We start from the raw sequence: 70,721 nt of genomic DNA, 5'->3' as shown, positions 1-70,721 counted from the left end.
AATATCATAATCAAACCAGGACGTACCTGAAACACACTACACAGGAAGATTTTTTTTTCCTGGGACACAAAACTTGCACTGTTTTCTGATTTTTATATTGCCAGAAGTAAAATGTAATTACATGGACTCTTAGTAGCTAATTACAAATATTATCAGCTATGTAGAAATTAAACACTTATTTAACTCAGTCTAATACAGAAAATAACCATAATGCACTTGCAAATGAAACAGCCATGCAGTACAAACTCTATATCGATCATCTCGTACGCTGTACGCAGGAGTGCAAATTCAGACGCAAGCCAACTCAAAGCAAGAAGTTTTTTAAGAAGAAATTGTCAAAAGATGCAGACATGCAGTATTGTCAGAGTCACCTGGCGAATCTTCACTTGTTCAGTGCAGCAGGACTGCAAGCCTTGCTGGGGAAGCGACGGCCGCACCAGTCAGTCTCGCAGAGTCCAAGGTCAAAAAAAGCGAACCCGCGGGAATTCAGGGTCTGCTTGGTTGCTAGCCTGAACCAAGTTGCCTGGCCTGAGCACTTGCCTGTGAGCTGCCGGACCTTTTTGGTTGCTACCCTGACCTCCTCCCTGGTCCGTTCATGCTCAGGTGTCCCTCCTCCAGTGCTCCCAGTCGACGCAGCTGCAGCTTGCGTCGCCAGATCTGGCCATGCCGGAAAGGCACCCCTAGCGCCGCCGCCGCACCCTCAGGCCTCCCTTTTCCTGAGCATGGAGCTGAGGGTAACAAACAAGGAGGCCCTCAGCTAGCTAGATAAGCCTGAGTATATATAATGTTAGGTGCTTATAACCAGATCTTTAAACAAAGAAAGTGTTATTTATTAATATAAATTTTTAATTTTTAATACAAACAAAGACTACATATGTTTACACATAGTTAGTTATCTTGTTAGCACTAATCTAAACAATAATATTTAAATAAATATTTTATTCTTCGTCTAAGCATGTGTGCCAGTATAGTTCCAAAAAATATCTATCAGTTTTTTCTACGAGCATCTCCTCTAAGAACTCGGTTGTACATGCGCTCTGAGAAGATGGCGGCTGATCCGTTCAAACGGCTGCACCATTTTTCCTTTTCTAAACCTGTCGTAAATCTCAAGGTTGTTGAGCGGCACGGATACCAACTGCCCGCCTGAATACGGTGCACCCTCTCTCTTGTGTGTCCTCTCTGCCTAAGCCCGGTCCATGGACCATTGTTAACTTCCTGAGCTGCAGTGTTGTGCAACAAGCTAGAAGGGCTCTTCTTTCCTTTCCTTTTCTTCTCCCTTGCAAGGAGGGCATCTAAGTCTATACTCATATGTTAGAAACTTTCATATATGTAAGGCTTCTCACTATGTCTTGAGATAAAATTGTTAGCTCTTAATCATCATCTTAGAGGTATAATTACTAGCCCTAAAGCATGAACACCCTAACACAGAAGTGTGATCAACATACCCGAGCTAATAGACGTCATGTAGTGTAGATTCATTGACGTAGAACCACAATAGAGATCAGTATAGCTCGGGGAAGCATAGTGCTGTGCCGGCCGTCGGAGAAGCACGTGTTGAAGTAGTCGACATCATGGTCGCTGGCGTGATGTTGTGGATGAAGTTGTGGTGGTGGACTTCACCCCGTAGCAACGTCCTTATGATCAGTTAGGGTTTATGAAGTGTGAGGGAGGTTAGGCCTATCATGAATGAATCAAGCTGGCACCGAACTCTCCCCACCTCCTGCCGTAGCAACACCCTTAGGATTGGTTAGGGTTTAGGAAGTGTGGGGGAGGTTGGGCCTATTGTGAATGAATCAAGTAGGCGCCAGACTCCCCTCTATATTATATATGGTGTTACACGAGATGAGATCGTAACTATGGAGTTAGTTGCGCCCCCATCAGGGCGCATAGGTAAGCTGGCGTAGCCCCCTCTTTTTCTTTCTTGGTTCAGTTAGGATATGTGATGTAAGAGCCGAGATCAATCCAACAAAAATCATGCTCCATTACTTAGCTTTCAGTGTAGCCTATTGTCATCATGGTCACCCTTTTGGGAACAAAGCCAGCTTCAGTTCGGAATTTTTTTTTCTAAACTTTGACCTCAAAGTTCTAGCTATTAAGTCAGCTTGATTTAAACTTTTAACATGAAATCACTCAACTGGAATTGTAACATTCAACACGAAATTATCTACCGTAAACTCAAACAGTGTCATTTCGGACTCGAAACTCTTTGTTACCCAATAGTATCAAACATAGACATGGATCATGCTTTTTTTTATCATGCCTAATTCAAATAATAATTGATATATTAGTTTCCTTTGTACCCAAAAACCACCCTCTCAAGCTGACGTGCTAAGATACCATATGGACCCCATAAAAATATTCTCTTTTGCCACTTTGAGCTCTTTTTCTACACCATGTGACATTTATTATTATTTTTGCATCTGCCGACATGGAAGAAAAATGAAAATGACCACTCTGCCCACCTCTCTCATTTCTCCATCACATCTCTCTCAGCGTCGGTGGCCACATCCCCATCCTGCCCGATCCGCCAACGCCTCCGCCTCAGCGCACTTGTCCTGGAGCCCAACGCAGCCCACGTCATTGCGTAACTCGTCAGCGCGCTCGCGCACTACCACCGCCGCAACGTCATCCACCGTGACGTCAAGCCAGACAACATCCTCCTCGGCATACGTGTAGGGAAAAGGTGGACGTGTGGAGCGTCGAGTGTTCATGTACATGACGGCCGCCGGGTACATCGAGTTGCCCCTGTTGCCTCCACCGGCAGTGCTGTCGTAGTTAAGGAGGAGGGCGAGGACGATGAAGAGGATCCACACGAGGGCAGGAAGGCGATCCCTTGCCAATGTCTTTGCCATCGCAACCGAGAAGCCGCCGAGGTGGTGCTGCCGTTTGGCGATGAGACGGCCACCGAGGTGTTCGCCGTCTGGGCTATTCATCGGGGTGTCACAGCAGACAAGGACCTCATGCGGTGGAACTCAGGGCCACCTGTGGCATCGCCCCTCATTTCTAGGTCGCCGCCGCTCGACCCCATAGTTGATGACGCTCTGCCGCAGTTCATCTTGGGGCCGCTCGTGTGTGCTGTTGCCACCCGCTACTCTCTTGCGCCTCGTCTGCCGCCCTTCCCGCTGATGCAGTGCGTGAGGATGTCGAAGGCGTCATCGAGCTGGAGTGATCGAGGGCATAAATGTCATTTCCACTTTGCTTCCAGGTCGGTAGATGAAAAAAGAAATGCCACGTGGCGTAGGAATAGAGCTCAATGTGGCAAATGAGAATGTTTTCGTGGGATAGATGGCATTTTGGCACAGCAGCTCGAGAGGGTAGCTTTTGGGAGTATGCCATCTGCTAAGTGATAAAAAATTAATTAACCCCCTAACATGGATAAGACTTCACATATTCCTACTTATTTAACAAATTTTAACCTATATTCACTTCTTAAAAAGAACAAATAATGAGAACCAACCCTTAGCTTGAGTGGTTATTGGAGGTGGTTGCACTCTATTTATCAGAGATTAAACCCTAAATTTGCTTCTTATATATCTTTAAAAAATAATTTTTTAATAATAAATAGCGTACCAGATGATAACGAAGAGTCTACGATGATGTTGTCAATTTTCAGTCTTCTTATACGTCTTCAGTAAAAAAGAAAGAGAAAATGGCGCGTCGCTCCTCTGGCAATCCCAATGCTCAAGTCAACGAAACGCAACGCCCTGCCTTTAAAACCGCGCCTCACAACGCGGAACAAACGCCTTCCGACCTTTTCGTTCCCCTTCCCACTCCACAAACCCCCGCGACGCGTTCCGCTTCCCGCATGGCCGCCGCACGCGACCTCGCCCGCGACCCGCCGGAGTCGACGCGCCTGCGCATCGGCGACGACGTCGCCTGGTCCGACATCAACGGCGTCTACGACCGCGACGACTCCCTCAAGGAGAACACCAACCCCAAGTGCCTCCTCAAGAACCACCCCGCCGCCGCCCACACCGGCGTGTCGCAGAGGTTCTCCGGCAACCTGAAGCCGACGGCGGCGCACATCATCGGCCTCCCCGGGAAGCTCGGCCAGGGCAGCGGCGGGTGCGCGCGGCGGCACCACCCGCCCGCGATGTTCCCCAAGAAGGCCAAGACCGGCGGCGGCGGGCGCACGGCCAAGGCGGCCGTCTCGGAGCCGGGCTCTCCCAAAGTGTCCTGCATCGGGAAGGTGCTCTCCGACCGCGAGCGCGCGCTCCGGCGCCACCCGCCGAGGTCTCCGGGGACGAGGCTCAGTTGCTGCGGCGGGTTCGGTTTCTTGATGCGTCGCAGCCGGTCGAGGAACAGCGCCGTGGAGTGCGTTGACCAGTCCCCGCCACCGCCTCCGCCGCTGCCGCTGCCTACGGAAGCTGCGACGAGTCGGAGGGAGACGGAGGAGGTGGAGACGGAGGTGCCGCCTCTGGCGCCGGGGCTGGGAAGCATGCGGCGGTTCGCCTCAGGGAGGCGGGCGGCGGATTGATTGACCGGCCGAGATGGAGGACGATGGACGCGTGGCGAGATCTGGGCCGTTGTACAGGTAGGTGGACGGTTTGGTTGGGTGTGGCTTTCAGTTGGTTGTTGCTGTGCTTTAGGTGTAGTTGAGCTGTGTACATACTGAAAATTAGGAATTCAGGTTTGGACTTCGGATTGGCAAATTTCTGACAATTTTGGTTCCTCTGTTTTGGCCTGTTTACAATCGTGTTGCATAGTCATCGTCTTGTCTATAACACCCAGGCATTATTCTGAAGCCTATTGATTTTTTTGTCAAATTGTTTTTGTCTGTCATGTTTCTTGTAGTGTGCTAGTACTAACTTTGTGTTGACTTCATGATTTGCAAAACTGTTGGAAAGATAGCATATTCAGATGCCACAACAAGCAGAATGGTTATGCAGTAGATGAGCTAGACAGGATTCAGAGGGCTAGACCTGAAGAATTGAATTGGTCCTTGTCACATTTCCATTTATCTTTACACTTGAACAAAATATGAAGTGTACACAACAACATATGCTCAAGCTCAAGAAATTACCCAAGAAATGGGGGCATTAGTAATCAAGAGCCACATGAAACCGAGTTCATGCGGCAATCATCAGCGATGATGCATGGATAGGTTGAATGCTCTAGCTAGCTCAGAGTACATTACATCGATATCTCGAAGGAGATGGTGCTAGCTGTTGGTTGGGTTGTAGAACTGGACGGTCCTGCCGTTGAGCGGCTGCGTGGGTATGGCCTTGCCGGCGTCCTTGCTCGGCAGCAGCGACCTGAGGAGGTCGAGCTGCTCCTTGCTGATCCGCGGCACCTTGCCAGGATGTTCCAGACCACGTTCTCCTTGCACGGCGGCGTGGCCAGGGACCCGATGTGCCGGAAGTTGCTGCCCGTCCGCTTCTGCAGCGACCGCAGGTGAATCAGCCCCGCCGCAACGCGCGGGTCCTCCTTCGTGAAGTCGCACTTAGTCCTTGCCCATCTCGGCCAGCTTGTTCTTCAGCTGCATTTAGATCAATGCGCAGAAATTGCAGGTCGGGAAGAGATGGAAGCATCAAACTGACATGGCTGCGGCGATCTGTCTGTACTGTACTGGAAGTAGAAAGAATCAGGGGCGCCATACTGGTAGAGGATTCCAATGACTGGGAGATTGCCGTCGTCGCTCTTGTGCAACTCCAATGGAAACCTGATTTGTTTCTCATTACATGTTGAAGGAGAATTAGCTACATGTTTTTTAAGGGAAATATAGTAAGGGAGATCTGACCGTAGAATTGGTGAGAACCAGTGTCGAACGGGGAACTAGGCCTGGCAACGGGTCGGGTCGGGGCCGGGTTCAGCTAGAACGAACCCGACCCGAAACCCAAATTAAAAAACCCGACCCAAACCCGAACCACATTGCGGGTGCAAAATTGAACCTGACCCCGAACCCCGCGGGGACCCGAAACCCGACGGGGACCCGTGGGCACCCGCGGGGACCCGAACATGCAGTAGTCACACAACATGTAACCATATACAAAATAATATCGCTACACAACATGTAACCATATACAAAATAATATCTTTCTCAGATCAGACCGTCAGTTTCTATTTGAAATTCTCGCTTTGTAGCCTTAGTCCTCTCTCTCACTAGCACTGCAAGAAGATAAAAAGGCAACTGGTATGGCGAACTTGAGAGAAGTCGAACCTCACTACCTTAGTCGGGCGAAGGCACTCGGGAACTTGAGAGAATGCAGAGGCAGGCAGGCCGCAGGCACTCGGGTGGTGAGGGCAGAGGAGGCGACGAACAGACGAAGAGGCCGGGACGCGGTCACGCGGGAGGGAGAGGAAAAGGACGCTGCACGAGCGGCCGCCGTCTCCCAGCTACTGGATCCGAATCAGCCTGAGGCAGGCAGCACGCCACCACCGCTGGCCCGCTGCAGGTCGACTGGTCGAGCTCCGGCGGCCGGCGGGATCCTGGTGGCTGGCGGCGGCTAGCGCGGACGGCTCGGCGGGACGGGCTACGGGCAGGGGCAGGCGCGCAGGAGTCAGGACGGCATGGAGGTGCGGGCGCCTGGGGGCTGCGGCGGGCGGCGCCGCGGCGGTGGATTTGCTGATTGGCGCTGGTGCACAAGAATTTCGCGGGCGGCGGGCGGCGGTCTGGCGACTGGCGGTCTGGCGGATGGGGATTGGGGAATTGCTGCAATGCGGACGGACGGGGTCACGGGCAGGACGGCCGGCTAGGGTTACGAGTCGTGGGCTACTGAGTGGGCTCATTGTTGGCTGCGGGCTGCCTGGCGGCTGCGGGGTGCGGGCCCCTGTGAATACCCCACGGGTGATCATGTCTCCCCGAACCCGACCCAACCCGTTGCGGGGACCCGACCCGCGACCCCCGCGGGTACACTTTTGCACCCGCCCCCACCCCCACCGGGTCTACAACCCGCGGGGCCCCGACCCGACCCGTTGCCAAGCCTACGGGGAACGGGGCTGAAACGTGGGTGGTGCGGGCCTAACAACGCGCTCTAGCCAATGCGTTAGGCGCAGCTTCTCGTATTAGCTACATGTTGAAGGAGTATTAGTTACCTCTGGCCGTTGATGGTGTGCTCGGAGGGCATGCGCCGGTGCAGATTCACGAAGCTGTAGACCTGGCCTTGCCGTTCACTGTGATCGTCCCAACCTTACCCTCGAACATCATCTGCATGCATGCCGACGTGGAGATTTAGAATCAAATTCGATCGAGATATACAGGAGAAGGAAGCATCCATGCATGCATTGATGCATACCATGATGTCGTGGCCGTTGTTGATGAGGCGCGCTGGCGTTCGCGGCGGCGTAGGTGCGGGCGAGAGTCGAGGCCTGCTTTGTGACGATGTCGATGGGGGACTGCTTGTTCCCCTCGCCGCACAGCTTGTACTCCGGGCTCAGCTTCTCCCAGTTCTCCGGCCCGCTGCTGCTCCCCGTCGCGTACCCGTACTTGGGCCCCGCCTCATCGCCGTCTGCTCAGATCATACCAGACTACGAACTAGGCATGGGCGGATCCAGCGAATAGCGAGCGAGGGCACAGGCCTGTTCAACTTCTTATTATCAGTAGACTTCAGTGGACTTAGCTTTTTTTTTTCATGAAGTTGGAAAGATCTAGTCACTAATATACTCGCTCAATTTTTGGGTGGTCAGCCCATGTAACTAGCCTTGCAACTCCGCATGCAAGTGTATATGTAAATGCATTAGTTAGATCGCATCACGTACGCGATAGAGCAACGGCGAGAGAGGCGACGGCGACGGCGAGGAGGACGATGGCCGCACCGGAAGACGCCATTGTTGGCGTCAAGTGATGCGCGCGCGTCTTTGTACGGAGAGACGCGAGACGGATGAACTTCATTGCCGCGAGAATTGAGCAAGTTTGAGTGCACAGGAGTAGCTATATATTAGCTAGAGAGGGTAAATTTTGAGGTTGAAATCTGCTTGAAGAATTTAGTCATGCCAAAATTAGCATACCATTCCATATCCTGGAAGCTTTTACCAGTTGACTTGGAAACGAAAAAGAATGCCACATCAACTGAAGGAATTCAGTAGAGCGGGCATCTTTATCTTTATACATACTTAATCACACGTTCGATCCATGGCGCCGTGGATTTCCGGGACGGCGGCGGGGGTGGAGCAGTTCGAGGTCAACGAGGCGTACGAGTTCCGCGCCGCCCTCTGCACCGTCCTGTGCTTGCCTGAGGTGCAGAGGCCTCCTCGTCGTCGTCGTGCTAAAGGTGCCCATTCGGATGTTTCCATGTTTGAAATCTACACGTTTTTAAAGCTGCAATTTCCTTCCCCCGAAAGTTGCAGGACTCTGAACTAAAAGAACAAAAGTCTGAATCAACACAGCATCATGTCTGAAACATTTCTCTGGGAGAGAAATGAACGGTAGTAGCACCGCGTCAACGGTATGCCTGAAACATCATTCCAGGGGCAGAACCCTGAGCATAACTGGCACTAACATAGTTTAGCTTCTCGAGCAGGTTCAGGACTCGGTCGATGGTAACAGAATTTACAGAGCTCTCGCTACATTTGCTAAGACTAATTGCTGAGGGAGTGTATGCACAGGGTGAAGTGATCTTCAGAACTCCTAGCTTGTCAATGAGGTCTTCCACTGGTAATACTGGCATCGAAAATTCAGAGGGCTGATGATGTCGGTCTCGACAACAGGAGCCCCTGCGTGACGATCCGCTGTTGCAACCGATTGCGACACGAGAGATATTCCATGCCATGCACTGCGTCATTTTATTGGCACATTATATTCGAACTGGTGCGGTTTCTCGGTATTCGTGAGTAAACTTTGATGGGTTTAGGTTTGGCAGTTCAGCCGTTTCAGGGACTGAATATTCATGCAGGTTCTTTTTCTTCTGTAGAACATTTCCTGGAACTGAGACCACCCTGACCTTACTTAGCTTCTTCTTATCCGAATCATCTATCTCTCTGAACCCAAATGCTGATGTTCCACTATGTGTGGAATTGCGGATAGAAGCAGAACGCCAGAACCTCCACCGTCAGAGACTTTTTTTTTAACAGTGCGCCCCCATTTGCACGGCCTTCATTGGAGGCCCGGGGTAGGAACGGGATGGAGGATCGGGCCTCCACCGGGCTCGGCTCCACCGTGGAGCGTCACCCCCGCGCTCCGTGCGCGTCCGCGAAAAATGGTGCGAGAGCCAGCGCTTGAGCGCACGACCCGCGGTTCGCTCCCCACTGAGCTTACCGCCCGAGCTGGAGCTTGTTCGCCCACCGTCAGAGATTTCAGCATCTGTACAAAAAGAAATAGTTTAGGCGTAAGTTTTAGAGTAGCAATAATGTAGCTATTATGTGTCAGTACACATCTCCTGGTGCAAGCCTGCTAACCGTGCCGCGCTTCTACTGACGGAAATCCGGCAAACCAGGTACAGGATCGGCAACAGACGAACCTCCTCATTTAGATACTGCGCATATCTTGTTGTAGTTTGTTGTACCTTTATCCTTTGTAACAAACCTTTATCCTTGCCTAACAAGAAAAAGCGTGTTGGATGCGGCCAGATGATCGATCCAAATAGGACACAAGCCATAATTTGTAGGTATAAGCTGTCACTGTGCACAAGAGGAAACGGCGACCACGCGTGCTATGAACACGACACCAACGACGACGAGGTGCACTAATATTTGAGATTCTCTGTTCCCATCCATCTCTTTCCCGTTCCATTTCATCCTCCCGGACGGCCGGTCCCAAGGGCCAGGATGATTGATCCATATGCACGTCGAGACCTTCCTTCCACGCGAACCAGATAGCGGAAGACATTCTTGAGAGGCGACCCGCAATATGCAGAGATAATATCCTTTCTATGTTTTCTTCTTCTTTTTCTAGCATAGATGGATTAGACAGGTTTTTTTTATAGGGCGACATTTTTTGGTTTGCTCATGAAAATACACTCTATTTCTCTCTTAATGGATCCCGGTAGTTTCCGAAAAAAAAAACCTTCCTTCCGTGGAAGAAGAAGGACGAAGCTTGCATGCACATGCAAATGATCGATCTCTGCAGACTTCTTGAAGAAAAAAGAAGTGCATGTACACTTTAGTGCTCGATCGTTTCAACGCACGCGCACGCGATATGGCGGTGAGGTGGCCGTCTTTTAGTGTTAGGCCATCTCCAACAGGATCTGCAAATCTGAAAATTCCAGTGCTACAGTACTTTGCGGTGTACTGTAGCACTGGAAATTCGCCTCCGACGAATTCTGTATTCATTGATACAGTACTGCTACAGTGTTAGGGATAGGGAATGCTGTAATAGTGATAAGGGATGCTGTAATAGTATTTTGAGGATGAAAATTTGAGGTAGCTGTTGGAGATGGTCTTAAACCTACCAACCAATGCAGCACAGCATGGAAACAAAAATCCATTTCCCAATGAACTCCCACATAGTTCCTACATCATAGTTTCATTTTGTTGCATTCTAAGCAGTAGAAACCATTGCACCACCGCAGGTACAAAGTGCAACCAAATGCCATACTACAAAATTGAAACCAAATGCACATTTCATAGACGCAACACTTCACAATTGTAACACATGTGGCAATTGTAACCGAAATGCATATGTTCTTTGCTACACAATAGAACGACAGTACCCAAATGCAATCACAAGACAACAAAACATCTTTTGTCCTATTGAGGTTATCCGGACTCTTTGAAATAAGCAAAATCACTGCCCAAATTATGGTTGCAGAACATGAAAACATATTAACCAAATGACCAAATTATGGTTCCAGCACATGCGCCCGTATGAAAACATATTAACCAAATGCCCATTTTATGGTTCCAGCACATGGACACATAGTAACCAATATCCATATGGGGTTTGCACCACATGCCAACATCTAAACCAATGACAGTTCTTTCTTCAAATGGGGCAAGAAGCTTATTCATTCATACATTCACAACTGTTGCACCTTATACAGCGCAACCCGACTACATGACCAAGTGGAAATCACACAGGCATGACCTACAACATTAAGCTACCACCTGCTCTCAACTAATCCACAACCATTGACACAACAGGTTCACTTGCAGCAAAGGAAACAAGAACTACTCGACTACAACGAAGTCACTAATCGGAAACCACACACTACACCCGATTACAGCCGCCAGGATCGATCCGATTCAACTGAGACGGCTCCTCCGTACTGGAACAAAGCACCTCATCCGTGCTCCATTCCGAAAGGAGGATGTCGTCTCGGTCATTGTTCCTGGATGGCCATGCTTCGTCTTCCGTCGCCAGGCTGCTGCTGTCTGGCAAATCACCACGGATCGACATGTCAGAGCCGCGTAGCGCATCCTCCACTTGGAAAACAAGCTGACCCAAATCGGCAGCAATGGCGTCCACATCTAGCAGTGCCATGTTCAAGTCCACCGCGGCCGAGGTGCTCTCGGGGCTCAAGTTGTCATTCGCAATCTTCTTCAACGCGTTGGTGGTCTCCTGCACATGGTCTTGCATCATCGAGACAAGGGCCGCAAGACCTTCCGCGTCCATCTACAACATCGATGAGGGGATTCCTATGAGCCGGAGGCCAAACCCTGCACGACGGCAGCGCCAGCGCACCCCTGGGCCATGACCCCCTCCCGCAGCCCCTCCAACCACTGCCGCCGCACCTCTGCCCCCACTAAACCCGAACAAAATGCCTCCCCTCCCCCCACCTTTCACCAGATCCGTGGTTGAACCTCCCCACGGCCGGATCCGTAGCTAGAAGATGGGGACAAAGTGGTACCTTCCGTCGATTGTAGTCGTCGCCGGCTCGCCGCCTCCGGGGACGTCACCACTTCCCTCCGCGTGTGCTGGATCTTTCCACCGAGACTGAGAGCACCGAGCCGCTTCCCTTCCGCCGCCCTCCACCCGACTCGCGCCGCCGCCGCCCCTCCTCTCCGCGTCGGGAACCCGTTGGGGTTGGTCTAACTAGGCCTTGCAACTCCGCATGCTGGCAAGTGTATATGTAAATGCATGTTAGATCGCATCACATACGCGATAGAGCAATGGCGAGAGAGGCGACGGCGATGGCGAGGAGGACGATGGCCGCACCGGAAGCCATTGTCGGCGTCAAGTGATGCGCGCGCGTCTTTGTACGGAGAGACGCGAGACGGATGAACCTCATTGCCGCGAGAATTGAGCAAGTTTGAGTGCACAGGAGTAGCTATATATTAGCTAGAGAGGGTAAATTTTGAGGTTGAAATCTGCTTGAAGAATTTAGTCATACCAAAATTAGCATACCATTCCATTCTATTCTATTATCCTGGAAGCTTTTACCAGTTGACTTGGAAACGAAAAAGAATGCCACATCAACTGAAGGAATTCAGTAGAGCGGGCATCCTTATCTTTATACATACTTAATCACACGTTCGATCCATGGCGCCGTGGATTTCCGGGACGGCGGCGGGGGTGAAGCAGTTCGAGGTCGACGAGGCGTACGAGTTCCGCGCTGCCCTCTCCACCGTCCTGTGCTTGCCTGAGGTGCAGAGGCCTCCTCCTCGTCGTCGTGCTAAAGGTGCTCATTCGGATGTTTCCGTGTTTGAAAACTACACGTTTTTAAAGCTGCAATTTCCTTCCCCCGAAAGTTGCAGGACTCTGAACTAAAAGAACAAAAGTCTGAATCAACACAGCATCATGTCTGAAACATTTCTCTGGCAGAGAAATGAACGGTAGTAGCACCGCGTCAACGGTATGCCTGAAACATCATTCCAGGGGCAGAACCCTGAGCATAACTGGCAGTAACATAGTTTAGCTTCTCGAGCAGGTTCAGGACTCGGTCGATGGTAACAGAATTTACAGAGCTCTCGCTACATTTGCTAAGACTAATGGTTGAGGGAGTGTATGCACAGGGTGAAGAGATCGTCAGAACTCCTAGCTTGTCAATGAGGTCTTCCACTGGTAAAACTGGCATCGAAAATTCAGAGGGCTGATGATGTCGGTCTCGACAACAGGAGCCCCTGCGTGACGATCCGCTGCTGCAACCGATGACTGATTACGACACAAGAGATATTCCATGCCATCCACTGCGTCATTTTATTGGCAAATTATATTCAAACTGGTGCGGTTTCTCGGCATTCGTGAGTAAACTTTGATGGGTTTAGGTTTGGCAGCTCACCCGTTTCGACTGAACATTCATGCAGGTTCTTCTTCTTCTGTAGAACATTTCCTGGAACTGAGACCACCCTGACCTTACTTAGCTTCTTCTTATCCGAATCATCTATCTCTCTGAACCCAAATGCTGATGTTCCACTGTGTGTGGAATTGCGGATAGAAGCAGAACGCCAGAACCTCCACCGTCAGGGATTTCAGCATCTGTACAAAAAGAAATAGTTTAGGCGTAAGTTTTAGAGTAGCAATAATGTAGCTATTATGTGTTAGTACACATCTCCTGGTGCAAGCCTGCCAATCGTGCCGCGCTTCTACTGACGGAAATCCGGCAAACCAGGTACAGGATCGGCAACAGACGAACCTCCTAATTTAGATACTGTGCATATTCTTGTTGTAGTTTGTTGTACCTTTATCCTTTGTAACAAACCTTTATCCTTGCCTAACAACAAACAAGCGTGTTGGATGCGGCCAGAAGATCGATCCAAATAGGACACAAGCCATAATTTGTAGGTATAAGCTGTCACTGTGCACAAGAGGAAACGGCGACCACGCGTGCTAAGAACACGACACCAACGATGACGAGGTGCACTAATATTTGAGATTCTCTGTTCCCATCCATCTCTTTCCCGTTCCATTTCATCCTCCCGGACGGCCGGTCCCAAGGGCCAGGATGATCGATCCATATGCACGTCGAGACCTTCCTTCCGCGCGAACCAGACAGCTGAAGACATTCTTGAGCGGCGACCCGCAATATACAGAGATAATGTCATTTCTATGTTTTCTTCTTCTTCTTTTTTAGCATAGATGGATTAGACAGGTTTTTTTATAGGGCGACATTTTTTGGTTTGCTCATGAAAATACACTCTATTTCTCTCTTAATGGATCCCGGTAGTTTCCCAAAAAAAAACCTTCCTTCCGTGGAAGAAGAAGGACGAAGCGTTGCATGCACATGCAAATGATCGATCTCTGCAGACTTCTTGAAGAAAAAGAAGTGCATGTACACTTCAGTGCTCGATGGTTTCAACGCACGCGCACGCGATATGGCGGTGAGGTGGCCGGCCACCGTGGCCAATTGGCCATGGGCACGAGCGCCGCCGTCCGGCATGCGGCCGGTCTCGACCGTGACGTCCACGAGCAGCTGTAGTAGTAGTCTTTGCGGCGGCTCGGCCATTCCTAAGCGGCCGCGTCGGCCCGGCGGGGACCCAGGGGTAATCGGAGCAGCAAACTTCCCGTGCGAAGAATCAAAACCAGGTCCGTGCGACACGGTAAAATGTGTTCAACGAGTAGGCAAAAAGAGCCGGTCGCACCGGACACCAGCTACCAGTCTACTGCGAACGCGCGTGTAGCGCGATGGTCTGCTCGTCGACGTGTGAGCGACCCCGGTTAGGAGTTCGACTCTCGGTCTCATACCTTTATAATTAGAATTCTTTCTGACAGTCTTAAACGCGTGTAGATCATGGTCTCCGTCGTTTATAAAATTGTAGGTTTTGTGTATCTCTTCGGTAGCCGTCTATATATAGATTGTAGGTCTGATATGTGTGAGTGTACATATGTAGGTTATAATATGAGTTCAGATATTATAGTTTGTACTCAATGTTGAGACTAAAAAAGCTACTAATCTACTGCACTTACTAAGTAGCTAGGCTACTGCTTTTAGCGTGCTTAACCAAGTCACATTTTTATTTCAACATACATACATACACACATACTGTTATACTGTTATAAAATATAACTTCCACTTGTGTCGTTTTGGGTCACGTGTAGTTAACATATTTGACCTTTGGTTATTAATATTTTTTAACATTTTGATTAAACATTTGAAAATAGAATAGCTAGATTTATTATGAAAAGTAGTTTCATAATATTACAATTTTGTTAATTTTTACTTGTTTTTTCTAATAATTAATGGTTAAAGCAGTAACCGTGTCAGTATCAAAATGACAATCTTCTGTGATGGGAAGGAGTAATATAGAATTGGGGAGGGCTAAAGAGCACCAACCGAAAAGGAGACTTATAATAATTATACTAGAATTGAGTGTGTGGTCTTTTCAGATCCATGCTAAATTCCTTCTCAACACTAGAAGATATTGTTGTCCATTTGGTTAAGATCATCACATCAGCAAATTGAGTGTAAGAGCTACTCTAGTGCTCCAAAATCAATTTTCAACAAAATACTGCAAATTCTCGCACGCGTTGATCTGGTAGCTCATAGTGGACTTCATATATTTTAAAATTGTCAGGCATATATTCTGGAGCAGTACACAACATCACTTTTTTTTAACGGAATGACCAAGTAATTTATCACAAAGGCTGATGCAGTACCACTATCTGAATTCCCTCTGCTTAAAAGGCTTGAATGAGTCTGCTTCTTGGTAATTTGACTGACCAAGTTCAGTGCGTTTCACTTTAATTTTTTTATAGAGAAGTACAGTAAAAGAGACATCTGACTATAAAATTAGTGAGAACCAATGTCGATTGAGGCTCGAACGTGGATGGTGCAGGTGCAACAACGCGTTCTGATCACTTGCGCTAGACGTAGCTTCTTGTCAAAGTTTATATGTTGATGCAAAAGGATTTCCGTAGTGAAGGAAAGAAGTGACAAAAAGGAGGATCATAATTTGACTGACCAAGTTAAGTGCATTTCACTTTAATTTTTTTTATAGGGAAGTATTGTAAAAGAGACAACGACTATAAAATTAGTGAGAACAAGTGTCGATTGACGCTCAAATGTGGATGGTGCAGACGCAACAACGCGTTCTGACCACGTAGCTTCTTGTCTCACTTTATTGTCCGTCATGATAACAAAGTTCATATGTTGATGCAAAAGGGATTTCCGTAGCGAAGGAAAGTGACAAAAAGGAGGATCATAGTGGCTTGGGGCTTAGAATGTGCGAAAGGCGGTTTCCTTTGATGGAGATCGACCATGACACGCTTTTGTTATCTTGTGCATAAACATTTGCTCACGTCATGCCAACGGGAAACATATTGTTCGTGCATTATCAACATGTGTTGCCGGTGCATTTCATCTATCCTAGATAATCTTATTAACTATTTTCAGGAGTCCCCGAATTTTTTTTAGGGAAATCTTTCCTAGAGGGAATAAGACATCAGAAAGATACTGTACAGCCGCAAAGGGGCAGTGACCACGAAAGAAACTGAAGCAATAGACCAGTAGAGTCCAATGAATCTGGTATAGAGATGTTCCCTTTCTTTTTTGCGATTGTATATTGATGTGTGTCCTAAACAAACAAACAAAGCACTCTCTTATTCCAATTATATAAGACATGTTGCATGCTTTTGGAGAATTCAAACTTTGTATACTAAATCATATTTTAAAGTGATTTCACACTATATAAGTTTTGTAGTTATAAAGGATATATCACGTGAGAAACACAACAGCAAAGTCTTATTTCAAATCAAGGAAACAGATAGGTGTTGCGAAACAGAGGAAAACATTAGCATTTCTTTTGTGACGTTAGCGTTTTTTTTTCTTTCGAAAGAAAATATCAGTTTTCTGGTTGAGAAAGTGAAGTACTCACTATACGATTATGATTTGTGTCATATTTGTGAGTATTCATTAGAAAAAAAAATTATGCGAGTTGTACAATGCTATGGCTAGTTGCCTTACCACATCGCAATCTTTGCTAGACCCTGACAGAAAGCATGTCAAACCAAGTCAAGGAACAGATTAAAAAGGGCAGGTCGGCTTCCTCATTTCTAATGGACTAGCCATTGTACTAAGCTTTTGCATACATGAAGCAACTTCCATTGGATTGGCCAATGGTGTTCACCAAGGGTGTGTTTGATTCTCTGAATCTTCTTTATCTTAGCCCAATGGATACTTAGAATCTCAAAGATAAGCTTGTTTGATTACATGTATCTTCTGTTGCAGCCTGGCCTAACGAGTGCAAATATATGATCTCATTCTGGCCCGGAGCTTCACTCCGCAGCCTGACCTGATGGATACATGCTCTGCATTCGCTCATGTAGGCGGGTCCACTAATCAATGTTACAAAATCATCTTTATACGAGTAACTAATAACAATCTTAATTATTGCATCCGCTCATGCAATCTCAGATTTAGTTAACCAAACGAAAACTCAAATAAGTCTTTCCTGACAGGTACAATCTGTTGGAAGTAATAGCACTTTTAGATTTAATTTAATTAATTTTTGATATAAAAAGAACAAGAATGGATGCAAATAATCAATAATGACTATATTCCAACTAGCTCCGACTAAAATCGATTAATCTCGAATAGGATTTGACAAGTCTCAACACGCCTCGACTAGTGCATGTCCTTGACAAGATATTCGAGTTACTCGACCAGCAGATGTACTCGACTAGATACTCAAGTAGGATTTACATACACACACGATGGTGACGTAAGATGCAAACGCCCCCGTGGTGTCGATGCTCAATGCAGTAGATGATAATAAAGATAAAGTAGTCGATGCAGAGGTTACCGTGATGTCGATCCAATAGGTGATGAAAAAGACAAAGTAGTCAAAATAGATCGCGATGATGTATAGGAAGCATATCATGAGTAGTCACAATGAACGCTTCCCAATAACCTTATTCTCCCTCTTTCGGTGCAGGATCCCAAAGGCGACGGGTTTCGGAGACCTGCTCTCCCTTGTTGGTGCACACCAGCGTAGCGAGATGGAGTAGACTACGTGCAATGGTGCAATAAAGAGAAATTAGCAAAACCCTAATTACGTGTGGTGTCTCACGTCTCTCCTTTGTGCGGCGGTTTCAGATATATATAGAGGGAGAGTCGCGTGGTTGAGACGCAGCACGATCGGAGACGATTATGCCCCCACGATCAGAGGTGACCAACACGATTGCTATATATTTATCTGTTTGCCCATACAACAAAAAGAAAGAAACCATAAAAGGAGGTTGGACCTGCGCAAGCAACTGGATCCGATTTTGACAGACCATTCACGTAGGTGTCATGCACCCGTGCCCTCCACCCGCTCCCCGGCCATGACCCTAGACACAACCCGGCAAGGCGAGCAAGCGAGCGCATGTGTTCTTCTAGTCCTCTCATCCAGACATGCAAAATGGGTGAAGGAGAGAAACTCTTTTAAGTTGGTCTCCATCCATTTTCATTAGCAAGGTAGGACTAAAGAATACACACCTTCCTCATATGGTTGTACCTTTGAGATTTATTTGAAATTATACAAATATAATGGGCTAAGCCTATATATTCTAACAATCCCCCACCAAATCTCAAAGTCCCATGAAGATTTGCCTTTTTTTCAATACTGTTTGATATACCATTATTTCAGTGAAGACTGTTAAGCTGAACATCCACCTAGAACATCAAGCTACACTCATTCATAACTTGGACAATAGACTAAGCCTTGAATTGCAAGTCTTATGCAAATAAGTTTCACTTGAAGTCATAACTGATACTAGGCTACCAGTAGGCTACCCCGCGGGTGGAGCATATAAGTCATACTCTATAGTCTCTTCATGAGTTTATTAGAGATCACAAAAGTCTCATAGACTACGACCAACAGTCAGACTCATATAGGTGTGTTCTTTCAAGAATACCCTGTAGGTTAGCATCTTCACTAATTAAAGCCAATATAACACATTAAGGCAATAGCCAACCTGTCTTACAAATTTTGAGATATTTGCATCTTTACTCGAGTGGGTTGTGTGTTACTCTCCTTCAGTTAACCAATAGCTTGTTCTTCCCAGGTCCTAATTCACGATATCTCCGATCACATAGGTTGGGTTACCACTACTGTATAACTCACATGTGTCTCATACTCATCTCCTTCGATGCATTATCTATCACATTTCGTGATAGTCCCTTTTGTAAATTGATCTGCCAGCTTTTTAGCCATTTGAATATAATCCAATGCTATCACTTCAGAGTTTCTTAATTTTTTTGATAGATTTCAATCTTTTTTTACATGTCTTGAGGATTTCATATTGTCCTTAGAACTGTTCACTTTGACAATAACTGTTTGATTATCACAGTTCATAAGGATATCCGGTATCAGTTTTTCAACCACTGGCAAATCCATCAAGAGCTTATGTAACCATTCTGCCTCAACAGTGGCTGTGTCTAACTCTGTGAGTTCTGGTTCTATGGTTGATCTCGTCAATATGGTCTGTTTGCAAGACCTCCATGAAACAGCAACACCGCCAAGAGTGAATACATATCTACTTGTGGCCTTTATCTCATCAATATCGAATATCCAATTTGAATCACTATAACCCTCCAGTACTGATGGGTACCTAGTATAGTGAAATCCAAAATTCATAGTACCTAGCAAGTAGCGCATGACTCGATCAAACGTATGCCGATGATCATCACCCAGGTTAGGAGTAAACCGGCTCAATTTGCTCACAGAAAATGATATGTCAGGCCTTGTAGCATTAGCTACGTACATGAGTGATCCAATTATTTGGGAGTATCTCAGTTGACCCCTAGCAAATCTTTTATTCTTTCGAAGTATTAAGCTAAAATCATAAGGTGTTGGAGCGATCTTGCTATCCATGTAGCCAAAGCGGCTCAAGATTTTTTCCACATAATGGGATTGCGAAAATGTAATTCTATTCTCACCTCTAATCAACTTAATGTTTAAGATCACATCAGCCTCTCCTAGATCTTTCATATCGAAATTTCTAGACATATATGATTTGACCTCATTAATCACATCAATATTTGTTCCAAAAATCAAGATATCATCAACATACAGGCATAGAATAACTCCATCACCTCCACCATAGCGATAATACACACATCTATCAGCTTCATTAATAACAAAGTCCACAGATGTTAACATTCTATCGAACTTCTAATGCCATTACTTAGGAGCCTGTTTGAGGCCATACAAAGATTTCAGCAACTTACATACCTTGTCCTCTTGACCTACTACAAACTCATCAGGTTGATCCATATAGATTTCCTCATCCAACTCTCCATAAAGAAAAGTTGTCTTAACGTCCATCTGATGAATGAGAAGACTATGTGAGGCAGCCAAGGAAAGTAGTTCTCTTATCGTGTTCAGTCGAGCGATAGGTGAATAGGTATAAAAAAATCTTCGCTTTCTTTATGGGTATAACCTTTGGCCACAAGCCGAGTCTTATACTTTTTGATAGCACCATCAAGCCTAAGCTTCTTCTTCAACACCCACTTACAACCTACAGGTTTATAGCCATAAGATCGATTTGTGACTTCCCAAGTCCCATCGGCAAGAATGGAATCTATCTCGCTATGAACAACCTCCTTCCAGTAGTCTGCATCTGGAGATGCATAAGCTTTTGAAATCGACTTGGGAGTGTCATCCACAAGGTACACAGTGAAATCATCACCAAAGGATGTTATTGTCATTTGTCTCTCACTCCTTCTCAGAGTCTCACTGTCATACTCTTTAGGAACTAGCTCGAGTGTTTGCTCAGAATACTTGAGTTGTGTGATAGGCTTAGGAATTATCTCAGAGGTTTGACTAGAAATGTTATATATATCCTTCATAGAAAATATATTCTCAAAGAAGGTGGCATCTCTAAACTCCATAATTATATCAACTAGCATGTCAGATACCTCATATTTAACTACTAAAAACCTATAGGCAATGCTCCGATGAGCATATCCCCGAAAGACATAATCCATTGTCTTAGATCCCAACTTGCGTTTTTTAGTTATTGGTACATTGATTTTCACCAAGCATCCCAAAGAGTGCAAATAAGAAAGTGATAGTTTTCTCTCTTCCTATTCTTTATATGGGGTTTTCTCCTTATCCTTAGTTGGAACTTTATTTAGAATATGACACGAAGCCAACAAGGCCTCTCCCACCATGCCTTAGATAAACCCATAGTGTATAACATGGCATTAACCAGGTCAATCAGGGTGCAGTTCTTCCTCTTGGCTACCACGTTTGATTGAAGTGAATATGGAGACGTTCTCTCATGAATAATTCCATGTTTCTTGCAGAATAAATCGAAATCATTCAGGAAGTACTCTCCATCACGATCTGACCTAAGTCTTTTGATTTTTTTTTTTCCAATTGATTTTCAACTTTTGCCTTATAGATCTTAAAGTAGTCTAGAGCCGAGGATCTTTCCATTTCAACAAATACATATAACAAAATCTAGATGCATCATCGATTAAAGTCATTAAATATCTTTTCCACCCTTCGTTAACACACAATTCATCTTGCAAAGATCTGAATGTATGAGTACTAAAATTACCAAATTTCTCTCCTTGCCTACCTTGTAAGTCTTACAAGGTTACTTATATTGCACACAACTTTAGCACTTAGAATCTTTGACAAGTAAAAATTCGAAATTAAATTCAAGCTGGAAAGCCAAGTCATACAACCAAAGTTTATGTGACATAACCGTGAGTGCCAAACACTATCCTTATCTCCATTAATATTGCCGTAAATATGGTTCACAGATTTATTGCAGAAATTAGAAAGAAAAAAGCGTAACAAGCCTCCACACTCGTAGCCTTTACCAATAAAAAGTCTATATTTCAACATAACCACTTTATTAGACTCGAATACCACCTTAAATCCATCTCTACAGAGAAGGGAACCACTAATTAGATTCTTATTTATTAAAGGAACATGATGCATGTTCCTCAACTGCACGATCTTTCTCGAAGTAAATTTCACATCTATCGTGCCAACACCATGAGTAGAAGCATGAGACACATTTCCCATTAAGACGGAAGAATCTCTAGCCATCTGATAAGAAGAGAACATTAACTGTCAGCACACACGTATATATTAGCCCCAATATCAATCCACCAACTGGTAGAATGATTCACTGAAATAACAATAGGTAAATTACCATACCCACTAGTTACATCTCGTCAATGGTCACATTGACAGGCTTGGTGTTCTTCTCTTAATTAACCTTTCTTCCTTTACGGTCTCGACAATCTTTGGCCCAATGGCCAACCTCGCCGCACACGAAGCAAGGTTTATCATCTTTGTTCATCATCTTCTTCTTAAAGTTGGTGGTTTATTTGGCTTTGTTATTTTTTGCTTTGTACTTGTCATTAGAGGACTGTTGCATCATATTTGCGCTAGACTATCCATCATCTCCTTTGTTATACACATCCTTAGCTCAAGCTTTCTTCTCAACATCAAGAGACGCGATCAGAATCTCAACAGAGATCTCTTGTCTCTTGTGTTTTAGAGTAATAGCAAAATTCCTCCACGAGTGAGGCAATTTAGCAATGATACCCCTAGTCATAAACTTGTCGGGTAAGGTACACTTTAAGAGCTCGAGTTCTTTTACAATGAACTGAATCTCATAAAAATGCTCGACTACCGATTGATTATCGAACATATTGTAGTCATGATATTGCTCCATGATTTACAGTTCACTGCCTGCATCTGACACATCAAATTTTGCATTCAGTATGTCCCACAACTACTTTGCGTCTTTTTATGTACATGTATACATCACAGAGACGATCGACGAGAGCGCTAAGAACACATCCTATAAAGAGTGTGTTGGCTTCCTCAAACTTCTTCTCCTCATCAGAGAAAAGAGTTCCTTCAGGCCCGCCAGACGCAAACCAGTAGCAGTTCATAGCCTAAACTGTAGAGTGACTTTGACTTGCCATCTCTTAAAGTACACATCGGTAAACTTGTCCGGCCTCACTGCATCGGCAAAACCAGCCATCGTTAAATTAAAGTGCCTACAATAAGGTTTTGGATTGTTGGAAGTAATAGCACTTTTAGATTTAATTTAATTTAATTCCTGATATAAAAAGAACAAGAATGGATGCAAATAATTAATAATGACTGTGTTCTGCCTAGCTTCGACTAGTCCTGACTAAAATCGAATAGCCTCGAGTAGGATTCAACAAGTCTCAACACGCCTCGACTAATGCATGTCATCAGCTAGATATTCAACTAGGTACTTGACTAGCATATGTACTTGACTAGATACTCAAGTAGGATGTACATACGTACCTGATGGCGATGTGAGATGCAGACGCCCCTGTGGTGTCGATGCTCGATGCAGTAAATGATGATGAAGATGAAGTAGTCGATGAAGAGGCCACCATGATGTCGATCCAGTAGGCGATGACAAAGATGAAGTAGTCAAAGTAGATCACGATGATGTAGAGTAAACAGATCGTGAGCAGTCGCGACAAGCATTTCCCAAAAACCTTATTCGCCATTACCGGTGTAGGATCCCACCCAAAGGCGATGGGTTCCGAAGACCTGCTCTCCCGTTCGTCGGTATACACTGGTGCAGCAGAATGGAGTAGACTACTTACGACGATGCAGCAAAGAGAAATTGACAAAATCCTAATTACATGTGGTGTCTCACATCTCTATGATGGCTGGCATACATAGAGAGAGAGGGAGAGTCGCGTGGTTGAGATGTACCATGATCGGAGATGGTTACGCCGCCACGATTGTACTCTTGACCAATACGATTTCCATATATTTATCTATTTGCCCATGCAATAAAAAACAGAAACCACAAAAAGAGGTCGAACCTACATAAGCAACTGGACCTGATTTCGGCGGACTATTCACGCATTATGCTAAGTGGATGAAGAAGAGAAACCCTTTTAAGTTGGTCTCCATCCATTTCCATTAGTAATGTGGGACTAAAGAATACACACCTCCCTCACATGGTTGGATCTTTGAGATTTATTTAGAATTATATAAATATAATGGACTAAGTCCATATATTTTAACATAATCAACTAAACTTTTTTCTTTTTAACAAATATGACTCCGCTCAATATACTTCCCCTTAGCCTGTTTATACAATATAAGTCTACAATACTTCGTCCGCTCAACCAAACACACCCTAAATATGCTCTTAAACATGTGATCATACCCTGAACGCACTTGCTTCAAATACAGCAGTCCCCTACTCTCCATCCCCCTCTCACTTGCACATATACACCTCTATAATACACAAGCACTTGTGAATTGTGATCTCCCAACTGCGCCTCACAATTCACCGCAGATATCCTAGCTCCTTGCAGCTCATCGTCATGGGAAATTGCCTCGTGATTCAAGGCAGGGAGGAGATCAAGATCGTGAGAGTGGACGGCGGCAAGGTCCTCAAGATGCCATCCCCCAGCTTGAGGCATGCCCAGGAATCCCTCGCCGAGACGTCGTCGTCCCTGCCGGGCCACGGCATCTCCGGCGTGCTTCCGGTGAAGGCGCAGGCGGCTGTCGTCGGCCCGGCGGGCGCCGTCAGGGTGAAGCTGGTGATCAGCAAGCAGGAGCTCAAGAAGATGCTCGACAGGGAAGGCGTGTCACTGGACGACATGGTGTCTCTCATGCGCAAAGAGGCAATTGATCGTCAGAGCGATCAGGAGTGTTGCGGAGGATGGCAGCCTGCGCTGGAGAGCATACCAGAGGGCAGTAGTCTCTAGCAGCCGAGATCGTTCAGATATCTAGTGTCACTCTGTCAATGCTCGTGCTTACAAGTTGCAAGATAATTTTGGAATAAGTGTAAGCATAGCATATATATACTAGTTAGCATATATACATGCGAATATATAGAGATCGATATGGTGTAGGAGTTTTGAGATAAGGATTCTCTTTATCTTTTTTTGCTGCTGACATGCTCGTAAAGAAGGGGTAAAGATGATCCTGGAAATCAAACAGGTTGTTACAAATATATGCAGCATGTGCTGTCTCATCGGTCAGCACCAAGCTAGCTTTACCTCTATCATCAGCAACCTCAAAAGGGCATTGGTTGGAAATACTTTTGTTATGCGTCTGATCTTTGTTAATCGCCACCTTTCTGCTTATCTTACTCTGGTTTATTACCATGGACAGTTAGAAAATAGACGTGAGTACGTGATAAGGAAAATTCTTTACAGGTTGTGCTTGTCCTTTGGCTGTTATCTGTTATTGGCAATTTCTGCTCTTCTATCACTCTTGCTTATATAGGCATGTTCTGTACAAATCATACTCTAGACTCATGTTCTGCCTTGCATATTTAGGAACAGACAATGCCAAGAAGCAGGCAGAAATCTTATATCTGTTTGTCTGTAGTTTGTCTTTTGTCTGAATTTTAATGCTAATTTTACAGTGTGTGAATGACAGGAACCATTGTTTTGGTCACAATACCTGCATTAAACAATAAATACCAGGGGCGTGTCGATAGATATGCTGGCATGGTCCACCGGAATATATCAAGCCATTACAAGATTGTCGAAGAAAATGTGATCAGTCGACTACCGAGAAGTTTTATCAGGGATAAAGATGATTGATTTGGTTTGCAAACGTGAATATGTGACGCTAGTTGAGTAATTTTTTGCCTGTATGCTTATGCGGTACATGTCGTGGAATTAGGGATTTAGGAAAACTGGAAAAAGGAAGCCTGCTGTAGATACGGTTGCAATGTATTCTTGACTCTTGAGCAGCAAGGTTTGAAACGAGAAGATGTGCAGAAAATTGCACATCCGTCTACAGCTTTCTGAATCAGATTTTGCAACAAACTAAAGTAGTTCTTGTTAAAATAATACCCAGCAATTGCCATTGGGTTGTGAAATAAAGTGGTTGTATAAGTTTGTACAGTAACAACTATTGACACGGGGATGGTACATCTGGTTCACAAGTGCATTAGATCCTATGTCATCTGACACAGTGAACTTGTGCTATCATTACTACGTTTCTTTTAGAATCATTATCAGGCGTCACTGGCTAATCATTCAACTCCCGTTGAAGCAAACTTATTAACAAATTTGAACATCCGTCATACGTCTACAATTGACAAGTGGTAAAGGCACACCAACTCGAAATGCCTGCGAAACCTGGCATCAATTTCATACATTTAATTTCTGAACCTCTGTTTTCAAATTTACAGTTGGTCACGGTGACGAAATATGAGAATGATGGCTGAACCTAGTTCTCGGTGATTAAGAACATGTTTGTTTGGGCTTCTACTTCTGTTTTCTCTGAAAAAAATATGCTTTTGGCTTTTCTAAAAAGCTGCTTTTGAATTTTAGCTGTTGGATTTTACAATAATTTTTTGTCTTCTCAGCACACTACTTTTTAGAAAAACTACTCTCAGCTAGATTCTCAGCTTCTAGTTCATTTCCTCAGGAGCAGACTTCTGACTTCTTCAGAAGCTATTTTTTAGCAAACCCGTTTGTTTGGATTTCTGACTTCTAGTTTTCTGACAGAAGCAGAAGTCAGAAACAGCTTGAAACAAACAAACCCTAAAGTTACGTCATGGTGACTAAGGTTACGAATGGGCTGAACGGGTAATAACTATTCGGGTCTCAATTTGTATATTATTACTTCTATGCTATTTTTTTCCAAAAATACTCTTATACTCTTTATACCACTCTCATGTAATCCCTATACTATCTTTGGATAATAGGGAGTATTCTAGTCAATCTGAATCATCCGATCCAAAAAATAAATAGCCCAAATTACTCTGAGACCATTGTAAAATTTCTCTTTTTTTAAGCTATGAGCAGAGCACTGCTCTTTCATTCAAGAAGGAGAAATTTAAATATTACAAATGTTGTGATGTCACGGGCAGGGGGTATGAGAGGATGATCGGAGGTGGTATGAATGTGTAGATGGAGGTCGTGGGTGAGGTTTGGGCGCCGACCACAGTACTACGAAAATAGATAGGAACGTAATTAAAATAAACTTCTTGCTTTCCCTGAATAGATGATGACTGTTCCTTTATATAGAGTAGCTGGCTACAATTTTGGAAACTAACTCAATCTCCTAATCCAATCCGAACTCTATCTCTATTTCTATCTATATATCTAATCGAATCTGAATAAAATCAAACCGAATCATAATTGAACTAGATCTCTATCTCTAATCCTACTGCTGCTGGCCAAAAGGGCCCAAATCCTTGTGCATGACATCCCCCCCCCCCCCCCCCCTCGGACAATCAGCTCGTCCTCGAGCTGAAACACCATAGCTTAGGGAGGGGGCTTCAAAGGAAGAGCAGCATCTAAGAACTCCGCATCTTCGACGATCTCGAGGGCGAACAGCTTGGAACATGTGTAACCTGGAGAGAACTTTTCATCACAATTGAAGCACAATCCTTGAGCATAACGAACATCCATGTTTGCCTGAGACAAACGCTTGCGCGGCAAAGAGGGCACCACTAGTGTCATTGTCCCGGACCCAGGTGAAGCGACCGAAATTGAATTGGAGTCGTTATTAACCGAGATCCCTGGGGCCAAAGCATCATCCGTGGATGGCAAGAGCAAACATTGTTCATAAGCCTGGGCCAACATAATGGCGTCATCAAGAGTTTGAGGCCGATGGAGAGCTACATCCATGTGAGGAGGATTTAGGAGACCCACTGTGAAGAGCTGAATCTGTTGAGATTTAGTGAGCTCGACGTCGCGGCATGCCAAAGAGAAGAACTTGCGCAATAGTCGCTGATGGTGCCAATTCATCGTAGCATGACAATTTCGCCCAACGGGCTATCCGTCGTAGGCGGCCCAAAGCGTCGGAGGACGAGTTAATAGAAACGCCGCCATGTAGGAGGGCCTGAATTGATCTCTAATTTGTAGTACCACATCTGAGCAGCACCTGACATATGAAAAGATGTGTACCATACTTTCCAATCTTCAGGAGTGCATTGGCCACAAAAAAATTGATCACATCCATTAAGCCATAGCAAGGGATCATCTTTGCCGTCATAGGTCGGGAATTCGAACATGTGGAAGCGTGGGGGAAGATGGCCATCAAAACGATCATTGAACTGAGGTGGATGGTGAGGATGACTGAGAGCAGCTGGCTGATGAAGGCCAAGCTGGTGGTGATAGTGAGGCCCTTCAGCAGCGTGAGAGATGATCTTAGGATGAGAATCCCCCAATGCCGTGGTTTGTGGAAGCCACTAGGCTGGTGGAAGTTGATGCTCCTCCTAAGCAGCCGAAGAAGCAGGTGTGCTGCTAGCCATACAAGCCATTAAGGCCACAACCTGCTGCTATAGTTCGACTATCCTGGTTGGTAAGGATTCCAGAGGTTGCACACGAGCGGTGAGTTGAGCCATAGCTGCCTTCAGGTCCTGAACAACGGTCTGAAGTGTCTCAATGGAGGTGGTGGTAGAAGAAGCCATCAGATCGCTGGAGACTGATACCATATTGTCATGAGCAGGGGTATGGGAGGATGATCGGAGGTGGTATGAATGTGTAGATGGAGGTTGTGGGCGAGGTTTCGGCGCCGACTGCTACAGTACTACAAAAATAGAAGGAAGGTAATTAAAATAAACTTCTTTCTTTGCTTCTCCTAAATAGATGCCGACTGCTCCTTTATATAGAGTTGCTGGCTACAATTTTGGAAACTAACTCAATCTCCTAATCCAATCTGAATTCTATCTCTATTTCTATCTATATCTCTAACCAAATCTGAATCAAATCAAACCGAATCCTAACTAAACTAGTTATCTACCTCTAATCTGGCTTATTACATGTGATTATATAAAAAAATTTGTTGGATATGTATCGAATAATTGTACGGTATATGATTTGGAGTTGATTACGTATATGATTTGGAGTTGTATTAGCGGTATATAATAGAATTCTAATAGGATTGCTGAATCCAGACCTCCTTATAAATATGAGAGGGGTGATGTTGTTTGTAACTATGATAGTATAGCGACAAATTCCCATGCATGTATGTGCTAATGGTGCACCAGGTGCACTGCCGGAGCGTAAGTGATGGGCTAGAGCAGGTAGTGCACAGGCAACAGGTAGTTTAGAGGTGGCACATAGGGAAAATTAACGATGACAGGCGGGTTCAGCGACAGCTTCGGACAGACAATTTCCGACGAGGGCAAATAGTCGGGTGTTTGGCGAGGTGACACTGTAGTTTTGGTTAGACGCTGAATGGATTAGTGTATACGTGACAAGGCGTGTCACAAGGTCATAGACATAAGCTGCGCAGTTGCTGAAGCATGACAGAAGGTCACAGAGACATTGATGAATATTGCAATAGGCAAAGGAGGAGAGGCAATCGACTGGTTAGCCAGACCTTTGGCTGATGTTGTAGTGCTTGGTGATGAACATAGGTTGTCGACGGTGTTTGATCGTGATGCGCATGGTAACTAATAAGAGTTCGATGGTAGTAGTCGAACAATTTGTGGGTACATGGCAGAAAGTCCAGGGAAGGTTGACGGACAATGTCCTTGGAGGGTGAGCATCCCGTTGCGTAGAGTGGACATGCTAGTGGTGATAGGCCAGTCATACCATGGGTAGCAGAGATGAACAGACTGGCAACAACGACATAGGAGCGTGAGGGCTGACGGTGGTTATTCTCTGTGGTGTAGCAACATGTGACGCGAGCTCAAAATCCAGGATGGCATTGGAGAGGACTTGAGTGCTTTCAAATCAGCAAGGGCGCAGATCGATTTGAGTTATACGTACATGTTTTTAAAGTGTGGATCGATGGATGTGAAAAAGCTTTAAAAACTGAATTAGATGTAGAGATCATTGAGATTTTGGTCTGAGACTACTAGAGGCTATAATGTAAGACATCGAATAATCGTAGTAGCTTAAATAGTCAGGTGAAAAAGAAATACTAGTGTGAAAATTTTTATGTGTAATTTGGAAAGCAACAGTGAATTTCTCAGTATCAAAAATCAGTCAATTGGGAGAGTGTATGTCTGATTTAGTTCAGAAATGATACGAAGATACTACTTGTATATAGTTCAATTGAGCGCTTGTTCTAATACTACTAGATATAACGTTCTTTTTTTCGTTGCTTAGCACGGAGAACAGCATTTGCATGCCAAGATCAACAAGATGATGGTGTTCTTGAAGAATTGATAGATAAAATCATAATAATGTAGTAACCTCTGAGTAACTTTTATGGAGAAGATATTTCGCCAAGTTTGTCATTAATAAGAAATGGATTTTTTATTATTTATTTTTAAATAAAAATTGTAAATATATACGTCTATTTTGAAAAGAATTGCACTTGGGTCAGGAAAATATGCAGATCTAGACTCATATATTTACAATTTTTTATTTTAAAAAATAAAATAATAATAAATTCTAAGAAATGCTCAACGGGCTACCTTGATCTGGGCCGAGGAGAGCACAGGATTGGAGGCCCTGTTCTGAAAAACGGTGAATTTTTATATATATTTATATATTATTTTTAATATTTACAAAATTATATGCTTATTTTAAAATTTAGTGAGAATAAGGAGGCTGCTCTTACTAAATTTTTACATGAATATGTAATTTTGTAAATATTAAAAAAATATAAAAAATCTGAAAACGGCTCATTTCACTGGGCTCACGAGTCTTGGACGAGCCTTTACGGGGAAGCGGGCCTGTCCGAGCCACGTGCCCAAGCTTGAATTTTTTTTTTCTTTCGAAAAGACAGGCTTGATTTCAATCCCGCATTGAAGCATCATGAACAATCTTATCGCAGTAAAAATAGGAAAATAACTAAGTACCATTTGTGTTGGTGAATACTACAGAATGCAATTATTTTGTGTAGGTGACCACTAGAAAATCCCTACTACATTAGCCACCATCTCAATCAAATGCACAAAGTTTTCTGATGCGGACAAAAGGAAGTCTGAGTACAAAGCAGCAGCCAGCAGGTAGCAGATTTCAGAAATCAGTTTTAAGATTAATTTTAATTATTTTTATATTTTTTAATTTTGTGACTTTGTAATTTATATGAGTTCAACCACTAATATGTTAAATTGTTAATCTTTTCAATTATCAGTTCGTCCTAGGTATCATGTCATTGAGAAAGTACGCATCGGGTAGTGAAAAAAGGAAAAAGAGAAAACAGGTGGATGAGTTAATAGAATCACAGAAGGGGGCAATGGACAAATTCTTAAGGAGTAATACGGGCAGTTCACGAACCTCAGATGAGTGGGCGATAGTTGCTGTGGAGGAACAAACTAATGTGAATGATGATGACCAGTGCCCTAACCCTACGGAAGATAATGTTGACATCAACGAGGATGATAACAATGTAAGTGGTCATGACAACATATTTAATTCATCTGCTACAGAATATGCTAGTGTTGATGAGCAGCCGGTTTTTACTACAGATATTTATGATCCAAGAAATTGGGATAATCTTGATAACAAAGCTAGGGACATATTAGTGGAGAAGGGGCCTATAAGAGAAGAAAATATTGTATTTCCTTTAGATGACAACTCAAGACATTTTTCGTATGCTCATTTCTCTAGAAAAATGAGCAATGGGGAGGTTCATGACAGAAAATGGTTAGTGTATTCGAAGCACGTTGATAGAGTGTTTTGCTTTTGTTGTAAGATTTTCAATTCTAGAAATTGCAAAAGTTCATTGGGGCGTGATGGATTTAGAGATTGGAGTCATATTAGTGAGAGGCTAAAAGAACATGAAGTTAGTGTTGAGCATATTACCAACATGACCTCTTGGAATGAACTGAGAGCTAGATTGAGGAAAAGTAAAACAATTGACAAAGATTTACAACAGCAAATCACAAAGGAGAAAGAACGTATAAGACAAGTTTTACTAAAAATAATTGCCATCGTCAAATTTCTTGGTAAACGCAATTTGGTTTTTAGAGGATCCAATGAGCAACTCTATAATGACCATAATGGCAATTTCTTAGCTTGTATTGAGATGGTTGCAGAATTTGACTTGGTGATGCAAGACCATCTTAGACGTATTAAAAACAATGAGATTCATTATCATTATCTTAGTCATAAAATTCAGAATGAGTTGGTTTCTCTTTTGGCTTCTGATATTACAAATTCTATCATAAAGATTGTTAAAGAGGCAAAATATTTCTCCATTATCCTTGATTGTACCCCAGATGTGAGTCATCAAGAGCAAATGAGTTTGTTGGTACGATGTGTTAATATGTCCGATGGCAAAATAAAATTAGAGGAGTTTTTTTTGGGTTTCTTGATGGTGGATGATACATCTGGTTCAGGGCTTTTCAATGTATTGATTGATTCTATCAAGTCTTTTGGTCTTAATATTGATGATATTAGGGGTTAAGGCTATGATAATAGCTCTAACATGAAAGGAAAACACAAGGGGTGCAAAGACGATTGCTTGATATTAATCGAAGAGCTTTGTATATGCCATGTGCTTGCCACAGTCTTAATCTTACTCTTTGTGACATGGCTAAATCATGTGCTAAAGCTATTTCATTTTTTTGGAATTGTGCAACGGATATATGTATTATTTTCTGGTTCTACCAAAAGATGGAAAGTTTTGCTCGAACATATTCCAAGTTTAACTGTGAAATCGTTGTGCAATACTCGTTGGGAGAGTCGAATCAAAAGTGTAAAACCAATTAGGTATCAAGCTCCTGAGCTAAGGTCAGCTTTGTTAAATTTAAGGGAAGCTGATGATACTGATCCCAAGGATAAGAGTGATGCAAAAAATTTATTTGAAGTGCTTGGCATCTTTGAATTTATACTTGGTATGGTTATTTGGCATGACATTTTATTTGTTGTTAACACTGTGAGTAAGAAGTTGCAATCACCGTCCATGTGCATTGAGTCTACCTTACAGCAAATTGAAGGCATAATGAATTACTTTCACAGCTATAGAAATGAAGGATTTGCTTCTAGTCTGATCATAGCCAAAGATATTGCATCTGAAATGGGTGTAGATGCATCATTTCCAGTAAAGCGTCGTTCTATTAGGAAGAAACAGTTTGATGAAATTGATTATAATGAAGCAAATTTGCAAGCTGAGAGGGCTTTTGAAGTTGATTACTTTTTTGTTATGGTTGATATGGAAATTACTTCATTGAAAACTAGATTTGAAGAACTTCAAGAATTCAAAAGTATATTTGGGTTTTTAATGAGTTCAACAATCTTGAAGTCATTGGATGGTATTGAACTAAAAGACCGTTGCACTAAATTTGCAGAAACTTTCTCTCTAAAGGGTTCATCTGATGTTGAGTTAAATGATCTAATTTCTGAGTTAAGTGTTATGCAGTTGACTTTACCAGATAGACCAATGTCTGCCATGGAGATTTTTGAGTTTGTCAGAAATGCATATTGTTATCCTAATATTTCTGTTGCTTATCGGATCTTATTTACTGTACCAGTGACTGTGGCATCTGCTGAAAAAAGCTTTTCAAAGTTGAAATTATTGAAGAACCATTTGAGGTCTACAATGTCACAAGAAAGATTAAACGGTCTGGCAACTTTATGCATTGAGAAGAAATTATTGAATGAGATTGATATTGATACAATCATCAATGACTTCGCATCTAGAAATATCCGAAGAAATTTTTAAGGTAATATGTTTGAAGTATTCCATATAAATATTGTTTTTTATGTAATTTAATTTTTTATCGGTATCAATATAAATATATTTAGGGCCCTATATTTAATTTTGCACCGGGCCCAAAAAATCTCAGGACCGGGCCTGAAAGGAATATATATATTTTGTGCTCTTAGACATGCCCTAAGTGAATTATCTTTATCTATAATTTGAAAGTTTCCAGTTCAAGTAGAAGGAATGACCTAATCCTCATGTCATGCATGCATACCGCTGACTAGCTAGCTAGCTAAATATTCAGCCCCTACCATCTATTTATTGAAGCTGTACGCAACAACAATACTAATCATAGAAACAACTGATTGATCCAATCTCATCCGACCCAAACCACTTATTTCTGCAGCTGGTAGAGGCTAAACGAGCTATTTCAAATCATGCATGAGGTTTCAACTACTGTACTAAATGTTAAGCATGCACCGATACTTGCCATTTGTTTACTATTATAAAATCTGACAAGGCATACAAAATTCTTCTGCTAGCTAGGAGTCAGGTTCGTGCATCACCTAACTCAATCATATAAATTCTTTGTCGTAATGTCTTGCGCACATTTTCGATCCAATCAGTGGCAAGAAAATAGTGGGTGAGGATAGGAAATAAAAAGGGATGGATAGGAGCAGCATAGATTAGTAAAGAACTTTAATTTTTCGAGTGTAAACTGAAAGAGACATCTGTTTTCTGATTCCAGCTAACCCTCTTACCCATTGAAAAAGATTCTATGCTTTGTTAGTGAATTGGTGATAACTGATAAGGAATCATGGTAGAATAACACTTACATACCAAATTTATGGCCTTCTTTTGTAAACATCTGATATGGAATCACACAATAGTGGAGTTCTCTTTCACTAGATTAGATACGCTAAGCCTTGTATATTTAGTACACCAGTCTAAGTCACGTGAACACTAGTTGAGGACCTCAGGTGTAACTTTGGGAAGCAATGGTGAAGTTTCTGATTTGCACTTTTTCAGTATATATGCAATGCATGCAGTGTTGCTTTCAAGTGCTCTCTTGCAAGACATACTATATCCAAATTAATAACGAGTCTCAGTCCAACGCACAACTTTGACAAGTGAGCATATCAGCTAGAAAAACAAGCTCATTGATTGATTGGACATAAGAATGGACTAAGCAATTTAATAAATTATCTCCAACATTTTGGAAATGGGATATTATTGGAGAGGCACTGTTGGTTTAGGTATGGTTTGACAAGGCATGGATGTTGACTCTTTAATATAGGGGACAGTGTCGAGAAAATTAAAATCAGATACCACAAACTACTTTGCATGCATTATTTTCTTACTCATAATTGGGCATTGACATGAGTACTAAACAATACATCAATACAAGATTTCCTTAAATGTAGACTTGTTTAGTATATGTTTACCTTAATATAATGCTTTTAATTAGTTAGTTTAGCTAGTTTATCTTTGAACTAGAGTTAGATAAGACATTACACTTCATGGGGCTAGGAGAAATGTGTATAAATCTAGTAGTGTAGGACGGAACGTGAGGAATTGTTGACAGATGGTTCACAATATTTGTTTACTGCTAAAATGTCTATATAATCCAATCGATAGGTTTAGATTTTTAGTTTGTATAATAATAAGGCAAATGATCTTGAGTCGAAATGAAAGATCACAGACACAGTCAAAGTCTAAATTAGATAGTCTGGACATGTTGAGTAGAAAACCAGTTGCTCCAGTAAAGTACTTTCAATTTTAAATGGAACAACTACATTTCAAGGGCCCAAAAAATTATTTCCTCAACAGTGTGAGACTTAATTCTTTCTACAGCTCTTAAAAATTAAAATATTAAGTACTTCAACTCATATCCATTCCATCCACCCACAGGTCTTCCTTTCAATCTTTGGAACAAAAGAAGGGTAAGCATGAAATGAAGTATCATGTGGGGCATCCCCTACGACCGACGAATAAGGCTCACAGGGACGCGCAAGGGGGCGTGAAGATCATCCAGAAGCTTGCTACATTAGTTAATTTGTTTCCAGATTTGTTAGCATTGTTATAAGGTTGTTAGCTTCAAGATTTTATTGTTAGTTTGTTAGCAGAAATTCACCCTTATAAGGGGAACTATCGTCATTCCATAAAGGCAAGCAAAAGATTAGTCCAACTTGGTTTACCCTTCATCTCCCCTGCCTCGTGGGCGCGGTCGCCGGTCATGGCACCTCACTGCGCTGTCAAGGTCCAGGCCCGAGACTTGCTACCTTCCACGATTACGCTCTTCGTCACCCACCTTCAGCCAACATCCCACCTGCCCATGACAACTTGGTATCAGTTAGCTCGGGTTATGTTTCCATGGAGGCCCTCACCAAAGCTGTCAACGACCTAGCGGCAATCATGGCCAAGCTGTCCAACCAATTTGCCACCCTAGAGCCGCTCGTGCCTCTCGCACAAACCCTCAAGGATCTGCCGAACAAGGTCACCAACCTCCAGGCCTTGGTGCCCGACAGCACCGAACAAGTCCAGGTGTTGAACCTGGGCATCGCTCGCCTGGAGATTGGCCACACGCTGAGGAATGACGCCAGGGACTCACACGATGAGGACGACGACACCTTGGAAAAAATTAGCGACACGGGCAAGTCTTCGGCCCAGCCACCGTTCGGCAGCACGCGCCCTTCCCATCTAAACCCCAATGACGACAATGGCAACACCCACTTCCACCCACGCACAAGCTCGACTTCCCCATGTTCGACGGAAAAGAAGATCCCCTACCATGGCTTAATCACTGCGAGCAATTTTTCCATGGACAACACACACTAGAAGATCACAAGGTATGGTACGTGTCCCTGCATATGATGGGCGTGGCTTAGTTGTGGTATTACAGGCTTGAACTCAACTCTGGGACTCCTCATGACGATGCTTCATCAAACTCGGGCACACTAAATTTGGCCCACCGATGATAGACATCCCACTATGGGAGATCGTTGAACTCTGACGGACCAGCTCCGTGAACAACTACTGCGACCAATTCCTCACCCTTGCCTGCCACGACATGGAGCTGAACGAGCACCAACAAGTCCAACTCTTCATCACTGGCCTCATTAACCCGCTCAAAACTGATGTGGCACTGCACCAACTGGTGACCCTGGACGATGCAATCATGCTGGCTCACACTTATGAGCAACGCTAGCTCTTGCTAGCTGAAAGTGCATCTAGACCCCCTAAGTGGGTTTTGGCTTATTGATGACAAAACGATTAAGGAACTAACATGCTTATCTAAGTTATGAACAGGTTTAAGCATTAGTTGAAAAGATAAGTGACGTTTGACGCCCGTCGAAACAAATGGAGAATCAATGAAGAGTACTCAATAGGATTTAAATTCTTTTATTTTTGAAATTGAGTCTAGGATAGCAGCTCTATTAAAAGTGTTGCATTTGATTGCTTGGTTAGTGTCTCAATGTTCAAGATATCCCTTAGAACCAACTAGTTGAGAGACACAATCACCCACGAACACCGAGTTTATTCTGCAAAAATTCACTGAGTCCGGATACTCCGGTGTACACAGGATACTCCGGTACTCAGTATTTAGTCCGGAGTCTCCGAGGTAGACTCCGGCAGAGAGTCTCGGTTACGGTTTATTTTTTATTGGAAAAAAGACCGGAGTCTCCGGTGTACACCGGATACTGCGGTAATTTATTGGTTAACAGACCGGAGTCTCCGTGGGAGACTTCGCCAGAGAGTCTCGGTTAGGTCTTTATTTTAATTAAAAAGGACCGGAGTCTCCGGTGTTCACCGGACACTGCGGTAAGTGATTTAGTGTTAACTCGGAGACTCCGGCAAAGACTCTCGGTTAGCTTTTAATCTTTTTGATAAAAAAAAAAGACCGGAGTCTCCGGTGTGCACCAGATACTCCGGTACCTGGAGGAGCCGGAGGGTCCGGCTAGTCTCTGGACTTAATGTTTTTGGAAGCCCTGTCAGGACCGGAGACTCCGGTAATTTAACAGAACTGTAACAGCTAGTTCTGACACGTTCTGTGACCGTTCTGACGCCGTTTTTGGATTTAGGGCCGGATACTCCGGTGTTCACCGGATACTCCGGTCAGTTCTGACAAAACAGTAACGGCTAGTTTTTGAGAGAGGGCTATAAATGCTCCCACACCCTATGGCATTTAGTACTTGCTGTTGCTGGTGAACTTTAGACCTCTTTAGCACTTTAAGAGCATTCAAAGACCCTCCAACCACCTCTAGTGCAAAGTTTGCAAAAATTTAGAGAGTTTGTGTTTGGAGAGGGTTCAAGCCACTTCAGCATTGAGTTCTTCATTGAGCATTCACTGCGATCATTTCTCTTGAAGTTTTGTGCTTCTAGACGGTAAGGCGTCGCCCGTAGAGCACCCAAACTTGTGGAGTGCCACGGGAAGTTTGTAAACATCTTCGAATTGAGTAAGAATTTCTAGCTTGATCTTGGTGGTCGCTAGAAGAGGATAGGGTTGGAAAAGACCCGGCTCTTTGTGAGCTCCTCAACGGAGACGTAGGCACTTCTTTGTGAGGTGGCCGAACTCTGGGATAATCTCTTGTGTTCATATTGGTGCAGTTTGTTTTATTGTGTGAAATTTGTGATTCATCATACAAATTGCTCTAGTGATCATCTTGCTAGTGTTAAGTGTTATTCTAGCTCTGTGATATCCAGTAGACCTAGCTTCAACCTTAGATTCTAGCTATTAGCTTTAATTCGTAGTTGTTCTAGAATTCCTGTATAGACCGGAGTATCCGACCTTCACCGGAGTATCCGGCAGATTTAATCCGCTGTTTTAGTTTTAATTTTCAGAAAAGCCTATTCACCCCCCCCCCCCTCTAGGCACTTTCACCAGCTCCCAACGCCACAACCATGCATGGCGGGTCGCGTCCTTCTTCGCGCGTGCCTTCATCACCGAGCACCAATATGACAATGATGGCCGGCTTCCATGGGCGCTACTGCGTCGGCTTCTGCGTCATTAGCTCCCATAGGCAGTAGCAAGACCACCGCCCTCACATCAGCACTGTTGCGAAAGCGGCTGACCCCTGTAGAGATGGCGGCATGGCGGGAGCAGGACCTATGCTACAATTGCGACGAGAAGTACGTCTTCGACCACCGATGCAAGCGACTATTTATGAAAGTGCATCTAGGCCCCCTAAGTGGGTTTTAGCTTATTGATGACAAAATGATTAAGGGACTAATGAGTTTATTGAAGCTATGAACAGGTTTTAGTCTCATTGGTGAAGATATACGACGTTGACGTCCCTCGAAAAGAAAAAAAGAAGCGGTTTGCAGTACTCAATAGGATTTAATTTGATTTTATTTTTGAAATTGAGTCTAGAAAACCTGTACTATCAAGAAGGATGCAATTGTTAGTTTTGATGGTGTCTCAATGCTCAAAGTAACCTATTAGAACCATAAGTTGAGAGACACATTCACCCACGGACATCGGGAAATAGGCAGAGTGCTCTGAGTCCGGATACTCCGGTGTTCACCGGATACTCCGATACTCAGTATTTTAGGCCGGAGTCTCCGAGTGAGACTCCGCCAGAGAGTCTCGGTTCTGAATTATTTTTAATTGTCCGGAGTCTCCGGTGTTCACCGGATACTCCGGTGTCTGGTGAATTTTGGCCAGAGTCTCCGAGAAAGTCTCCGGTAGAGAGCCTCGGTTAAGCATTTATTTTAAAAAGACCGGAGTCTCCGGTGTTCACCGGATACTCCGCCAGAGAGTCTCGGTTAGCGTTTAATTTAAATGACCGGAGTCTCCGGTGTTCACTGGATACTCCAGTACCTGGAGAGGTCGGAGAGTCTGGGAAGTCTCTGGGCTTTTTCTCTGTGGCGACTAATTGGCACCCGGAGTCTCCGGTGTTCACCGGATACTCTAGGCAGTTCAACAGAACCGTAACGGCTAGTTCTGACACTGTTCTGAGCCCGTTTTGGATTTCAGGCCGGAGACTCCGGTGTTCACCGGATACTCCGGGTTAGGTGAGCCAGAACAGTAACAGTTAGTTTTTTAGGGTCAGCTATATATACCCCCACACCTCCTTGCATGAATGCTTGCTGTTGCTGCTGAGCTACACTTTGAAAAAGCTTTCTAAGAGCATTCAATAGCTCTTCAAACCACTCTAGTGCTTCGATTGCTCTAAAATTGAGAGATTAGGTTTGGAAGAGTGATTTGAATTGTTGAGCATTGAGTTCGTCATCAAGCATGCACTTGTGACATTTCTCTTGGAGCCTCATGCTCCTAGACGGTAAGGCGTCGCCCGTAGAGCACCCAAAATTGTGGAGTGCCACGAGAAGTTTGTAATCTCCATCAATTTTAGTAAGAAAACCTAACTTGATCTTTGTGATCGCTAGGAGAGGATAGGGTTGAAAAAGGCCCAACTCTTTGTGAGCTCCTCAATGGAGACGTAGGTACTTCTTTGTGAGGTGGCCGAACTTCGGGTTAAATTCTTGTCTCCTTATTTTCGTGCAAGCTTTACTAATTGTTGTAGTTTTGGAATTTTTCCCAAATATCATTATTCATGAGAATCTTACTGCAGGCTATTGTTGCTTAATTATTTTACTCTTAGTAGAACCTGTGGTATCTCTTAGATTCTAGTAAACTTGCTTAGTTTCATTTCGATTTTGAAATCATGTAGAACCCGGATAATCCGGACTAGACCGGATATTCCGAACGACCGGAGTATCCGACCTTCACCGTAGTATCCGAGCTCTGAATAATCCGCTGCTGAGTTTAAATTTTCAGAAATGCCTATTCACCCCCCCACCCTCTAGGCAACTTTAAGTATATTCAATTTGTCATCGAGATCATCGTCTTTGATGATGTCGACAACACGTCGACTGCCACATTTGCAATTTTGGCATAGGAGGAGGAACCAAGCATCTCGCTTCATGAGTTAACAGGCATTCACGCATGGGGCACCAACACAATGAAGGTCTACGCTCACATGGGTTCAACCCTGCTCACAGCCCTGCTCGATTCGGGGTTGACGCATAACTTCATCGACGACACCGCAGCGCGCAAGGCGGGCATCCCCATCCAGCCGTGCACTGGCCTTAGCATAGCAGTTGCTAATGGAGATCGTGTCATGAGTCCTGGCAAGTGCCTGCACATGAAGACATACATCGACAGCGACGTGTTCGCCATCAACTTCCATGCACTTCCACTCGGTGGTTACAGCATGGTCCTAGGCATTCAATGGCTTGGCTCACTAGGGCCTATAGTCTAGGACTTTGCACGCCAGACCATGTGCTTCGTCCGAGATGGCAAGCACTTCCTCTGGTCAGGCGTGGATGCCCCCATCCCCTCCAACACTCTGCACTTTGACCGACCCAAGCGCCACCCTTTTGGATGCCCTCCTCAATGAGTTCACGTCACTCTTCGACGAGCCCCAAGGCTTACCGCTGGTGCGACACATTAGCCATCGTATATGGCTAGTCCCAGCCACAGAATCAGTGGTTGTGTGCCCCTACCATTACGCCCACATCCAAAAGGATGAGCTTGAGCGCTAGTGCGACAAGATGTTGCATCAGGGAGTCATCCGACCTAGGACATCTGTGTTCTCTTCACTGGCACTCCTCATCAAGAAGCAGGATGGCTCATGGCATTTCTACGTCGATTATCGAGCGCTCAATGAGAAAACCATCAAGGACAAGTTCCTGATCCCGGTGGCAGAGGAACTATTCGATGAGCTTCACAGTGCGAGATACTCCACCAAGCTGGACATGCGTTCCAGGTACCATTAGGTGCTCATGTTCCCGCCCGACATCGAGAAGATGACATTTTGAACACACCAAGGCTTGTTCGAGTTCGTGGTCATGCTGTTCGGCCTAACCAATGCGTCAGCCACTTTTTAGGTGCTCATGAACGACATCCTAATGCCCTTCCTCTACCGGTTTGTCCTCGTATTCTTTGATGACATACTTATTTATAGCTCATCATGGTTGAAGCATCTCTGTCACGTTCGCACAATGTTTCGCACGTTGTAGGACCATCAACTATTCTTGAAGCGCTCCAAGTGCGCTTTTGGCACATCGACCGTGGCTTACCTCGACCACGTGATCTTGGCGGATGGAGTCGCCATGGACCAGCAAAAGGTCCAGGCTGTGCTGGACTGGCCACGACGTTCATCAGTCCGTGCAGTCCGAGGTTTCCTTGTCCTCACTGGGTACTACCGCCACTTCATCAAGAACTATGGCACCTTGGTGGTGCCCCTCACCAAGCTCTTGCACAAGGAAGGCTTCGCTTGGACTCAGGAGGCCACAAAGGCATTCCACGCCCTCTAATACGCCCTGGTCACCACCTCGGTACTCTAGCTACCGGACTTCACCGCTGATTTCATCGTCAAGTGCGATGCATCCAGAACCGACTTCGGAGGCGTACTTCACCAAGGCAAAGGATCGGTGGCATTCTTTAGCAAGCAGATCATGCCACGGCATGCCAAACTAGCCGCATATGAGTGGGAGCTGATCGGGGTCCAAGCCATCAGACACTGGCGTCCGTATCTTTTGGGGCGCTGATTTGTCGTTCACACAGACCATTATAGCCTCAAATTCCTCCTCGACCAGCGCCTGACGACCATACCACAACATCAGTGGGCTAGCAAACTCCTTGGCTTCGACTTCATGGTCGAATATAAGTCGGGTGCCTCCAATGTCGTCGTCAACGCCCTATCTAGAAGGAACGAGGAGCGCGACACGGCTGCAATGGCCCTGTCCACACCGTCCTTTGCCATGCTCGATGAACTACACTGAGAGATTGCATCCGATGTCGCACGCAGAGAGCTGTGCACCTCTATCATCAGTGGCGCACAACCGGTCCAGTGGGGAGTCATCGATGACTTGATCACATTCAACGGCCGCATCTATGTACAGACATCCTCGCCAAGCTTGCAAACTCTCGTAGCAACGGTACATGACATGGGCCATGAAGGAGTACAGAAAACTCTACACCGACTGTCGGCGAACTTCCATGTTCCCAACGACCGAACAGTTGTCTAGGAATTTGTTTGTGCCTGCACCACCTGCCAACGGAACAAAAGCGAGCATTGCAGCTGGCAGGCCTCCTTCAGCCCTTGGAAGTGCCGTCATCTGTATGGGCAGACATTGCTATGGATTTCGTCGAGGCTCTTCCCCGCGTCAACGGCAAATCGGTGATTCTCACAGTCATCGATCGCTTCTCCAAATATGCGCACTTCATTCCCCTAGCGCACCCATACACGGCAAACTCAATGGCGCGTGTCTTCTTCAACACCATCATCCGTCTCCATGGCATTCCAAGCTCCATCGTCAGCGACCGTAACAAGCAACTTCTGGACATAGCTGTTCCGCCTAACAGGAGTAAAGTTGCAGCTCACCTCGGCGTTCCACCCCCAGTCAGATGGACAAGCGGAAGCGACCAACAAGATCATCGCCATGTACCTTCGTTGTCTCACGGGGGATCGTCCACACCAATGGCTCAGGTGGCTGCTCTGGGTGGAGTTTTGCTACAACTCCTCCTACCAGGCTTTGTTGCGCACTTCCTCATTCCGTGTCGTATACGGTCGTGATCCTTCATCGGTTCGCGCCTATGACCGGGTGCCTCCCGCCTTCCAGTAGTCAAGCAGGCCATGCAGGAGTGCGATGAGTTCATCACAAAAGTCAAAGATCATCTGGAGCAAGTTCACAAATTGCAGTAAAATTGTCACCACCACCTAGTCGAGTTCTTTCTAGGTCAGTGGGTCTGGCTCAGGCTCATGCATCGCCAAGCTGCTTCACTGGACGCCCATGGCTGCTCCAAGCTTGGTCCCAAGTACTTCTGACTGTTCCAGGTGATTGAGCGCATCGGCGACGTTGCATATTGCCTCAAGCTGTCGCAGAACGCCCACTTGCATGACGTTTTCCACGTCGACTTGCTCAAACCTTTCCATGGCACTCCGCCTGACTCGACTCCTCCACTGCCCCCAGTTCGTGATGGCAGAGTTGCCATCAACCCAGCAGCTGTCCTCAAGTACTGCTTGGCTCATGGTCAACGCGAGCTGCTTGTCCATTGGGAAGGTCGTCTGGGAGCCAACGCCTCTTGGGTTCCACTGAAGAGTTTCACAGCTTTTATCTAGACTTCCAGCTCGAGGATGAGCTGTTCATCGAGGGAGGAGAGATGTCATGTGGGCCATCCCCACATTAATTAATTTGTTTCCAAATTTGTTAGCATCGTTATTAGCTTGTTAGTTTCAAGATTTTATTGTTAGTTTGTTAGCAGAAATTCACCCTTATATAAGGGGAACTATCGGAGGTCGTTCAATAAATGTAACCAAGAGATTAGTCCAGCTTGATTTATCGTTCGTCTCCCCTGCCTCATGGGCGCGATCCCGCTCTTCGTCATGCATCTCCAGCCAACATCCCACCTGCCCGTGACATGAAGAAAGAGAAATTTAGAGATTTGCTGGGGGCATTGGGCCAACCAGAGAGAGCAGTCAGTTCCAAAGTTCCAATGCGATAAGAGTGCAGGCTGGGATTCCTGTGGCTTCATGACAAAAGCCTTCAAGTCAAGACAAGACTCTAGACTCCTCCCCCCCCCCCCCCCCTCTCAGTCTCAGGATAGGGAAGAACAAAATTACAAACGCAGCCTAGAAAGACAAGATCTTCCTCTGAACTGTGGGATTAGCACCACTGTAGAAACCGAAACTATTAAATTGCCAGATATATCAAGAAGCTGCGTGTGAGCAAGAGCATCTCAGAGCAGAAAGGGTCAAGACTGCTTGTCCTCCTACCCTCCTCTGTCTCTTTTGCACTCTTGCTTGTTGTAGAAACCTCATCCCTGCAGGTATGTTCTTTGACTCCATCTTCTCCACATGTGTTTGCTGAGCTAGGTGTATGTAGCAGTGATCATGGCTGATCGATGCTCTTTCAGCTCTGAATGCAGAAGCCAGGTTGTTAGTTAATTTACAAGAAGTAGGGGGATTTGAGGTTCTGCTTCATAGGATGGGAGAGACCAGTAGTAGTGCAAGTCATTCAAGGCAGGATCCTTGTGTTATTGGTTATGGCTTCCATGGCGCCATGGGCAACTCCACGCCTCCTGCAAGCTTCTTGTAAGAACGTCTCTCTCTATCTCTATCTCTATCTCTGATTTTTTGTATTGCCATCTCTGTTTCTCTTTTGGTCACTATGTTTTATGCAAATGAACAAGATACATGAACTGCATCTTGCACTTCTTTTCAAGTTTAGGAAAATTTGTATATGAGTTGCTCGGTTCTCATTTATCTCTCCATTTCATCTCATTTGTCATATTGATCGGTCTTCTTTGCCCCAACGTTCTTCATGCCTCCTGCGTGACGTAAAGACGAACCTTAATTTGTGTAGATCATATTTACCAAATCTTTTTGCTCTTTCTCTAATGGTTATTAATTGCTGTTTCGCATGCCTGGCAGGAACCAGGAAGGAGCTACCTATTTTGGAGAGCTAGAAGAGGCTCTCATGCATCAGGTTGCCACACTAAGGATGACTCAACAAGCAGCAACCACCTCCACAGCTCATCATGGAGACACCACGCGTACGTAATTCTCTCTCTCGTTTCTCTCTCTCTCTCTCTCTCTCTCTCCGACCAAGACCAAAGAAACACACTACCTTCTCTCTCTCCCTTGGCTGCCCAAGGCCAAAAACACACAACCTTGTGAGGCACTTTTACAAGAGGTTAGGGCATTGTAGTCAAAAGAAACCATGCAACAGCAGCAGGATTGCAGGAGTAGCAGTTGTGCAGCTGTGCTACTTGTTTGTGGTGTGACTACCTTGTGACTCCTCCTTACCCTTCCCTTTTCTCTCTCTAGAGGGCACAATTCTCCATGGTGGTACAAGTCCACACTACCAACTCTCTGGCTCTCTTCAGGCACAGCTCAAGGGAATAAGTTCCACTCACTTTCACTGCCACAATGGCCCTCACTTCCCTTGTGATCCCAATGCATCCTTTCAGTTTCACCTCCGGTACTTTGGATACATGTCGTGATCTCCTCCTCCCCTATGATATCTTCTTGCAGCCTTTGCCACTACTGCTGCTGCTGCAACAGCTACAGCTTGGCCACCTCATACACTGGACATCTTCCCGTCTTGGCCTATGAGATATCTTCACACACCCAAGGTATGGAGTAGCTATGAGTCTACAAGTATTTGTACATCTAGCTGGTAGCAACAACACAAGATACAAAAGTGAGATGAAGTCACTACGGTAAGCTGAGTTCTGAGGTCCTGCTTTTGCTTTTGCACGTTCGGAGGGTTCAAATGTGACAGCAGATAGCACAGACTCGGAGAGCAGCAGCAAGAACGACAGCGACCACAAGGCATCTTCGGACCAGCTGGGAGCAACGGCAAACATGGCAAGCCAGTTTGATCAATTTTCCCAGCAGCAGCAGCACAAGCACAAGGTAGGCATTTCTGTGATATATCAATCACCGCATCTTGCAGTTTCTTGTATATATATCTTGTTCCCTATTCTGGCCTCATGTCGCTGGCTAGCCCACAAGGCCACAACTTCCAAGATGCTCATGCAGCTACGGTAGAACACATTATTCCAGGGCATTTTATGATCTTGCTGCTCCCAAGATCGCCAATCCCAACACGTTAGGTGAATCTTTTAGCCCCTAGGCCCCTGTAGCCCTCTTATCTAAAAATCTAAAATAAATGTTATTTTGGGTTACGTGCAGTTAATTATTTCAATTTTTAGTAAAATTTAGATAGTTGAAAATGATATGGATAGATTTTTACTATATTTTATCAATATATTAAAACAAAAGTAGTAATCAAATTGTATTTTAGGGACCGTGTCAACATCTAAAACGATATTTATTTCGAACTTATTAGAGAAACTTTCAACATGATCCCATAATGCTTCTTTTACACGGGACTAGTTGGAAAATGTAACTCCGCATTATGTTGCGCACGCACGGTCTATCTCGGCCGTCTCTCTCCCCCTTGATACCTATCTATCCGTTGATTCTCTTATATATTTTATAATTTTTTTCATCTACCCCTCTAGCATAAATCTGAACAAAAATAAACGGTCATGATAAATCATGGGTCCGCATACCTTGTGGAAATTTTTCTTCCGGACTAGTTCCGTGTAATGATAGTGTTGGATGACGAATATTTTCGTTTACTTAGAAAATTTTCATTTGATTCTAGTTCCTGTAAAAAGAAAACTTGTCATTCTAGTTCCATGATCTTTCATTGTAGGTGTGGATAAGTATGGTAGAGGATATGTTAGGCTAATGCATGATAGATCATGTACTGCCATTGGCGATGCAGTAGGATACGAGTTAGCATTCTTACAATATTATTGTATCTAGCTCGCAAAATTGTGCCCTAATAGAAATGTACCAACTGATGCTTAAAAATGGCACCTTTTGGTCAGTGGTGCTTTGGGTACTTTCTGGGTCAATTGATGAACTGCCAAGATATATTGGATGAAAACATTATCTATGAACTGATTGATTCACACTTGACCGAAAGAGAACTTTGCAAATTAGGGTGCGACAGCAACATAGACAGAAAGCAAAACCAAGCTTTGTCTGTTGTAAGAGTGGGTGGCTTCCACCAAATGTACAGACTGTTTTTTATTTCTGCTTGATGTAACGTGCATGTCGAGATCCTGCTATAGATTGTTTACGCCATATACAAACATAGATGAATAGCAATATTGCTATTTGTTTCATTTCTCTCGTATTGTCTAATTGTACTCAGCTGTACTATTTTACATGTTGTGACTTGTTCGTGTCCACTTGCCACGCAGAATATGGCAAAAAGTTCCACTCGAAGGACCGGCAAGACACTTGATCCAAAGGTCTCTATTTGGCTCTTTCAGTTACCTTTTTTACAGTCGTGCATGTTCAGGGGGATGCAATGCAAGCTAATGGCGATGAGCTTGCAGTATTTGACAATCCTAGACGATGAGTTTGATCTTCTCTCTTGGTGTCAGCAGACAATCAGAAGGCTTGCTCAGAACCGAGAAGCTGCACGCAAAAGCCGGCTGCGAAAGAAGGTGAGTGTTTCGACCATCAGCTACATGGAAACTGATGCTTTTCAGCAGTGAGTTTGCCAAGTTCTTACAGTTAGTTTTGCCAATGTGCCATAGGCTTACATTCAGCAACTTGAGAGCAGCAAGCTGAAGCTTGCTCAGATGGAACAGGACATCCAGCGAGCCCGTTCCCAGGTATACTTTTGAGTTTTGACTCGTATGCTTTTGCCTGCTGATTACTCACAGGCCATCTGAACCCAATGAAATCTGAACTCGTGTGCTTTTGTTTAGGGCCTCTTGCTTGGAGGAGCACCAGGTGCAAACACCAGCTCAGGTGCCTAATCTGATCCTCATTTCTCAACCTTCTTGTCACGAGTTTATAGTTGTTGTAAGGATCTGCATCGACCGTTGGTCACTGGAGGTTATGGTCCACTTGTCTGACTGCGGCGTCCATGTCCAGGCGCCGCGATGTTCGACATGGAGTACGCCCGGTGGCTGGACGGCCATGGCCAGCTCATGGCCGAGCTGCATGGAGCCCTGCACGCGCGCCTGCCGGACGGTGACCTCAGAGCCATCGTCGATGACACCCTGACCCACGACGACGAGCTGCTCCGTCTCAAGGCCATGGCGGCCAAGTCTGATGTCTTCCATCTCATCACCGGGGTGTGGGCGTCCCCAGCCGAGCGTTGCTTCCTCTGGATGGGCGGATTCAGACCCTCCGATCTGCTCAAGGTATGAATTCCTTTGTGAAATCTGAACAAAACATCTTAGATCAAACTGTCTGCTCAAGGTTCATTTTGTCAGAAATTGCACATTACACTTACATCAAGTACAAAGCTCACTCGACAGTTACATACTTGGATATGACAAGAAAACAGTTCACCCATCTATCCAGTATAAGAAAATGAACTCAAGCTAAATCTGAGCTTATCCTCAAAGTACATGTATGGTTTTTCTCAATTTCATTACATACTTCTTCATGTTGCTGCAGACACTGCTGCCCCAGCTGGATCCCTTGACTGAACAGCAACTGATTGGCATCTGCAACCTTCAACAGTCATCACAACAGGCAGAGGAAGCTCTCTCCCAGGGCCTGGAGCAGCTGCATCAGTCACTAGCTGACACCATGGCCGGTGGATGTCTGATTGAGGACGCCAACATGAGCTTCATGGGTCAAATGACCCTTGCCCTTGGCAAGCTGTCCAACCTTGAAGGTTTTGTAATACAGGTTATGATTTCTCATCAAATCTTGATCAGTATGTCAGTGTTATAGATATTTAAATGCAACAAAATCAAACTTTTGGGGGGTTTTTTGCAACAAAACAACTTTTGGGGGGGGGGGAGTCAAAATCCAAGTGACTTTTGGGGGGGGGGGGGGGTTGCATTTTTCCCTGATATAATACTTGACACAACTTGTAATGAGTTCAAAATTGGCAGCGCTACTGCATTCCAGGCAACTTTATTTGTCTTGTCACATCTGTATCATATTAGACCTCATCAGTTCTGCCATTAGTTATGCTCAAAAAAGCAAAGTGTCCTTTTTAGACAATGTCAAATTTTGATCACTCCAGAATTTGGAACACACTCATGTCTAATATATTATGCCATCAACAAGTGTTAATGTTGACATCATATGTCTGCATCGTAGAAAGAAATGACGTGTAGACTAAGCATCTAATGATATCCTTTTGGAATGCATCTGTATAATCATAGCATGCCTGCATGGGGTAACTACAAGCTTATTGATTAGTAGCAGGCACTTAAATTAATAGATATGCTAAAATTAATGTTCCTGCAACATGTGCTAAAACTACATGTGTAATTTCCAGGCTGATAACTTGAGGCAGCAGACTCTTCATCAGATGCACAGGATTCTGACAGTTCGGCAGGCAGCTCGATGTTTCTTGGCCATTGGCGAGTACCACAATCGCCTTCGTGCCTTAAGCTCCCTTTGGGCTTCTCGTCCTCCAGAGTAAGCACCATGAAGCTCCAACCTCAGTCCCCTACCTTTAGTATAAGAAAGAAGTACCCAACCTCTCTCTACTCCTTTAGTTGAAGGTAGCATTCATCAATGATTGGACAAATTCAAGTACACATGAATATATGATAGGGTCAGGGCAGGCATGAGGCATCTAAATTAATATACCAAGATGTTCCCTACTAAATCAGTATGGAATGGACCACCCTCCTACCAGCAATCAAAAGTCAGAAAGCAACCATGACAAAAAAAAAAAATCCATGCACCCTCACAAAAAAAAGGCCATGCTATGGCGTAAAAAATAAGGACTAAACATGGTTTGTGTCACTTTCTCTAGATATTCAATTACTTTGGCCAACTAACTGAATTATGCAAGGCTCTAAAAGAATTAGCTGTAGTATAATTTTCTAGATGCTTCCCTCATCTGTTTATAATTGCCCGTGCCTGTATTGCCTGCAGAATACTGGTGGCAGATGAAGACAATTCTGGAGAGCTAAGCATTGCGGCACAACCATCCCGAAACCAATTTTCAGCCTTCTGATTCACACATGTTGTGGAACTAACCTTCAGCATAGGAGCAAGAGAGAGACGACTGGGAAGATAAGTTTTGGATGTAACCAGCAGATTTCTGAGCCACAGATGAGAGCTGGGAAATGAAGGAAGATTTAGACCAGGGAATGTTTCTGGAATATTTTTTTTGGGGGAAAGAGCATTTATGAAAAAGTGCAAAACTTGTATGAGAAATTTCCAGGGTGGTGAAATTGTTTAGTTCGCTGTGGTGTGAAGGCGGGGGGGGGGGGGTGTGTTCTTTTGGTTCTGTCCAGGCTAAATTCTCAAAAACAGTTCTTCCTACGTAATGAAAGAATCCATTCAGCAATTCCGCCTGAACTATATTTGGTTATTAACTTATTATATTGTAATTTATCTATGTCCACCTATTTGGTTACATAAAGCAAAACATTAAGGATAATTTCCGCCCACAGTCAATTAACAAGAGCAAGAAAATTTTGCCTCAAAACCTGGGTCTAAATTAATTCAAATGATATTTAAAGGTAGAAACACCAAGATCATTGCTTCCAAAATAAATAAGAATATACAGTGCACAACAGTGGGTACCATTTTGAGACAACAGATATGCTATGACCGGAAGGGGTGACTCACAGGAGCTTTATACCATATACAACTAGCGAGCGTTCATAAGAGTTAACAGATGAAGAATTCTCTCATGTGTATTGAATTGCACAAAACTACAAGTATTATGTTAGTAACACAAAACTTGAATTTTTTTTTAAATAATACTATTGTATTGGAAAATTGTAAAAATAATAGTCAAATTCACAAAATTACAAGAATATATACATGAGTACCAACAAGAGACCTGTCGGTACTTCGCATGCCGACAGCCTACATGGTAGTGGGCCCAGGGGCCTATCGGCACGCCAGCAGTATGTTTGGGGATCTATCGGCATTCCGAATGCCAATAGGTCTTATGTCTCGCAGATAATATTCAAAGAAAAATTCATAACTTTTTCATATGATCTTGAATGAAGATGATCTTTATATAAAAATTGTAGCTATCGACGAGATCTATAACTTTGTAGTTGAACATTTTTCCATTTGAACCCGTTTAGACACCCAAAAAATGGTTATAAATTTCAAATTTGAAAAACTAGATCTGGAACTTCTAACCACCTTTTGAGAATCTAAACGGATTCAAATGAAAAAATGTTCAACTACAAAGTTATAGATCTCGTCGATAGCTACAATTTTTATATAAAGATCATCTCCATAAAAGATCATATAAAAAAGTTATGAATTTTTCTTTGAATATCATCTGCGGGACATAGGACCTGTCGGCACGCGGAATGCCGACAGGTCCCCGGACACACTGCCAACAAAAAGTTATGAATTTTTCTTTGAATATCATCTACGGGACATAGGACCTGTCGGCACACGGAATGCCGACAGGTCCCCGGACACACTGCCAACGTACCGACGGGCCCACTACCACGTAGGCTGTCGGGGCACACGGAATGCCGACAGGTCCCCGGACACACTGCCAACGTACCGACGGGCCCACTACCACGTAGGCTGTCGGTATACGAAGTATCGACAGATCCTTTATCGGTACTCCAAGTGCTGATAGATACATATTCTTACAATTTTGTGACTCTTATTTTTACAATTTTTTAATAAAATAATATTATTTTAAAAAACTACATGTATTGTGCACCAATTTCACACGAAACCCGATTCTAATTACATTCACTTAAAAAATAGTCTTATGTTTCTCCAAAAATCATAGAATTTTTGTACGTGTTCCATAATTCATGTGCAATCCATTTTAATTGGACTCACCTAAAAAGACTGTGTATAACTTAAATAAAAATTATCCAAAAAATGCTACTTTTATAACCCCTAAAAATTGTTAGGGCCTCAAATAAAATCCCAAAAATCTGAAAACATTCATTAATAATATGCTCCATTTATATACTTACAAAGGAACTCGCTTTTTCACCATATAACCTAGGGCTGGAAATAATTTTAGAAATTATTTCATTATATAAGAAAAATATTAATGATTTTTTTTCATATTTTTGGGATTTTATTTGAGGCCCTAACAATTGTTATGAGTTATAAAAGTAGTTTTTTTAGAGAATTTTAGTTTAAATTCTACACAGACTTTTTGGGTGAATCTAATTAAAATGAGTTGCACATGGATTATAGAACACGTAAAAAAAGTTCTAGAACTTTTGGAGAAACATAAAACCATTTTTTGAATGAATCTAGTTAAAATCGGGTTTTGTGTGAAATTGATGCACAATACTTGTAGTTTTGAGTTATAAATGGCACAATACTTATAGTTTTGTGCAATTCACTCTAAATTATTTGAAATCAGGAATGTTACAGACTTACACCGGACCTAAACAAATATGCCATTTTATGGTGTTGCAAACAGGCTTTAACATCACAAAAGGTACAGTGCTAAAGAAAATGTTTTGACTTACAACTACTTTTCCTTTTTCTGAGAAACCTGATGTTTGGACCACTCTTCCAAGTTTTTCCGGTGGAGAGCATTCATTTTTATCTTTCTTCTTTCACGGATGATATTCTCAGCATCTTTCCAGTTTTCAGCGGCGCCCAGCGCTACTAGAATTGCACACATGACACATGCGCTTCTTCCATGACCTAATTTGTCAATCAAGCAGGAAAAACATAATAGTTAATATAGTGTTCAAATACTAGGAAGTACAATTATGTACATCACAAGATCATCAAGATACAATCCTTATATTAATTATCTTCATAAGTTGATACATTACTACTAACCAAATGCACAATGGACATAAACCGGTTTCCCCTCGGATCTCTTTTCGCATGCCCAACGTGCAGCTAGTTCAATTTGGTATGGTGACGGCGCTCTTGTGTCCCAAGTAGCCAGACAAAGATACTCATCTTCTGGAACAAAGGAACTTCTTGGCAGTTCACAAGTGCAATCAATGACAGATGGACGTCCAGGAGGCAAATGCTTCAATAGAAACGGCCAGCCTCCCAGATACAGGCCTTCCGCAATCTTGTCATACACAGACTCCTTCCTCACGAATCTCTTCACGATTGCATATGCCCGAGCAAGCATCAAGAAAGGACCAAATATTATACTTGACCAGAGCGGAAATCTCCCCACAGAGTTCTTCCCCAATATCCATGGTAGGTTGATGGCATTATGAGAAGCAAAAGTGACGATGCAGGCAACAGAACTGGTGGCTAGGAGAGGTCCCATAACAATTGCCATGCCCATTTTCCAAGTAGCTGCAGCGATGACAAGAAGAGCAGTTGCAGCGATGCCAGTCACCTTGGATATCCCCATCGTTGTCTTTTATACTTAAAACTGCTTCTTTTGCAGTATCAAGGCCAAATCTGCATCAAGATTTTCATCAGATGATGCCTTTTAACAGAGCAGTGAAATTTGCCTTCCATAAGGAAAAACAATTTTACTATATGGAATTCGTTCCATTAATTCTCGAATACAAGATATGTTAGCGTGCCCCTAGCTCATTGGCACGTGAAAGTGAAAAGGAGAACTTTTCGGCACACATTTTTTCAGAATCTAGATGACTTGAAAAGAATGAAACAGAGAGGATTTTAATGGCCCTAAGAGCAAATATTTGATATGAGCACTGCAGTAATAATTCCCAAAAGTTTAGCAGCAAACGTCAGTTAGCAGCTATGTACTGGCATCCTAACTCAAGGCAATATACTGAATAAGCCAATACAAAATAGTAAGGGATGATAAATCCCCAGGCCCGTATACCAAGCATGTTCAGCATGTGCGATGGAACAGGGCCCCCAAATCTTAATTACTGTGTAATTACTGGTAGTTAATCGTGATGGCAGCATGGGTTATAACAGTGTTGCAGCAGTCTAATGTACTCTCTTTGATGAATTCCAAGTGGTCATGAGCTTTTCAACCTCCTCTTTCTCTCTGCATTAACCACAAGCACGTCGTCTCTTTCCATGCCAAAAATGCACTAAATATATATCATGATGTCTGGATCTATACCTGCTACTTTTGTTCTATCTTCTATCTGTACAAAATATGATCTTTTTTATACGAGTAGGAAATATGATCTTAGTCACATGCAGAAAAGAGTTTTTCTAAATTGACGTCAATTGTTCAAGTCCTACTTGCGTTCTACCATGGCACACGAAAGACTTAATAGATTAGTGACAATAGCACATAATATGATATTGCGGGGAATATTAACCATGAAGAAGGATTTTATTTCAAAAGTATATGTGATGCTTTTCGGTAGAAGTAAAGATACCAATTTAACGACCTCCTTTTAGCATGAATCATGTGATGTAATAATGTACGCTTTATTTTGGGGTGTCCCGTTTTTCCTTGGGTGAGATCCGTCGAACTGTAATAGGGCGTGCAGCCCCATTTGTACTTATTTTCTCTTCCTTCTAAAGTGATGGGCAGAGCTTCTACCATTTACCGCTCAAAAAAAAAAATCATGTGATGTAATTCTTAGTATCGTAAGAAAATCCATGTTAAAGTTACATAAATGAATGAAAAAAATTGATTAATGACATTTTTTAAGTTGAGGGTCCAATATTATGTTTAGCACAGGGCCTCCAGATTCTTAGGTGCGGCCCTGTAAATCCCACAAACTTGACTGACCCAACATTTCGAATCGAGCAAACTCGCTCATTGACCAATGCACCAAGTAGCTGAGAAGGGGGGCGGAAAATTAACAAATATTTAAAATATATATGTGTTTGGTTGTCTGAAATGCCATCTGTCTCAGTTTCAGAATATATATATGTGGCTCAGGGAAATTCCACCATTCTAGCCTATGAAAAACCGGTAAACTAGATCCCACCTAGATCAAATCACTCAGCCAAGATCCATCTGATCCAAAGATTGCAAACAAAAGCGATTTGACAGTATTATTCGAGAACCATGTCGATCTGAACCAAGTACCAGAGGAAAGAAAATACATGTTCCAAGGAGGGAGCAGTTGTCCGGGACTACCTCGGCAGCTAGACGAGGCCGGAGCAGGTGAGGACCGCGTCTGGGAGGAACAGGAAGCGGGAATGCGGGGGAGGAGGAGGCGGCCATGCCCCTGTGGATGGAACGGATCCTCCCACCATTTGCTCCCCGGCATCATCGGGGATGGAGTCGGAGACGTGCTATTTCCAAGGAATTTTTCTTCGATGGGCCATCGTAAGCACTTGCCGTGGGCCCAATGCAGCACTATCGGGTCACGGGACAGAGGCTGGCTTGGGCCGTGTGATAGACGGAAAATCGTGAAGCCCAACGGGCAGACGGAATCGGGAGCGGGCCAGCCCTGGCCAACGGTTCAGCCCGTTTCAAAAAACCGCAAGAGTAATTTACCGTTGTTCCGGTCTAGGTTAGATGTTAGAATTAATTTTTTTATATAAATTTAGTAGAGTAAATTAATTCGAACATATTGTCCGATGAACAGGTGAGATGAAGGTTTTGTCAGTTCAACAGTCGAGATGAAGTTCTCGCTCATTGAACAAACGAGATGCTTCTCTCTTCAATTATTAAAAACGTTGATCGATGAGGTTCACAAGATCTCGTCCGTTCAACGGGTGAGATTTAGTTGAACGAACGATGATAAGTTACTCTTATGATTTGAGTATATTCTCATCCGTTGAACGAACGATGATAAGTTACTCTTGCGATTTGAGTATATATATACTCAAAGTTACGAAATTTTTTTGGGATCCTAGGCTTCGCTGCCTGGTGTCACATTGTCCTCTGGTTTCTTTGAGTCACATTTTTGAAGGGCCGGCTGAGCGGTTGGACTGAATACTTAGCGTTACCTGCGAGAGAGGGTATTAAATGCAGCATGTGGTTAGTGGCACAGTTATACCTTGCCAAGTGGTAGTGGGGCACATGGCGCCTCAGCGTTAAAGGGCATAGAGAGCGGTTCCGCTTCCCCATGATCATGGGGGAATGGACGGGACGGGGCGTGCGCACGTGCAGCACGCCCCTTGGGTCAATAAAGGGGGGAGGGGTAGGGTCTTGGCCGAGCGGCGTCCTGATCCAACACTCTTGCTCCTTCTTGCCCTTGTTCTCGTTCTTGCACCCGCGCTCGCCAACCTCAGCATTCCCTAGCCTCCATCACTGGCGAGTCTTTCTGGTAGTATTCTAAGAATGCCATGACTTGCTCAGGTTATGCTAATTTTCAAGTTTGAATACGCATGTTTCTTTCGATATTCTTTCCACCTGTAATTTTAATGTAGCTATATTGATATATGATTATCTCTAAGGCATGAACACATAGGAACAACTCCGTGTATTACATATTTAATTAACCTGCTCTATGAAGTAGTACTTCGTGTGGTGCAATCTTTCTTGGAATAAGTCTATATGACCTCTCCTAACTATCGGTGGTCGTCTACTCCACACCTCCACGTAACAAACTAGGTATTTAACACCCTCATCTTTTTAATACCATCTAATTAATCCCCTAAGCTAGTTTTTTAGGACGGTTTCGCCTAGCTGGCGTGCCACGTCACCTCCTCTGCCTATGTGAAGTGATGGTGAGTGCAAACGCCGGCAGCCGCGTGGTGTCGCAGCTCTGAGCGACAGAACAGGAGGAAATGGGTGAGCAGCTGACATGTGGGACCCATTGTGAACAGTGACCAGAGCTCAATAATGCATCTCCATCTTTCTCTGATGTGGCGGCCACATAGGCAGAGGAGGTGACCTGGCGCGCAAGCTAGGCGAAACCGCCCTGAAAAACCGGCTTAGGGGGTTAATTAGATGGTATTGAAAAGGTGAGGGTAGTAAATACCTGATTTGTTACGTTGGGGTGTGGAGTAGGCGACCACCTATACTTGGAGAGACATATAGACTTATTCCATGTTTCTTCTACATTTATATCTGAGGCTGTGATTTACCTGAATGATTCCTGTCATTGCCATCGTCTTCTGAAGAACCTCCATATCATGCTTGCTAAATATTTCAGGGTGGTGCATGGCTGCTGCAGAAGAAAGAAGCCACCTCTGGATCATCCACAGGTACAACATGAAAGGTATGTTGTGTGCAATCCAGAGGCTCCTCTGCTCTGGAACAATCAGTTTCTCGAAGGCTTGCCTGGATAATTCATTAATTCAGCTGGGAAAGAAGGCCATCAGTAGTTGATAATTGGTACAACTAGCGCAGCTCCTGTGAGCCTGCACACACAACATATGTAGCTTTACATCTACGAAGAGTTGCATATTTCATTAACATGTATATGGCTGGAGTTTCTGTTTTTGCCTGTGAGGTATATATTTGAGGCATCCCCAAATTGAGTATCCTCCCATTGAGACCCCTAATACATAGATCTTCTGCCCAAGCTCCAGCTTGTCGGCGTGCTCCTCAATATCCAGTGCCTCGCTCTTGACATCCCTCCTGGGGTTGACAACGAAAGAAACCAGTAAGCATAATATGAATTCCCAATTCTTATTATGAAGAAAGAAAGGAGGTAAATTCCCAATTCTTCCACAAGCTCCTGAATTGACAACGAAAGAAACCAGTAATCATAATATGAAGAAAGAAACTGATATTTCACTTCTAGTTGTGTTGTGCTGTCTGCTTTACCTTAGAAACAGGCGAGGGGAAATCCTTGGTGCTATCAAATGCATGTACTGTGATGATCTTGTACTTGGCCTTGTCTTGCTGTACTCCATCTTCTCTGTATGCAAGGTACCTTCCGTCCCTGAGCTTGATCCTGGGAGATGTCAGGGGAGGCCCCACCTGGCGAGCCACACAGTTTCGGAGGCGGTGGCCAGAGAATTGCCTGGAGTGCCCAACCGAGGAGCACAATAGGCAGAACAAAGACTAGTTTAGGAGCCATTTTCTCTCAAATCTGGTGCTTTCAGGTGAGAGAAGTAAGATGTGAAGATATCTTTGAGTGGCAGGGCAGACTTGGAATGTTGGTTGGCCTTTTTATTCCATCGGTGACCTGTTTGCAACAGATGCCCCCCCCCCCCTTCACTGCTTTGTTTGTTTATTTTGCATCTTCTTCTTTAGCATATTGCTGCCTGTAGTAGACATATAACTGTAATATTTTTATGGTTTATGTAGACTCAGGTCTATGTCTCTAAATACATCGTGAATTTGAATATATTCATTGTTTGGCAGGATGCCCGTAACCAAAGATGATTAAATGGGTCTATCGAGCTAATCCGGTATGGATTCGTTTAGGCACGGCTCGGCTATGACACAACCTGAATGGTCAGGCTACTGTAATGGGTTGTGTCTTGTTGGCCCGTACCCTCTCGACCAACGACACGATTCGTCAGCCACCGTGCTAGGTCGGGTCGGTTCAGGTACGATTGTAGCCCGGTAACATGGTCGACCCGACAGGCATGACGGGCACGGCGCCACAGGTGGCCCGTTGGTGCACGGGTGGCCCGTCGGCACAGCCAGCCCGAAAAAAATAAAAAAGCTACAAAATTTTAAAAATATATTGAAAATAGTCAGACCCAGACGTGTTGGGCCAGATCGTGCCTAGCCATGCCATGTCTGTGTCGGCCCGACTTAGCTGGGGCGTGAGATGTCGGCACACCGTGCCATACGCTCGGCTCAGGTATGACCCGTGATCTCATGTCGTGCTGGCTCGATCCGTCTCGACTCGAATCGTACCGTATCTGAACCGTGTCTACAGTGTCATACTCGAGCCGGTCCAGTAAACATGCCTATTTAGACATGTTTACCCGCAATCATGGGGGAAGAGGTGCAGATCTGGCATTTGACAATAACACAGAATTTGTCTGTTGAGTGCAAAGATCGTCAGTACAAACCGAATCATGGCTTCCAGTTCAAACTTTATGTTGTTACTCTTCGGTGAAATGATGCTGCCCCTTATTAGGATCTGTTTGGTTGCTCACATGTCTTCAGTCTGACTGTATGAGTCTTACAGGCTGAGTTGAGATAGGCTGAAGAGATACAGTAAGGTCTGTTTGATTGGCTACATGTGTTCAGTCTGGTTGAGAAATATTGTGTTTGATTGTCTGCATGAGTATATATTGTATTACAAAGGAACTCACTTTTTTACCAAATAACTTAGGTTGAAAATATTTTTATATATTAGTACATCACCGGATAAAAATATTAGTGAATTTTTTATGATTTTTAGAGAATTTTAATTAAATATTGACTTAGACTTTTTAGATCAAACTAATTAAAATGAGTTGGTAGTGATCTCTAATTTGCTCACAAAAATATTTAGATTTTTTGGACTTCTAAATAAAGTTGAAAGTTAAATAAAAAAATTCGTATGCACAGTATTTTGCATCTCTCCAGCTAGGCTCGACGGAAATGGTCGATTTCGACATTTTTCTGAGCCTGGCTAGACGGATGCAACTGCATGGACGGGTACAGACCTCGAGCGCTGATCCAGACATCTAAACAAACGTCTCCGTAAACATACATCACAAACTGAGCCACCCATCTAAACACGGCTTTACGTAACAATTGATGATATGGTAAAGGTACCATTGCACTACACTAGTTGATGAATAGAGTACGGTTCGGATCTGTTTTTTTTTTTTCATCTTGGGTCCTGTCTGTCTGATATTTCTGGGCAAGCGATATGTCTCCTGTGTCGTTGCTTTCATGGCCACTGGCCAGTGCATCTACAGTTCCTATTCAGCCTGTGTTTACAGCTCCTATTCAAACGTTGTGTCTGTCAGATATTGCTGGGCGAACGAATGGTCTGCCTGTGTTGTTGCTTTCATGGCCGTACCAACTGGTGAGAAAAAGAGATAAGATTTGTAGTGCTGTTATAGTACACAGGCCTAGTCATCTCTGAGTTGTTGGTGCCTCGCTCAGTGGCAGTGGATAAGAGGTGCTTAGCTCGGTGGATCAGAGGCGTGCGCCTGGTTGGTATCTGGTTGATTTCAGGACCAGGTAATCGTACTCCATCACTCCTCTCCGCCCGATGACACAAAGTCCAGTTTCTTCGCTTCCACGTGGGTACTGAAATAATCCACTGTCTTGCAAAAAAATGCTACAGGTAAAGTTGTAGTGTTGAGCTTTCAAAGTACAGCATGTGCTCAAATGACCGGCCCGGTTCGGTATAGCATCATTGAGACACGACTCATTTAGTACAGTCTGTTTAGACTTATTAGTTGAACGGATCGTACTGTGTCAACCCACGTGTTACGATTTTAACTCAAACACGATCCATTTAAGATCAGATTGTACCGTTCCCGTCCGTGGCACGGTAGGCTCGATGACTTTTTTTTGCCTGTCAGCCTGCAGAAAATTTAAAAAATGACAAAAACTTATTTTCACTGGAATCAAACACACGACCTTCTGCTTGAGAGTCGAACACTACCGTTACCCTACATATCCTATATAATATTATATCTAAATAAATTATATAAGATATTAAAAAATAGAATGGTTAAACAGATCATACTGTGCTGATCTATTGCGCCGCAGCTCCAATCCAAACACAACCCAAATCGTCGTGTTGTACCGATCTAATCTGTTAGCCACCGTGACATACCTAGATCAAACCGAAATAACTATACCTCATACCAACCCGTTTAACACTATCTACTTAGCCACCTTTAAAGTAGAGAACAAGAGGATACGTACGACCCGACTGAGCGCAGCCCATGGTTGTCATGGGCTCAGGTACAGCCCAAGACGCCAGCTTCCTATTTTTTTTAAAAAAAAATCTTGGGCATTATCGTTCCGTAGGGGCCGACAAACGTCAGGCTTAATAACCAATCCATTTGGTTTCTCTCACAGAAGGAAAATGTATCCTGAAATCAGCTTGTCGCTTGCCACTGTAACATTGCGATCTGTATACACGCGAGATCAAGCACATGAACACATGCGCAACTGACAGCAGGCAGGTAAATTTATCCTCTGGCATTTATCTTCACTGCTCTCTCTGATGTACATATTATGGGGAAACGTGCGGCTCCTCTACATTAGAGGTCTTAGGCATCTCCAGCGAGAATCGGCATCTTTACTTTTTCCACTGCTACAGTATTTTGCCGACTGCAACTCACCGTATTAGGGCTCCAACAGACGCCCTATCCGGCACTGCAGGGATGCCGAAGCTGCATTTTTGCCGGTCGCTGGCGGCAACTCTGTGGGAGGGAAAAAAAAACTACCATATTACTGTTTATAGGGTATGCACGTGGGTCCGAGGAAAGAGGTAGAGTAATGAAAGGAAGAAAATATGGTAGTTGTTGGAGATAAAAAAAAATAGGGGATACTGTAATAGTATTATAAGGGATGAATTTTTAAAGTATTTGCTGAAAATAGCCTTAGGCTAACTCTCCTTCTGCAGCCGCATCTCTGTACGCCGGTACTAAAGTGCGATTTTGCTACTGTTGAGCGGAAACGGCAGCACTCCAGCAGACACTCCATCCAGGGCTACAGGGAAGCGGACGGAAGGAATCGACTGTAAATTTGTGGATAAAAATATAAGCTCGTATTACTGTTTACAGAGTATGTTTGTAGGTCTGAAGAGATAAGGAGAATAATAGAAGGTAGAAAATAGTATAGCTACTAGAGATAAAAAAAATAGAGGATATTATAATAATATTAGGAAATATTATAATAATATTATATAAGATAAAATTTTAAAGTATTTACTAGAGATGGGCTTACGCACATGTAATGAGACCTATTTCTCATCATAGAGTATATATTTGATGAATTGGATGTGGAGAATAATTTGAACAAGGCTACATGCCAATACAAACGAATTTTACTTTAGCTATTTGCAGACTTAGTTCTTTGAAATATTCTCCACATCTGTCAACTAATATTCAAATAATGCAACCGTCACAAGACTGGGGCAGAATTGGTGCAAATCATGATGGCTAAATGGGCCACTTGGGCTGACCCGATTTAGCACGGCTCAACTACAGCACGATTCGAACGATCCGGCTACTATAACAGATCGTACTGTATCAGTCAGCGTGCCTCCTCTCGGCCCACGGCACGGCCTATCGGTCACCGTACGGCTCGACGGAACAACCGACCCAACAGGCACGGATGGCCCAACGGCACACGGATAGCCCCCGTCGATACAGCCGATCCAATAAAATAAAAAATGCTAAAAAATTTAAAAATATATAAAAAATAGATAAAAATAGCTACAAAATTTAAAAAAATAAAAAATAAAAAATAGCTAAACCCATACGTGCCGAACCGAATCGTGCCTGACTAGGTCGTGCCCGGACCGTACCCGTGCCGACCTGTCCTGTCTCGACTCGGACGATGCCTATAGGATCGTACCTCGGACCGATCCAGTAAACACGACTCATTTGAACATCTTTAGCTCCGGTGTCCTAAGCTAGCCAGTTTCCAGTAAACAAGCTTAAGTTTGCATGGGCATAATTCAGCAGTAGCAGTAACCAGCTGAGTAGATTACTGCTGTACGTTAAAAACAAGTAGTTTACTGCTGCCAGTTTCTGCTTCCCAGAACAGCTCCCAATCCTTTGCAGGATGAAACGTGCAATGTGTGTCTACATTCGACACAGAAAGATTGTTCGAAGAAATATGAACAACACCTTTTCTACTGATTCCGCGGTAACGGCCAAGTGGGGTGAAATTTAACATCTCCAAATCTCGTGGCGTTGACTGCCAAATCCTTGAACCAAATCTGCACGGAACTCACCCACTGTCAACCCCCACAATAACAATTATCTTGTGTGCTTGGACACTGACTCGTAATCAATCAAGGGGAGACACATTGGTCCATGGAGATTCGTTGGAGCATGACCTCTTCCCTCTAAAGTCTTCATGTCATGATCTGAATATCTAATTGCCTCCCCATATTGGCCGACAACGATCCTATCATCAGTATGCATTCAGGTTGGTTACTTACCACTCTGCATGTTCAGGTAGTCAGGCTCGGTGGACAGGTCCTTTTTTGCCGAGGCACTTCAAACTTCAAAGGCGTCGAATAACAGCATATGACAACAACCAGGAAACATCACGAAGTAAAAAATGATTGTTATGCCTAAAAGTATATAAACTCGCTAATGAAGTGGAACGCCGATAAAGCAACCTTTTTACTTATTCTAATTGTTTTCTGTACAGGTAACTAGTGAAGAATTCACAGATGGCCTTGCTTGTATGTGAAGCTTTCCCTAGACACAAGCCAGTAGCCACCAGTCAGCATACCGACCAAAAGATGCACATGGTACGAAACTGGCTGTATACCAATTATTGGTAGCCTCCTGGTACTGGTTTTTCTCATAGAAATCGAAACCTTTGACCCATCCCCCCCCCCCCCCCCAAAAAAGTTGTACCTCAATGAAAAAATACTTGAAAATTCACCGAATTCAACACAAAAAAAAAAAATGAAATCATTTGATGTAGGGATGAGAAAACTGTAACCAGATATTGCTATAGTGGACAATTTTGCCAAAAACAAGACCCTGTTGGGATTTCCTACCAATAAAGATAAGAGAACCAGTGACTATTGGTTGGAATAGGTACGAGATTCCGCTATCTCAACCAGGTGTCACGCAAATATCATGACATTGGCCAGGAGAAGAAAATTGTCACTTAGATGTAATTGACTCCATTACAACAACTTGTACAAGTGTCAAGAAGGCATGATGGCATGAGACCAGAACAGAAGAATGCACAAAACTGTACTTGGCTCCACCACTTATGGAAATCTATAAAGATTTTTTAATGTCTCAATCAAGAACCTATGAACTTTTTATAACTGAAATGACATCCCAGCGCTAGACAGCACCCCTACATGATGAAGTGGTAGGCACTGCATTCTATTCCTTTATTCTTTTCCATGGCATGTTGCCATAGCACTCCAAAGAAGAGAATAAACAGATAATAATAGAAATTCAGTCAGTATCACAGTTTCAGGAACGATTCTAGCAGCAATTGAACAAGAACTTCTCTTTTCCTTAACAGAAAAAGAGACCACTAAATGAGGCTTACCTAAACAAATAAGCCTGCAAAGATGAACATTTGAGGGTGGAGAGACTTCCACGTTGACAGTGCAGAATTTTGTCTCATAGATAAGAAAAAAAAATCATCAGAAAATAGGAGGATTACCAGCAAGCCAGGTCTAAATGTAATGCAAGTAAACATCAAATCAAGCACGCAAAAAAGAATTTCTAATCATCCAAAAAAAACAAAACATCAAAGCATTATATTCTCTCTTTTTCCCATCTAGCTCCAGAAGTGTGTACTTCCTAACTTGCCACAAAAAAATTCATCTGGATGCTACTTTTCCCTAATAAAAAGGGTATCTGAAATGTGCTCTTCAAAAATCAGATGCTACTGTAGTATTTGCAGCATGATAATGGAAAAATATATATTAGAAAACACGTGGAAAAGAATATCAGAAAGGCATGTCTTAGGTGAACATCAAATCAAGGATGCAAAACCGATAGCTTCACAAAAAACAAAGCATAATTCCAAAGCGTCCTATTCATTTTGTTCTCCATTTAGCTCCAAAGGGGCATGCTTCATAAATTGCCATGAACAATTTCATCAAGATGTATCTTTTTTCCTTCAAAATAATGTATTTGAATGTTGCTCTAGAAGACCAGAATCAGATACTACCGAAATTTTTAATTCATATTTTTTTTGCAGACGATGTGGTGCTAGTCGACGATAGTCGGACGGGGGTAAATGGAAAGTTGGAGCTGTGAAGACAGACCTTGGAGTCGAAGGATTTTAGGCTTAGTAGAACTAAAACTGAGTACATGAGGTGCGATTTTAGTACTACTAGGCACGAGGAGGATGAGGTTTGCCTTGCCGGGCAGGTGATACCTCAGAAGGATACCTTTCGATATTTAGGGTCGATGCTGCAGAAGGATGGTGAAATCGATGAAGATGTGAGCCATCGAATCAAAGCCGGATGGATGAAGTGGCGCCAAGCTTCCGGCGTCCTCTGCGACAAGAGAGTACCACAGAAGCTAAAAGGCAGGTTCTATAGGACGGCAATTAGACCTGCGATGTTGTATGGCGCAGAATGTTGGCCAACTAAAAGGCGACATGTCCAACAGTTAAGTGTAGCAGAGATACGCATGCTGAGATGGATGTGTGGCCACACAAGAAAGGATCGGGTTCGGAATGATGACATACGTGATAGAGTTGGTGTAGCACCAATTGAAGAGAAGCTTGTCCAACATCGTTTGAGATGGTTTGGGCATATACAACACAGTCCCTCAGAAGCGCCTGTACATAGCGGAAGAATAAAGCGTGCGGATAATGTCAAGAGAGGTCGAGGTAGACCAAACTTGACATGGGAGGAGTCTGTAAAGAGGGATCTGAAAGACTGGAATATCACCAAAGAACTAGCCATGGATAGGGGTGCGTGGAAGTTAGCTATCCAAGTGCTAGAGCCATGACTAGACTTGCAAGATCTTATGGGTTTCATCTCTAGCCTACCTTAACTTGTTTGGGACTGAAAGGCTTTGTTGTTGTTGTTGTTGTATTTTTTTGGAAGTGTAGAGACAATACACAAATTTGATGAGGTGATTAAGCATCGAATTCTGCAGAGTGCAGACAGCACAGCAATTTTTTTGTCTCCATGATAATGAAAAAAAATATCAATAGAAAGCAGGCGGATACGAGTATTAGGAAGCCATGCCATACTTCCTAACTTGTCACAACTTATTCATCTACATACTGTTACCTTTTTTAATTAAAAAGGTAAGGTATTTGAAGTGTGCACTCCAAAAATCAGATGTTAATGATTTTATGTAATAGCTCTCCTTTTTCTTCTTCTGGAAGAGTACATAGATAATGATACACAACAATGTGATAATGTGGTTATTGTCATACATACTCTCTACATATAGGACAATGAGCACTTTTTCCCAACACAAACCAGATAGTATAGCAATATAATCTTTACAGACCCACTTGCCTGGAGGCATGTTATGTTTCATAAAGATATATGTAGTGACCTACCACACATTTTCTTGAGGATTCCACCGTGGGTAAATTCTTTACCTGAAAGACTTCATCTCAATCATGAGAGAATATCTACGGTACTATCGAAGACCTGATAATAGGTAAACCGAAAAATAAGACCAAACCATTTTGCACATTTGTAATCATCAATGTTCATATCAGATGGTTCTGACTTCTGATGGAAAAAAATGCTATTATCCCAAGAACTTGAAAGAAGGTACGTGAAGTATTGCTTGCATAGATTCTATCTGCAATTGTTACAGAAGAGATAAGACCATTGGTTGGCTTTCTTGGAAAAAGCGGTTCATCCTTCATGTGGCCTTTTCAGTTACATACAGAGCATACCCAACTAAAAAAACGCATGCCTAAAATTCTCTTTTGAGCTTACACTCGACAGCAAGTTCCTAGCCACTATAAATAGAGGCTTGTACCCACCTGTGCCCAATAAGCTGCCCATGGCACATCGTTAAGTTTATTTAGCTTTGCTCCATTTAATCAGCACATACATTGCGCAAATAAAGATACCTGACCCTCCAGCCATGTCTAGGTCTGTGGAGCCTCTCATTGTCGGGAGAGTGATCGGAGAAGTTCTCGACTCCTTTAACCCATGTGTGAAGATGACAGTGACCTACAACTCAAACAAGCTTGTCTTCAATGGCCATGAGCTCTACCCATCAGCAGTTCTATCTAAGCCAAGAGTAGAGGTCCAAGGGGGCGACTTGCGGTCTTTATTCACATTGGTAGAGAGCAGTTAGCTCAATACTGTCAATTTCATAGTTAACTTCAAATATTTTATACTTACTATTTCTTCCCTAATGGCCATAATTCTTCAAATTTCAGGTTATGACAGACCCAGATGTCCCAGGACCGAGTGATCCGTATCTACGGGAGCACCTTCACTGGTAATCTTCATCATTTCTTATATACAGGATGTAAAGTTATTTCTAGTTAATTAGACAATAGAATATGCTACTGAGTAAGATAGCACCACATCTTGCATACATACAAACATCATGTTTTCTGAGCACTTATAGTGATAGTGGTGTGGCTAAATGTTACCCTTTACATTCACAGGATTGTGACTGATATACCTGGGACAACAGATGCTTCCTTCGGTAGGTTCTTCTTCTGATTTGTGTTTGGTCTATTCCATGTCCCACTTGATCTTTTGAATGAATGATCATATGCATTTGAAATTTCCAGGGCGAGAGGTCATAAGCTATGAGAGCCCGAAGCCCAGCATTGGTATCCACAGGTTCATTTTTGTACTCTTCAAGCAGGATCGCAGGAAGCCTGTAATTGTGCCATCCTTCAGGGACCATTTCAATACCCGCCAGTTCGCTGAGGAAAATAACCTTGGTCTCCCAGTTTCTGCTGTATACTTCAATGCTCAGAGAGAGACTGCTGCCAGGAGGCGCTGAAAATTCTGGCTCTCATTGTCCACGTTATGATAAATAAGGGCCTTCCAATCTTCTCTCTTCAAGTCAATGCTCTTATTCTACATTACATGCTCTTAAGTCCTACCCTACAAATAAACCAGATGCATTTTGCAGACTGTAGTAGCATCAGATTGTTTTGTAAGTGGCAACATTAAGAATCACGAGTGATTCATGCTTATGGTCAAATTTCGTGTATAAGCCAATCTATCACTGAAAGTCTGAAACCAGGGTTGGTGGACATCCCCACCGGTAAAAAAGTTCATCTCCTGTTTGCAGTATGCTTCTTGCAAGCTTCACACTATGTGCACTTTTTTCTGACATGCAATCTCCTGGAAATGAAAATTATTTGATCTAGTGTCACCTTGTAGAACTATGAGACACCCCTAACCACATTCAACTGCTATATTATTAGATACATGGACAGAAAAGGGAGATATCCAATGTATCTAGACTCTAGAGGATTGCCCACTGGAAGTGTTAAAAGTATGGAGATGTATATGTGGTGGGCCTTTTTCCTATTTTGCCTTCATCTTGTCCTTAAGCCAAATGAAAAGAAGTCCATTTGACGCACACTGAATACAATCAATTTATTTGAATCTGACTGTAAACTGAACGCTCTCTCCCTGTTGGCTTCTCTAAGTGTCCATTAACTACAACACACCAATAAACTATATGCTGTTACAATGTAATCTCAACGACTGTACTTGCGTGCTCTGCTGCTGGGAAATGGAACCCCAGTTCTCTTTGGTAGTTGAAGGAAGAAGTCAGGTACTTGATGTTAAGCTATAGATACCTATGCTACTAAATGCAGACAAGCAAATGAGAAAGAAAAAGAAAAAGAAGTTAGATGTTGAAAGGAGTAATGTTAAAAGTTTCAAAAACTAGCAGAAATTCTCACAAACCTGTGAGGCATACAAAAATATGCAACAAAATATGTTAGTACAGTTTGCAAATTAATATTCCAACATAAATGTAACTCAATATACTCTAATCTAGATCTCGTAGTATGATGTATTCAGATTTTAGATTTCTAATTTATCTTAATAATCCACAAATGTATAATCCAAACCTATCAAACAATTGGTATAGATACCTATGCCCTTTTTCTCTTGATGAATGTGAGAAATTCTAGGTTCAATAGTAAACATGGTTCTTCCAATCTAACCTATACCTAATTTTATTATATTTTGGTATATGATAATGAAACAGGACAGTAAAGAAGAAAACCCACCAGAGAAGCAATTGGCTGTATGATTGAACATTTTTCTTAATAACCATTAATGGCCAAAGGTGCAAGATGACAACGGCAGCACTAAATATAATTAGGACGAATTCTTGTCATAGGTGAAAAAAATAATATGAATCATATGAGAATCTCATCAATACAAGTGTGAGTGCATAAGATAATCTTAGCAACATTCAGATTGAATTACAAAATAGTCTATCTACAGATCATCCTGTTAGTACTGGTAAGAGTTGGTCATCATTCAACGAATATTCAAATCACATTTCTTTGTTAGACTTCAAATCAATGATGACCAATGCAAACTTTTTATCCTGGTTAGCATCGAGCATGAACTGAACAAGAATAAAAACAAAGTATACCAGGGTTTTCTGATCAAATAATTCTCTCATTTTTGAAAATATATATATATATATATATATATATATATGGACAATCCACGAAATGGTTCAAGACTTCAAGGGCCATTGTTTCATTGTTCATCCAAAAAGACTTCAGGTTAAAAACAAGAAGCTGCATACCCTCCGGACAAGAAAGGAAGGGGCTCAAAATTCGATCCAAATTGAGTGAGTACTACTGTACCAGTATGAGTATGGAATTTGATTCCGTTTTGTATTCGAAATCAAACCAGAGAACAAAGTTTCCTGATTTAACTAGGGAGTTGCCCCAGGCTTTTAACCACTGCATCCATGACACTATGATACCGAGTATTAGTTGCAGATAAAATTACTCTGCATATTATCGCAGATTGATATTTTTTAATTCCAAAATATTTTTACATGATATTTCTTACAAAATCCATGATTTCAATGACAACATGTTTTGATTGATGCAAGCTAACGCTCACGATGTGCCACGCTTACCAACAGATTTCCTCAATTAACTGCATGGAAATTTTCCTCAAATAGGCCATATCCTACAAATGTGTTTCTTTTCTCTTGCTCTTTCCTTTGCTGTGCTTAGTGCATGAATATCGCACAGCTATATAACTGTTAGCTTAACGATAGGAGGCATTTTTGTTCCTTCTGAAGTATAGATTCATTTGTACTAAAAAAAAGTATAGATTCAGTTCAGATGTCAACTTTCAGATTCCCATTTCCGCTCAGTGAAACGTGGAGCACACCACATCTGCAGTAGCCCAGTTTTCTCGTGGATATACACAATCACCTCAACCTGAACAAATAAGTAGTGGTAGCAAACCGCATTCCACGAAATGTCACCAGACAAAATCACAAAATATCTGCTGGATTAAGAGGCGGACAAAGTAAAACTAGCACAGCTCCAGGCAAGGAGGACAACAACATGTGCAACAGTCCATGATACTTTGCGTTAATCGAAACGCACGAGTGAAATTACTAAACCAGCAGCGCCTAAACAAAGCACCGAATCAACAAAAATATCTGGTACCTTCAATTCGATCAGAGGGAGGGGGAAGGACCGAACGAATCCGCATCGGTCACTGCCGACCTCGTCATGGGGAAGCCCAGCCCGCGATGAGGCGCCTCCCGCATCAGCCGACGCCGGGGGCTTGGAGGCGTCACCGCCGAGGGGGGCTCCGCGACGCCGATCCGCCGCGCCCGAGTTGAGTTTGTGCTCCTCCCCGTGGCTGGGGGCGCCCGCCGTAACAACACTGACACGCTACGCGAGCCGTATTCTACAACGTATTTCCATGCGTATTCCCTTTTAGATTTTGGCCCTTTTCAAAAAGTTTTTCTACGCATACACCTATGGGAACCAATGTAAAAAAAAAATGGACCATTTTTTGGCGCCGTTGTTAAATAATGCGCTGTCATGGCAATTAGAATTATAATAACGATCATGTATGATGTTACAAGTTCAATATAAAATAGTCTATTTTTAAAAATTATTTTTATAGAAATCGATTTGTAGAATATATTTTTAAAATAAACTATTTTTACAGCGTTGACTATTAGCGTCGTTGCACCAAATGTTATGACACCATGTAAAAGGATCTATTTTTAAAAATTAATTTCATATAGGCCTATTTATAGATGATCGTCCATGATATCCTAAGAGGGGGTAAATTATGATATTTAGAAACCTAAAATAAATTGGCTCCAAAAACTTTACAAGATAAATATATATCAATTTCAATCTAAATATGCTCTATGTTTATCTAGTGTATCTATTCTACCGTTCAAAAGGATTGCAATATACTTTAGTAAGTTAAATTGCAAGTTTGTAAATACGGAAACATAAATGAGGTAGAGAGACAAACTCAGCACAAGTGATTTTTATCCCCTAGTATTAATAGCATGAATACAACCCCTAGTCCA

The 70,721-nt window shown here is 43.4% G+C and overlaps 6 protein-coding genes, 1 long non-coding RNA gene and 1 pseudogene across 12 annotated transcripts; 5 read left to right on the top strand and 3 right to left on the bottom strand.

Moving 5' to 3' along the window:
• The first annotated feature begins 3,723 nt into the window (after positions 1 to 3,723).
• Positions 3,724 to 4,766, top strand: LOC133887169 (uncharacterized). The gene has a single exon (XM_062327112.1). It carries the CDS (start codon positions 3,806 to 3,808, stop codon positions 4,475 to 4,477), a length of 672 nt encoding a protein of 223 aa, XP_062183096.1. The 5' UTR covers positions 3,724 to 3,805; the 3' UTR covers positions 4,478 to 4,766.
• Positions 4,767 to 23,907: 19,141 nt separating this feature from the next.
• On the top strand, positions 23,908 to 24,894 carry LOC133887190 (uncharacterized). The gene has a single exon (XM_062327144.1). It carries the CDS (start codon positions 24,090 to 24,092, stop codon positions 24,474 to 24,476), a length of 387 nt encoding a protein of 128 aa, XP_062183128.1. The 5' UTR covers positions 23,908 to 24,089; the 3' UTR covers positions 24,477 to 24,894.
• Positions 24,895 to 40,268: 15,374 nt separating this feature from the next.
• Positions 40,269 to 41,607, top strand: LOC133887266 (uncharacterized mitochondrial protein AtMg00860-like). The gene is made up of 2 exons (XM_062327207.1): positions 40,269 to 40,505; positions 41,311 to 41,607. The coding sequence occupies exons 1-2, from the start codon at positions 40,269 to 40,271 to the stop codon at positions 41,605 to 41,607; spliced, it is 534 nt and encodes a 177-aa protein (XP_062183191.1).
• A 2,282-nt stretch (positions 41,608 to 43,889) lies between these two features.
• On the top strand, positions 43,890 to 49,884 carry LOC133886640 (transcription factor TGAL4-like). 2 transcript variants are annotated; one of them, XM_062326373.1, is made up of 13 exons: positions 43,890 to 44,122; positions 44,210 to 44,387; positions 44,727 to 44,848; positions 45,330 to 45,430; positions 45,564 to 45,713; positions 47,078 to 47,128; positions 47,267 to 47,326; positions 47,420 to 47,497; positions 47,594 to 47,636; positions 47,763 to 48,034; positions 48,294 to 48,530; positions 49,132 to 49,274; positions 49,740 to 49,884. In XM_062326373.1, the coding sequence occupies exons 2-13, from the start codon at positions 44,281 to 44,283 to the stop codon at positions 49,819 to 49,821; spliced, it is 1,446 nt and encodes a 481-aa protein (XP_062182357.1). In that variant the 5' UTR covers positions 43,890 to 44,122; positions 44,210 to 44,280; the 3' UTR covers positions 49,822 to 49,884. The 2 variants fall into 2 exon arrangements, with proteins under 2 accessions (XP_062182357.1, XP_062182358.1); XM_062326374.1 differs by lacking the exon at positions 49,740 to 49,884 and having other exon boundaries at positions 45,330 to 45,431; positions 45,562 to 45,713; positions 49,132 to 49,278.
• Positions 48,070 to 55,319, bottom strand: LOC133886642 (uncharacterized). 5 transcript variants are annotated; one of them, XM_062326378.1, is made up of 4 exons: positions 54,820 to 55,317; positions 52,611 to 53,198; positions 52,289 to 52,469; positions 48,070 to 48,509 (listed from the first exon to the last, which is right to left on the bottom strand). In XM_062326378.1, exons 2-3 carry the CDS (start codon positions 53,146 to 53,148, stop codon positions 52,291 to 52,293), a joined length of 717 nt encoding a protein of 238 aa, XP_062182362.1. In that variant the 5' UTR covers positions 53,149 to 53,198; positions 54,820 to 55,317; the 3' UTR covers positions 48,070 to 48,509; positions 52,289 to 52,290. The 5 variants fall into 5 exon arrangements, with proteins under 5 accessions (XP_062182362.1, XP_062182364.1, XP_062182363.1 ...); XM_062326380.1 differs by lacking the exon at positions 48,070 to 48,509 and adding an exon at positions 48,694 to 48,779 and having other exon boundaries at positions 54,820 to 55,319; XM_062326379.1 differs by lacking the exon at positions 48,070 to 48,509 and adding an exon at positions 48,876 to 49,926 and having other exon boundaries at positions 54,820 to 55,318.
• A 727-nt stretch (positions 55,320 to 56,046) lies between these two features.
• Positions 56,047 to 57,774, bottom strand: LOC133886641 (uncharacterized; annotated as a pseudogene).
• An 8,428-nt stretch (positions 57,775 to 66,202) lies between these two features.
• Positions 66,203 to 67,367, top strand: LOC133886942 (CEN-like protein 2). Its single transcript, XM_062326853.1, has 4 exons — positions 66,203 to 66,482; positions 66,583 to 66,644; positions 66,817 to 66,857; positions 66,946 to 67,367. Exons 1-4 carry the CDS (start codon positions 66,282 to 66,284, stop codon positions 67,161 to 67,163), a joined length of 522 nt encoding a protein of 173 aa, XP_062182837.1. The 5' UTR covers positions 66,203 to 66,281; the 3' UTR covers positions 67,164 to 67,367.
• Positions 66,646 to 70,071, bottom strand: LOC133886943 (uncharacterized). The gene is made up of 2 exons (XR_009903486.1): positions 69,832 to 70,071; positions 66,646 to 67,510 (listed from the first exon to the last, which is right to left on the bottom strand). It is a non-coding gene; the product is annotated as an uncharacterized LOC133886943 (long non-coding RNA).
• Positions 70,072 to 70,721: the final 650 nt, after the last annotated feature.

The sequence above is a fragment of the Phragmites australis genome, chromosome 12, assembly GCF_958298935.1.
Source record: "Phragmites australis chromosome 12, lpPhrAust1.1, whole genome shotgun sequence".
In the NCBI taxonomy this organism is placed as follows: domain Eukaryota; kingdom Viridiplantae; phylum Streptophyta; class Magnoliopsida; order Poales; family Poaceae; genus Phragmites; species Phragmites australis.
Note: the sequence above shows the minus strand (reverse complement) of the source record. Positions and strands in the feature narration are given on the sequence as shown.

Bases quoted from the DNA above. Each gene is read 5' to 3' on its own strand.
- LOC133886642 (XM_062326380.1), bottom strand. From the start codon at position 53,148: ATGGGGATATCCAAGGTGACTGGCATCGCTGCAACTGCTCTTCTTGTC. The intron at 52,470-52,610 runs GTTAGTAGTAAT...TTGACAAATTAG, and splicing joins TTATGTCCATTGTGCATTTG to GTCATGGAAGAAGCGCATGT.
- LOC133886942 (XM_062326853.1), top strand. From the start codon at position 66,282: ATGTCTAGGTCTGTGGAGCCTCTCATTGTCGGGAGAGTGATCGGAGAA. The intron at 66,645-66,816 runs GTAATCTTCATC...TTACATTCACAG, and splicing joins CTACGGGAGCACCTTCACTG to GATTGTGACTGATATACCTG. The intron at 66,858-66,945 runs GTAGGTTCTTCT...TGAAATTTCCAG, and splicing joins GACAACAGATGCTTCCTTCG to GGCGAGAGGTCATAAGCTAT.
- LOC133887169 (XM_062327112.1), top strand. From the start codon at position 3,806: ATGGCCGCCGCACGCGACCTCGCCCGCGACCCGCCGGAGTCGACGCGC.
- LOC133886640 (XM_062326373.1), top strand. From the start codon at position 44,281: ATGGGAGAGACCAGTAGTAGTGCAAGTCATTCAAGGCAGGATCCTTGT. The intron at 44,388-44,726 runs GTAAGAACGTCT...CATGCCTGGCAG, and splicing joins ACGCCTCCTGCAAGCTTCTT to GAACCAGGAAGGAGCTACCT. The intron at 48,035-48,293 runs GTATGAATTCCT...ATGTTGCTGCAG, and splicing joins GACCCTCCGATCTGCTCAAG to ACACTGCTGCCCCAGCTGGA.
- LOC133887190 (XM_062327144.1), top strand. From the start codon at position 24,090: ATGGGAAATTGCCTCGTGATTCAAGGCAGGGAGGAGATCAAGATCGTG.
- LOC133887266 (XM_062327207.1), top strand. From the start codon at position 40,269: ATGGGTTCAACCCTGCTCACAGCCCTGCTCGATTCGGGGTTGACGCAT. The intron at 40,506-41,310 runs GTCCTAGGCATT...CGCACGTTGTAG, and splicing joins CACTCGGTGGTTACAGCATG to GACCATCAACTATTCTTGAA.